General features: G+C 35.3%; 3 protein-coding genes across 5 annotated transcripts; 2 read left to right on the top strand and 1 right to left on the bottom strand.

Moving 5' to 3' along the window:
- Positions 1-5,570: 5,570 nt before the first annotated feature.
- LOC126809790 (delphilin) lies at positions 5,571-17,225 on the top strand. 2 transcript variants are annotated; one of them, XM_050534568.2, is made up of 15 exons: positions 5,571-5,577; positions 7,082-7,570; positions 8,132-8,250; positions 8,487-8,565; positions 8,963-9,022; positions 10,643-10,770; positions 11,131-11,199; positions 11,675-11,761; positions 12,227-12,295; positions 12,567-12,653; positions 12,907-13,036; positions 13,559-13,611; positions 14,010-14,090; positions 14,709-14,873; positions 15,286-17,225. In XM_050534568.2, exons 2-15 carry the CDS (start codon positions 7,183-7,185, stop codon positions 15,322-15,324), a joined length of 1,554 nt encoding a protein of 517 aa, XP_050390525.1. In that variant the 5' UTR covers positions 5,571-5,577; positions 7,082-7,182; the 3' UTR covers positions 15,325-17,225. The 2 variants fall into 2 exon arrangements, with proteins under 2 accessions (XP_050390525.1, XP_050390526.1); XM_050534569.2 differs by lacking the exon at positions 5,571-5,577 and having other exon boundaries at positions 7,443-7,570; positions 8,113-8,250.
- An 11,607-nt stretch (positions 17,226-28,832) lies between these two features.
- Positions 28,833-35,905, top strand: LOC126811605 (uncharacterized). Of its 2 annotated transcripts, XM_050537309.2 has the most exons (11): positions 28,833-28,934; positions 29,276-29,576; positions 30,582-30,736; positions 31,103-31,244; positions 31,668-31,800; positions 32,199-32,469; positions 33,381-33,402; positions 34,021-34,084; positions 34,438-34,503; positions 34,767-34,832; positions 35,420-35,905. In XM_050537309.2, the coding sequence occupies exons 3-11, from the start codon at positions 30,626-30,628 to the stop codon at positions 35,532-35,534; spliced, it is 990 nt and encodes a 329-aa protein (XP_050393266.1). In that variant the 5' UTR covers positions 28,833-28,934; positions 29,276-29,576; positions 30,582-30,625; the 3' UTR covers positions 35,535-35,905. The 2 variants fall into 2 exon arrangements, with proteins under 2 accessions (XP_050393266.1, XP_050393268.1); XM_050537311.2 differs by lacking the exons at positions 28,833-28,934; positions 29,276-29,576 and having other exon boundaries at positions 30,537-30,736.
- A 4,223-nt stretch (positions 35,906-40,128) lies between these two features.
- On the bottom strand, positions 40,129-41,182 carry LOC130010910 (melatonin receptor type 1B-B-like). Its single transcript, XM_056099123.1, has 2 exons — positions 41,166-41,182; positions 40,129-40,816 (listed from the first exon to the last, which is right to left on the bottom strand). The coding sequence occupies exons 1-2, from the start codon at positions 41,180-41,182 to the stop codon at positions 40,174-40,176; spliced, it is 660 nt and encodes a 219-aa protein (XP_055955098.1). The 3' UTR covers positions 40,129-40,173.
- Between the last annotated feature and the right edge of the window lie 19,766 nt (positions 41,183-60,948).

The following is a 60,948-nucleotide window of genomic DNA, read 5'->3' as shown; positions in this document are numbered from 1 at the left end:
AATTTACTGTAACCTAATCTAATTTTGTATTTAGAATTTTTTTATCATTTTCCACAATATATCTTTTTCATTCTCTATCTATATCTAGCCAAATCTCCACATTATATCTTCCTCATTCTTGAGACAAAGTTTTACTCAGATTGATTCTTTGAGAATATGAACGTTGTTACTGTCATATTTTTCACATTATTACTTTATTACTGAAACATGCCATAAATTTTATAAATTGTTTCAACAGGCAGATTTCTTATTAACAAACAGAGAAAAGATTTATATAAAAAGGGCCTTACAGAATTATGAATTATCGAAGTAAGTAATGGGAGTATTGGATTTAAAAATTCATTGAAATTTTGCAATTTTCCTTTGGAAGTCTAAAAACTGAAAACATAACAATAACTAATATCAAAAAATGTTCATGGAGATGACAGAAATTTTATGGACTGTGCATTTCAAAAATGTTTATATTACACCAAAAGCAGATTGCTTATCTCCTTTTGCTTGTTGTTTTATTTTGTTTTTTATTTATGTAATGTAGTGGATGTCTACATTAAAGAATCATATTTAATATAACTGATATTAAATTGTATTATAATTGTATTTAAAGAAATGTTGTGGATCTACACAGTGAAGTAGCTACTATGTTAGACAGTCCATCGAAGAAAACTCTGTGGATGTTTATCATTGCTCGTCTACCGCTGGAACATCAACAATATTGTCTTCACCGTATCAGTCTTACTCAGGATATACTGCTTGGTGAGAGTCTTACTTACATTTATAATTTTAATATTTTAAGAAATCTTTTAGAACTTAGCTATTGAAGAAAGTACCCTTACATTTTTCTAATTTTCAAAAATTGGAATCTGTTTTTTTGGCACTTTACTACGTAAACCCTTTCTTTAATGATTTAAAAACTAGAGCAAGAATATATAGTGTGAATTCTTAAACCTTTTGCATTAGCTACAAAATGGCAAATAATATATTATCAACCTACCCAATCATGTACATAGATTACAGATAACAGTAAGTGTGACTTTAATGTGGATGTATATTGTCATCACCTTCGTCCATTGTTCCATCTAACTTGACTTGTCAGATTATTATCAGACTTTCAGACATTATTCATTTGATGGTAAGAAAGACCCCTATAAAAATTAAAAAGTTTTACATAGAAGTTTTGAGTTTTGCAAATTATGGAGTTACCTCACCATTAATATTCAGACTTCTGAAAGCTTTATCGGTTGTTTATAAAAAATTTCACAATTCATAAAGAATGGAATCAATGTTCAAAATTTTCAGATCATAAATTCGGAAGATGTTTTGCTGATCCATATTTTAACTTTTAAAGCTTGTAAATGAAGGACAAATATGGAATATTTTTAAAGACTTGGTGGCATTGATCGCTTAGCCCCGCCGATGAGGAACCCTATCAAAAAGCAAATCACAGAGTTATATGTCGTTTACTTTCATATTTACTAAATCTTGTGAATCCTAATGCACAAGTTCTGGGAATAATTTTTAAACATGGCATAAAAAGGATCCTATCAAACAAGCCCTGGTCTATGTAGTGGTTTTTTTTTGTCTTTAGAATGTGTCCATGTACAGAAATATCAAGAATCTTCGCCATTACTAGGACATGTCAATAGTAAGTAACAGATTATCATATTTACTGTGCAAATATCCCCATATGCTTATGCATTTGTTGACTTTATACCTGGGACAGTGTATATGATATACCTCTGGCATCATGACCATTACTTAAAAAATGTAATGATTACATTCCATTACCATTATCCATTACCATTACCCCAGCCCTGACAGACCATAGTCTAATCTTTGTTGCAGATTACTCTTATTTTGAATGTTCAATTATTTTAGGTAGTTACATTGATGATAATTCTATGCAGGAGACTACATCATTTAGACAGCAGCTTGAGTTTCTTCTAACGTCTAACGAACGATTACAGTTAAAACAAATCTTACAGCATTATGAAGAAAATAAGTAAGTTATGGCTTTTTTATACACCCTCACTTTCATGTGGATGTATATTGTCCTCACCCCTGTCCGTCTGCCCATCTTGAAGTCTGTGCACAATTTGTTTGAGGACAATCTACAGGTCACATTATCCGGTTTTGACAAAACTTGAAATATAGGTTTATCACCAAAAGATCCCAGTTCCTTTTGATACTGGCATGTATTGGATCAAAACTTCATGAATTATGGCCCCTGATCGTACGAAAAATCACATTTTTAGCTTGTGGACACTCTAGAGGTCACAATTTTTATCCAATTTTGATGAAACTTATAATGTTTGTTTATAATCCAAAGATCTCGGTTCCTTTCAATATTTGCACACATCAGACCGCAACTTCCAGGATGATGGCCCCTGATTGTATGAAAAATCACATTTTTAGCTTGTGGACACTCTAGAGGTCCCATTTTTTATTCGATTTAGAAGAGACTTGACAACCTAAAGATCTCGATTCCTGTTGATATTCGTGCATATCGGACCACAATTTCCTAGATTATGCCTCCTGATTGTACGAAAAATCACATTTTTAGTTTGTGGTCCCCCTAGACTTCACAATTTTTATCTGATTTCAATATGTTTGGAGATATGAAACCTTGTAGACGATATATAGAGCAGAGTTTTTAAGCTCAGTCAGATAGTTCATTAGGTTAGGAAGAACCCTATACTATTATCCCATTGTTTACATTCAAATTAATAAAATCATACTGTGAAATACTGTACAGAATTCAATAACTTAGCAAGATTGTTCATTGGGGGATAAGAAAGGACAAGAACACTCATGTAAATTTTTTAATCTTATATTTTGCATATGGTTGGCATAATATGTTGACTTATGTTTTAATATAGAGATGTTCATACAATGTTAGAAGAGACGGAAATAATATTAGATACACCTTCGAAACGCAGTTTATGGAAATATATCCTACCATTAATACAGACAGACCATCAAATGATAGTTAGACAGAGGCTATTATATCTACAGAAATACTCAAGTATGTTCAAAATATATATATATCTATAGTTAATCACATTTACTAGGTTGCCTCATGTCTCCAAATCTTAATTCTAATTTAATTTGAGTTAGCATGAATTTGTTGAATTTTTAATAGAAACTAAAATACATATATGTATTCAATGATTTCTTCTGTAATAAGTAGTGGCATTACAAATTGTAAAGCTGAAAGAAGTCGTAGCATTACAAATGGTAATTGGTGATTGGTAACCCATAGATATTTGACTTTTGGTTATAGTCTAATTTTCTCTATCCCTTTAGTGTCCCAACCAGTATCACCTCTACCCAGTGATTCTTATATAGGTTCAGAAGATTATAATGATGATAATAAACCTCAACTTATACATGGATTTACTTTTGGTAAAGGCTTTCTATACTTTATAGATATGTTTTATGCTATGCTTCTGATGTTGACTGTAACTTTATCCCTCCAACCCCAATTTGATAATAACTCAATTGATCATGAGCGTACTTATCATAGAATCATGTATGTAGTAGTTATTAGCACACTTTCCGAGGTGTATTGGTGAAGATACCAAAACTGTCCTGATCTTCACCGATACACCGACGAAAGGTGCTAATAAGTCACTTTCATCACATTTCTATCGAGTATTGTGAAGCGAAATGTGAAAAATTGTATTTATTATCGAGTCGTGTCAAGCGAAATGTGACAAATACTTTCTGCTCTTTCATTTATCCCTTTCTGTGCCTCACGTTACATTTCGTGGTAGACTGATTTTGCAGTGGAGAAATGACCTGAGTAGTATTTACACGTGAGTCTTGCTGCATTACCCTGAGTGTTATACAGTCACATGTTTCTTTTTAGACTGCACTCCGTATTGAAAGACGAAGTTGTTTTGACAAAGTCGGTGAACATAGAGCCTACCACATCGTCAAAACAACTTGTCCCTGGTGTAGAGGACTGCAATTATATTAAACGTTATGTAAAGGACACTGCACAACGTGGGTCAATCATGGTGAAGTGTGCATCGGCGGATGGTTCGTCCGTTGAAATTTATTTGTAATAAAATTTATGACTTTCTAGGCGTTTGTTTTCATCCTGCTTATTTTCAATGCTTGTATAAAAGTGTTTGTTTGTCGGAAATGAACAGTACTCTTTCTGGAAAGTGTACTGTTAATTTTTGATACACGGATGCTTTTATGCCTGCATTAGAAATAAACAGGATAGTTTTATCAAAGGTTGCCACTGGCAACGAGGTAGAAGTGGGATGTAACATTTAATACATGACGTAAGTGAACTCGCAAAGCCATAGAGCCATCCAGACAAAGACACAAACGAAAATCAAGACATTCACATAGACTCCAATAAAATGTAGAGAAACCGCACTGACATTGTAAGCCATTAAAAATTCTAGTGAATGTCACATTTGTTTTTGTGCCACCCTTGTAAAGGTTTCAGAAGATGCACTCAGTTTCCATTCATTGATTCTTCCCCAAATTATTATTTTTACTTCATATATTGTTGTATATAGGGGTTTAAGTTGATACATGTATCTTGTTCAATTAGTTATGGTTTTATATTTTAAAAATGATATTCCTAAAATCGATATTTGTGTTTGCATATATTATTTTGATTATACACTTTCAGGAGATTCAAAAGTCATCAAAGAAAAGGTGGAATTAGTAAGTTATAAATCATTGCAAAATGTTTGTTGGTATTTGACGTTAGTTGTAAATAATATGTGTCAAAAGCACCGCAGCAATACTTCAGAACAGTTATATACCCTCTTTTAGACCACCTGATACATTTGAGAGAGCCACATCAAATTAAATAAAATGGGGTTTAATGTCCTACTTTACTGCAGCGACTGGGCTAATGAAGACGTGCATACACCTTACAGTGGGGTATGAGGGAAAATTTGTCTGGATAGCGACTCTACGGCCTACTCTTATTTCATATTCAGCTTTCAAGGGTTCTTTTACGTGCATACCAATATGCACAGGACCTTGGTTTTTCGTATCATCCAAATGACTAGACACTGTTCCTTGCAGCAACAATAAGGAGAAACAATGCCGGATTATCCGAAATGTTCTCGGCCAACACTGGGAGCGAACTCGAGACCTGGTTTCCCAAGAGACATCCACATGGCTAAAACATAAATTCTGTTCTACTTTTGCATTATATGCTAAAATGACTTTTTTTTAAATTCTTGTATGATTAATTTTCCTTCATAGATGTCTGGGTCATCCTCTGAAGAAGAAAAAGAAAGTAGCACAGCCTCAGAATCATCTCCACGAGAAAGGTTAAAGGTCAGAAGTCACAGTAGATCAGACCTGAGGTCAGCAGATAAAGCATTAGTGAAAGAATTAGAAGAAACACGAAAAGCCATACAAGAAGCAAAAGATGCCATCATAGGGAGAGGGCAACAACTGCATGAGGGTAAATATTATAAAGTTATACATGCCAGTTAATATTTTAACAGAATTAATGTTGAAAACCTGTTTTCTTATAATGGCACATATATTTGTATATAATGAATGTTACTAAATTTTATTCTTCAGAAAAAAAGAAGAGTAAGTATATTCAAAGTGAACTTATAGGATGAATAGCTAGTTCTGTAGGATTTTCTGTTTATACCCCATGTCCAACTATGACTTGATTTTTTTTAGCTCATTAGGCTATTGGTTCAGAGGTCTTAATTTATCACTTCTATTCCTTGTCCACCTGCATGTCCATCCGATCAGCATAAACATTAGTCATTTCATTAATTTCCTCATTAAAGAGAAATTAAAATTTAAAATTTGTTAAAATGAGCTGGCTTGATATTATAGTTTTGGGCAAATTCAGGCATTTTTTATCTCTGCTTTAAAAATGCTTGAATGATTTTGAAAATTAGTAGCACGTTGCTCAATGTTGCGGTTATTTAAATTTGTTCAAATATAGTGCTAGCCTTTACAGTGGTGGAGCTGTGTTCTCTGGGTTGTGTTTATTCAGATTAGTTCAGACTACTTCAAACTGTCTTGCTTTGTCCCATGCAGCCAGGACAGGGGCAGTTTGAAAGAGCATATATTGATATATTTTTTACTTAATATATCGGGGGGTTGGATGGCTGAATGGTTAGCGTGCGCGCGCTGTATCATAAAGTCTGTAATTGAGTCGACTGGCGTGGTTTCGAATCCCCGGTTGTACGTGGCAAGGAGTAGGGTCGCCTGTCCAGCCTCGTGGGTTTTCTCCGGGTCCTCCGGTTTCCTCCCACTGCTAAAGACCCCTACGCGCAAGCGAATTATTGAAATAAAAATTAAACCATATGTTAGTCCCGAAATGACCTAGTTTGTGTCGAGTGTACGTTAAACCCCATTTCTCTCTCTCTCTCTCTCACTTAATATATCTACAATCTACAAAATTTTGTTCATATCATGATATGACTTTCTTTGGTGTTTTTGAAAATATTTGACTGTCTCTTTCATTTAATCAAGAAAGAACAAAGATTTTTTCTTGTACACATTCATATTCTTACTAAACAAAATATGCACACATACTCTTAACCCATGGACGATTATGGCTCTTGGGGCCCTTTATTTCCAGACCATTTTATTTAGTTGTTCCTGTTTGAGGTTTTTAAAGAATTTATTTTTGATTAACACTAGTTTTGTTTTTCAACCATACTTTATTTTCTAGAAAGTACAAGCTTAGATCATTGACGTTTTTATAGTAAATTGTAAAACCATATGGTGGCACCTCTCTTTACGCCTAACATACTTTTTTTAAATAATACCCCAAGCTGTTTCGATTTCATTTTATAAAGCGTATGCCATCAATGCTATATAAAACTTGAACTTTATAGTTATAGTAATGTCAAAACATGATCTTAACAAATACTAGAAAGCTATCAGTTTATCACAGTACATCTTCACTAGTCATGTAATATAACATGAATCACATCACGTGGTAGTTCTATACAGTATGATACACACATTTCTTCAAACTGGATTTTTATGCTTCTCAGTGGTTCTAACTTTGAATTTCTAAGCTTGTCAGTGGAATATATTATTTTTGATTTTCATATTTATTTTTCAGAATTTGTTGAACCTGTTGAAGAAAGTGATAATAAACGTTACGTAACGATTATACCTGTTGGTTACCCAGGTTTAGATGGACGACCATTTTACAGCAAAGAAATGAATTCCCCGGAGTTTAATCGTATCCGAAAAATGTCACCAAATCCTACCACAGTTGCTGCAGGTAGAAAGAAAATGGACATTAGTAGTTCAGAAAGTGACACAGACTTTGAATCCAGAAAAAGCTCATTAGTACGACCTGGACATTTTGAATCGAAAAAAATAATGGTGCGACCAGGTGATTCATTCAACGAATCTGCTCTAACAGCCCTAGAAGAATTGGATGCTGTTATGGCTGCTGAGACGTCAGATTATGATTCAGAGAATAGACTAGGATCATCTATAACTATAAATGGTAGTAATAATCACACCAGTCATAGTTATAGTCCTAGACCAAATGTAAGGACTGCACCCCCGGCTCCTCCTGCACCACCACCACCACCACCAGGTAAATATTAATTTAAATTTCAGATCAACATAACACAGATCCTATTTGGTTTCATTTTCTTGGTTTTATTTAAGTAAAGACATAAACCAACGACATGCTCTGATGGGTAGGTAAAATGGCGGTTCGCTCTTTGATCAGGGTCGTGAATAAAATTTTATATGTTGAATTGTTTTGTGCGATGACCTCCATAGATAAAGCCAATGCTGTTACATGATTGATTGTTTGCTTCTGTGTCAACACAGTAACTAACAAATGAAACTAAAACTAGTAATAAACAAACCAACTTCCAGTAAGATTTTTGCAGAGCTTATTGGAAACCGATATCTATATTGTTGTGAACAGTCATCTCATGATGTTTTAGACTAGTTGTAGAATGAAAAAGGAAAGAAACTTTAGATTTGTATATAACCATTTATTCCTGATGCAGTAATAATAACTGTATATTGAATGTTGACGTCTTATTTGTGAAACACCAATCCTAATTAATATAGATACTTATTATATTTTGATATTATGTTTGATACAGTGTTGAGTGTATGTAGGCTATGAATTATATTTTAGCTCCTCCAGCACCTAAACCTTTTACAGGTGGCTCAAACCAAACAGTACAGATGAATGTGAAAAGAATTAACTGGGAAAAATTAAATTCTAACAACGTAAATAATACTGTTTGGCAACAGGTAAATATATATCTCTTGTAAAAGCAGTAGCAACAATGTAAGTAATATAGCTTTGCAGCAGGCATATCTTGTACCAATGATTTGGTGGACAGGTAAAAGGATAAAATGATGATTCTGGGTTGGACGAAATAAAACTTGATCCAATACAAGTATGAATTTTTATAAAAACTTAATTTGGACATTTAATATTATTTATTGTGTCTGTAAGCTTTCTTCCAAAAATTTGAATGTTTCAGCTGGATGATTCTGAGTTAAATGATATTGTTAAGTATTTAGAACTGGATCAACAGTTTAGTACAAAGTCTGTTAAAACAGGTAATTCACATCCATTATTAATATTGAAAATGCACAAATCTATTTGATATAACTTATAAAAGCTAAACCCTTTAGCACCTGGACTGCCCCAAACCACTGTAACCCCTAATGGCCCAAATCACAGGAATAGCTGCTGTGCCCTCAAGAACTAGTATATAGGCCTTCAACAAGGAGAGCAATTTGCATATCTCGTGCTATCTAGTGAAAAGTAGTTTGATATACTGGTATGAAATATATAAGGATCCTAGTTAGTCAATATTTACATCCATGTACAAATTAGCCCACTAAATGGTTAATTAACTATACAGACAATCAATTCGAATGAAGAATGAGATTTCACAACATGTTGATACTGGGTAATTTATATTTTTCTTGAATTTTTTTTTTTTTTTTTAAGGAATTGGAGAAAAGAAACCAGAAATATATATTTTAAGCCCCAAAAAATCTTATAATATATGTAAGTACAATACAAATCAATTGTTTTTGAACAAAGAATGAACTACCTACATTCTACATGTTTATGTAGACGTGCACTATTAAATATCAATTTCATATTGTTGAGCTATTAAATTTATGCTGTTGCTTGTGGGACTAAAGTTGTATAGCTCCTGAAATGTTTTATAGCCTAGTTATAAGCAAACAGTGCATGTTGCCATACAAAATGAAGCACATATCATTTTTGTCCCCCGCCTGTCCGTCACACTTTTTGGGACACAATAACTATCCTTCTAATTGAGCAACAATGTTCAAACTTGGTGTAGGTGTTTATTAGGTCAATGCCTTGATGGAGTTCGAAGATGAGCATTTTCTGTTTAGGATAAGCAGAGATAAGCAATTTAATTGATTGATGCTTTGGGACACGATAACTTTAGTTCTAATTAAGTGAGAGTGATGAATTTATTAAATTTATGCTGTTGCTTGTGGGACTAAAGTTGTATAGCTCCTGAAATGTTTTATAGCCTAGTTATAAGCAAACAGTGCATGTTGCCATACAAAATGAAGCACATATCATTTTTGTCCCCCGCCTGTCCGTCACACTTTTTGGGACACAATAACTATCCTTCTAATTGAGCAACAATGTTCAAACTTGGTGCAGGTGTTTATTAGGTCAATGCCTTGATGGAGTTCGAAGATGAGCATTTTCTGTTTAGGATAAGCAGAGATAAGCAATTTAATTGATTGATGCTTTGGGACACGATAACTTTAGTTCTAATTAAGTGAGAGTGATGAAACTTGGTGTACAGTTTCGTTACATCAATACCTTGGCTAAATTCGATAATGAGACTTTTCTGCTCAGGGTAAGCAGAGCGATAAACAATTTGATTGGCTGCGACTTTGGAACACAATAACTATCCTTTTAATTGAGCTAGAACATTCAAATTTGGTGTAGGTGTTTATTAGGTCAATGCCTTGATGGAGTTCGATGATAAACATTGTCTGCTTATGGTATAAGCAGAGATAAACAATCTGATTGGTTGATGCATTGGGGCACAATAACTTTAGTTTTAATTAAATGAGAGTGATGAAACTCTGAGTATATTGATTCATTATATCATTACCTTGACTAAGTTCGATGATGAGACTTTTCTGCTTAGGCTAAGGAGCGATAAGCAATTTGATTGGTCAAGGCTTTGGAACATAACAACTCTGCTTCTAATTGAGGTACAATGTTTAAACTTGATGTAGATGTTCATTAGATGAATGTCTTGACTGAGTTCAATGATTAACATTTCGAGCTAAAGCTAAGAAGAGCTAAGCAATTTCATTGGTTGATGCTTTGGGACAAGATAACTTTGATTCTATCTGATAGAGAGTGATGAAACTAAGTGTATAATCTATAATCAGTTTTTAATTGCTTGATACTTTTGAAAAAAATAAATGTGCTATTACATGTAATTAATATGTGTCATCTATTTATATTGGGATTTCGGCGGGGAACATAAGCCTCACTGTTGGCTTGTCAGAACACCCATTGATTGACTCTTTGTATGTTCTCATCACCTGTATTTCCTTACCACGATTTTCCAGGAATTTTATTTGACAAAATTTTAAAAAGAAAATCTCTCTTTTATTATAGCTATTTTACTTGCTCATATGAAGATGTCAATAAGTGAGATGAAACAAGCTATGTATTTGATGGATGAAGAAATACTTACACCAGAATTACTCAAACAGTTACTGGCTTATTCTCCAAATAAACAAGAGGTACATTTATTTTAATATTTTATATATAAAGGGTGCTGTCCAAAACATGATCAACCCTAATAAAACCTTTTCTTGTTCTACAACAGTTGTGTTTTACAATGCAAATTAAAAGTTAATACAGAATCAGTGGTATAATATAATCAAATTTGATTTGATATTTTTAAAGAATTTGCTAGAACTTCTTCAAAATTTGCATGTTATTGTTGGGTGAATTTTGAAAAAGAGGATTTTATATAATATTACTTTTAAGTAATCTAATAATACTTTTTTATATGCCATTAATTTATTTTATGTTATTATGAAAGGTGTTTTGTAGTTTTGTTAGATTCTGTTGTGAAAGGTTAGGTATTAATATTTCAGATAGAACAATATGATAAATTTAAAGGTGATTTTGAAGGACTTAGTAAAGCAGACCAGTTTGCTTATGAAGTAAGTCAGTTATATATTTTGATATTTGTGATGTATAATTATTATAGTAATGCATGAAATAAATTAAGGTCAACTATCAACAAGACTAAATCTTAATTAAAATTAGATCTTTATTTTGTTCCGATTTGGATATTTTGTTAGTCTACCGTACTCTTTGTTATCAGTTCTCTTTGGAATTTGAATTGAGGCACTGGCACGATGTTTGGCTTAAACCATTATATCTTTTCACTGACTAAGTCAGTTGTCAAGTCAGGTCAGATCAACACAAACATTTGAAAGACGTTTTTACATCCTTGTGTATTGTAAATATAAACAACATGAAAAAGAAAGGGAAGTATATATTTTAATTGGACCAACTGCTACAAAAGATGTCCTTTTCAAAATAGTTTTGGATGGAAAATGAACACATCAACTGTGTAAACTAAAAAAAAAAAATTTGTATTTATGAATATTTGTATTAATAAATTATTTATAGATGAGTCAGATACCGAACTATGAACAGAGATTAAAGGCCATGTTGTTTAAAGCTAACTTCGAAGAGAAAATAACAGAAATGAAAGAGGTAAGTTATAATTATAAATAATGGGAGATTAGATAAAGAGTTGACAGTTCTTGCTATAATAGTTAAAAAATAGATAATGTAAACAGAATATGTTGAAAATGTCAGTCAAATTGCTCCACTCTGAACCGAAATATTAGCTTTTGAATTTTAGGCTAGCCTTGATCATCATTACTTAAGTCTGTACAATAAAAACCAAAGTCTTGATTATCCATTTTACATTTAATTATCCTTCACAAAATCTATTCCAATCCGATAAATATTGTAGGCTAGCTATGGCATCGAGAGTTGATTATGGTTTGGATAAGTTAATGTCTAATTAATAATTTAGATTACATTTCAGGCCTAAAAAAGACCTGTAATAGGCAGACCCGCTCTTGCATAATGTATTTTTAATTTATTATGTGTCCCTAACTGTTTGTTTGATTGACAGTGAATTCTAATTTTAAAATGATTATTTATTTATAGCACTTGAGATGTATCAAGTCAGCATCGCAGGAGCTGCATTTAAGTAAAAAGTTGGCTAAAATTCTTGAGGTTAGTTCATGTTTTTCTATCCACTTATGGAAATTTTACTGAAATATTGGTATATTGCAGACACCTGTGTCTGTCTGTTGATTTGACACTACGGATAAGTTGGTGATAATTTAAAATAAAAACATCTTGCATGTTATTAAAATTAATACTATCAAAATTTGCTTTTCTAATTTGTGGACATTGCCAAGAAAATGATTAGTAACTTGAAAATAAAAATGGTTAATAAATATATCTCTCGAAATACATGATTTATATGTGTATTTTTTTTCAGCTAATCCTAGCTATGGGAAATCACATGAATAAAGGTAATCAGAGAGTTGGTGATGCTACTGGATTCAGAATAACATTTTTATCACAGGTATAATAATACTGTTAAATAATAATAGATCAATGTTGGCATTAAATAACAAGTAGAAATTACATTATATAATTTAGGTAAATTTGGGTCAGGGAGTAAAATCCGTAACATAATATTTGTACACATTTATAAACGAAGAGAGCTACCCATATGTTGTAAAATATACTGTTAGAAATTTTGGTAAAAAGCTAAATGATTAATTAATAATCAAGCATTATTAAATCATTTTTTCGTATTTTTCTATTATCAACAGATTGACATTACAAAGACATCTAATAATAAATCAACATTCCTACATGTATTAGCTGAAGCTGTTTATAATAAATTTCCTGATGTATTAACAATAGGAGATGATTTAGTTCATGTTCCAGAAGCCACTAAGGGTAGGTTTTATATTTATTGAAAATAGGATTTAGTGTTTTTTGTTTAATTTTATTAATTAGTCCTCTACCAGCGAAACTAGAGGGACTTCGGTTTTCACTTTGTCTGTCATTCCAGCCATATGTCCATCTGCCTGTAACTAGTAACTTTGAAATATTTGATACATAGGATTTTGTGATTTTTTTACTGAATCAATGAAAATTCTGTTTTTCGGATTTGTTTTAGTTTAAACTTTGTGTTTTAAATTTGTACTGAATTATGGCCCCGAACTGAAAATATTGTTTCAGAGATTTTTATAAGGTCAAACTTTCTGGTATTTGATTGAACTACGGTATTAGTACACTGTTTCAGATAGTAGAGATATACAGGCCAATTCAGTGAAAATTCAGGTTCACATAATTTATTTCTTAAAGGTGCACACCTTATATATATTATTGGGAATATTCACAGTATATAGTTTTTCTAAAACTTTGATGTTTAATTTATTTCTTGGGGAATATTTTTTGATAATTTTTAATTTGTAGTGTCAAATACATCCTTGAATCAAGAATTACAAGAGCTAAGAAAAGTTCTTCAGGTATTATTTTATTGTGTTTTATAATTTTAAAGTTTGAATCTATAGACACTGTCTAACAGAACAAAACATAATATCTATCTGATTTCCATGATTGTATTCACACTGAACAAAACCGTGGATGATTCACAATGAGACTAATTGTGATTCACAAAATCAGAGTTGGCAAGCCTTTTTAGGGTCCATGTGATAAATATTATTTTTACATCTTCAGTAAGAGAAGGGGGAGAATTACAATTAAAGAGAGTTACACTATAGTCATTATTATTATTAGATGCAATGTGCCATTTGGAATGATCCAGTGTGTCACATGTTCACCACCCCTGATATAGATGTCTAAATCAATATATACATGAAATTAAAATGATTTATATATGTCTGTATACACAATGTTATTTCAGGATATATCTGATACTTTGGAGAAATTCAATGGACATAAACATGTTATAGGAACTATTGATAGATTTCAAGAAGTTATGGGTGTATCCTTTTATCAGATCATTTCTATAGATTTACAGTATTTATCGGATTTTGGTTTGAATCCACCCTACTGTCAAATATGTTATGTTATGTGAAAACTAGAAGCTATCCCAAGACTTGCACTAAACTTATCTATTGGGAGTTCGATTTAAAAAAAAACTTATTTATAATATTTATTAGACATAGAGACATGTACAACTTTATCTGAATCATTTTTCAGACATCTATGCCTGTCTTGACCGCTTGGTTTAGGAATTGACCGAAATTCCTTGGATCCCATTGAACAAATAACACTGGCATATTTTTCAAAACTCCATTCTCAAATATGGCTATGATCAGCCTCCACCACAGAGTTACGACATTCAATGGCTTGTACAGATTAGTGCACACATTTTGATGCCGTGTTAGTTCATGATTATAGCATAGAATAAAATATAGCCATCAACACAGGATTATACTAAGAGATTTGGTAATAATTAATGATGAATGTCTGATAGCAGAACGATAATAGTTAAAATTGGTATGTTGAGAATCTTATCAATGGTGAGAATAGGTCCATTGTTTGTACATGTATCACAATTTAAAGATAGGAAGTTGGTTATGTTCCTTAACTGTACAAGCATTTTATAGCAGAAGCATCAGATGAACTCCAGGAACTATTCCAATTACAGGCAGCTACTATGGAAGAATTTTCTAATATGGTTCAATACTTTGGTGAAGATCCAAAGAAGATTGATACCAGTGACTTATTTGGTATATTCACTGATTTCATTACAAAATTTGAGGTAAGGAATATATAATTACATCTCTTCCTATCTGTAATTTTAGGCGAAGGCCAGTGTTCTCCGAAAGCTCAGTCAGCATTGTGTTACTGCTGCTGACACAGAAATATTCTAGTTTTGCCCCTTCTTACCAAAGCAATTGAACTACAGTAAAATGTAGTAGTAGTAATGCCCTGGTAACAAAATATATTAAATATTTGTTATATCTAACTTTATTATAGGGTAGAATTTGCTTTAGTTTAAACTTATGGACTATATTTTCTTTCAGTTTGTCTCAACACAGAAAATATTACAGGATATTTTTTACATTGTGATCTTTTCAAATATTTAAGCAAATTAAAAAAACTAAGCATAAGGGTTTTATTATTTTTCTTGACTTGAATTATTGTGGTTAATTGTTTTATTTTATTTTCAGAAAGCACACAGACATAATATGATGTACAAGAGACATTGATTGATACACAACAAGAGTTAATATCATGTATCTTCAGCATATCATTAGTTTTCCAAAAGATTGAAAACCGGAGGATTCAGCTTGTTATATATATACATATATATGTAACCTCCATTTGGAGTTGGGAATCTTCATAAAGCATTTTAATTTGATTGATCATTATCAATAACAATTAATAATTCTACCATCTCCGAACCAACAGTTATTTTATGATAATCAAGTATGTGTTTTTGGTCTATAGGGTAGCAAAATACATACACCATTTAATTTGGTAGTAAGTTAAATGGTGATAGCTCACTGTGTCGGCTTCTATAATGTATGGAGTAGAACAGTAGGATATTAAACCCCATTTCGTTTCATTTCTATAATGTAAGTGCTGTCAGATGTGGTGAGTAATATTGCGATAAGCCGTTACACATAAATTATATTGTCAATGATTATCCCGGCCAAGGCAATAGAATAACCAATGGTGATTATCACTGATTAATTGGATGGTAAACGATGAACCTGGTAACAAAACCACCATTCTTTCCCCTACTACAATGTTCCATCTATTTTAATGCTCTTCAGAATTGATATGCAGCAAAGTGAAATCAACAGACCCATGACAATTATTTTAATAGATAGCTATTCTGTGAGTTAATTGTTCTAGTTTCTATAGAAATAGGTGATGCAGCATTTTGTTTATATTTTGCCATACGAATATTTGACTCGCATGCTTTATGATAACACAATTATGATCTCTAAAACACAAAACATAACATACTGAGACACAATAGAAACACACCACTTTTATAAATGGATGATTATAATTTTCATTTGAGAGATACACTTTCATCTTGTTATTCAGATCAGGTTGTTTTCACAATCTCATCCGAAAAAAATTGAATTCAAAAGAATGGGAAGTTGAATATGGTGCAGATATAATTACCACTCTACTCTTCTGTGGAAGACGCCAAGATTACCGAGGTTGATACAGCATCGTTGCGTTAATTCAAGAGGGCGTGATTACCAGAACAACTGGAACTAGTATTGCATCCCATTCAGTGTCTTATCTCCTTCATGCGTCGACATTGCATTGCGTGTGTGGCTTGAGTTGCATTATGTCTCTCCAGCAGATCCAGTTGAGACTGTGGTGCGTTTTTCATTGTGTCTAGCTATGTATAAAGCTGTATAAGGTATTATACATAGAGGATATTTGTCGTTTTAGAGTGAATAACATATTTTATTTCATCGAGAATCAAGAAAACTTATATTTTCACGAATGCGTAGTATGAGTGAAAATATAAACGTTTTCTTGCTTAGAGATGAAATAAAATATGTTATTCACGACAAAACGACAAATGTTCGATTTATTTTATGATTTTACAATCATTTTAGGTAAAAACAACATGGACTACTTTGTCCGCTTCTAGCCAGTGGAATAACACTTTTATTTCACTGATAAAACGCGGTATTCCACTACTGATCATAAAATAAATGTGTTTATTTGTTATTTAATTTATTTATTATTTAAGTTGTAATATTGTTATAAGACTTTTAAGTATTGTTTGTCACTTTAATATACATATAACTTAATGATTCTAACATTAATATGTATTCATTTTTTCTAAAAAACATATTGTGGCATCCATTTGCTTTTGACATTTAATTGGGTGAGATGTTTAATAATTTATTATGTTTTTTTTCTTGACATTGTACATGTAGCCCAATCACATATAATATGGATGAATTTTTTTTCAAATTTTACACACGCTTAATTTTTATGTGCCATATTATTATTTTTTGTTTTGTTTATGGGAAATGCAAAATGCAATAAATTTATCGGAAATGCAATAAATTTTATTGAATAAACTCCTTTTGCAAAGAAAGATTTTTGCTGTAGCTTGCATAGGCTTTTAAATAAAGTTTCAAACTGTTTAACACGTCAGATTTATGGCTGGTATAGCACACTGTTCTAGATTTACAGCCTACTATTTTCATTGGTTACCGAGGAGTTGCCTTGTTGGCCGAGGGATTTCCTCAGGATTTTCGGGAGTGGTTTCCACTTGTCAGTGGGCTAGGGCCTGACAAGGAAGGAGGACGGAAGACTGAGATGTCGTGTATACCTTGTTGCTTGTCATGTACGAGGGCTGGCTGAAAAGTTCTAAGCCTAAAAAGGATAGATCATTTGGGTTAAAACAAACTTTTGCCACCAAGAAATACAACCATTGAATGAACCATAGACATAAGAAGTGAAACTGTGTTATTATTGTCTTCGTACCAGACCATCTTGTGAGCTTACCAGAAATGGACAAAACAGGCTATAGGGCAATCATCAAGTACCTGCAATTGAAAGGACAAACCTGAACACAGATATGCCGACATGGTCTCCACTTTAAGGGGTGATGTCCCTTCCTTTTCCATATAAAAAGGAACTACTTTTTTTTTTATTAAAAAGGAACATCTTAATTACCATAAACAATTACATACTCTCCATAACCTAAAGGAATCACCGGGTCAATATATAGGACTTTGCAACGGGTGACTTGCTGTCAAAAAATGATGAAATCAGGTTCATTAAAATTAAATCTATGCCAAAGAATTATATCTATGTATTTGTGCGCATAAGAAAGGGTTTGGTGATAAATAAAATCTCCTACTCGCCTTTTTTGATATAAAAAAAATGTCAACACTCGTCGATAAAGACTCGTAGGGGGTAGGCCTAATCTATATCCCATTCTCATGTTGATGGTTTAAGAACGGTGAGAGAAAAGCTCAACTCAAATTTGCCACGAAATCTTGAGCAACACTAACTGTTCACACAGTGTTATAATATTACCTGCACTGTGAAAGGTTTACGTCACTTCATACGACATAATAAGACCACTTTTCAGTTTATGAAAAACAAAACCAGATGTATCGAACTGTAGGTTAAGTATAAGGTTTTTGGGAGATAGGCCTATGCATTAGCTAACTATAGGCTACTAGTAGCATAATAGTGTCAATAGACTGCAATATTAGTATGTGGATATAAATGACTTTTTAAAAGAAATTCCACCCTGGGAGTAACAACGCTTAGTTAAAGGACAATATTGGTGCCAGTCATTATCACATGTGATAGAGCTGGTTAAACACATTCCAAATATAATTTTAACACAGAGATCATTGCTACGATAGCTGAGTAATACAGGTTTCCTGAATGGGAAGTGACGAACGCCAAAGGAAAACACGAGTCAATCATACCTCTATATAACTGACTGAAGTGATAACAGATACACGGTCGAATTTGTGCTCACTAATAATTCCTTCGAAGACCAAAAGTTGTGTGAGACTGTGAGGGGATATCTGACAATTCATAAAAAGAAATGACTGCCACTAGATAAGAGAACACGAAAGAAAAACAGAAAAAGTCCGTGCATTACCATGTATATGTTTTTATAAGGTATAGAATGAATATAAACAAGGGAATGTACGGAGTATTTCTATTTTTCTCGTGTTCTCTTATCTAAAGACATTCAATTACTTTATTGAATTGTCAGGTATCATCTTACAGTACAATATAGCAACTTTTGGTCTTGGAAGGAATTATTAGTGAGCAGAAATTCGGCCGTGTATCTGTTATCACTCGTCACATCAGTCAGTTATATAGAGGGATTACTCGTGTTTTCTTTCTTCCGACGCAGGAAACCTGTTTTACTCAGCTATCGTAGCAATGATCTCTGTGTTAAAATTGTTTTTTGGAATGTGTTTAACCAGTTCTATCACATATGTGATAATGACTGGCACCAATATTGTTCTTTAATTAATGAATATGGTTTTTATTTCGACCATACTGCACGCAGCGATCGATCTACATCATACTTCGAGAATTCTCAGGCGGAGCTAGCTGTAGGCCCTACATAGACAGGCAGCCTAAGTTTGGGATGTATTTCGACATTACCTCACTTTCAATAACTTTCACTCAGAAGAGTTTTAGCCAGTTCCTATCCAGTGCCGAAAAAGGTCCCCAAACCGTACATAAAAAGACAGGCCTACATTATAGCCTACAACTACAAAGCACAACAATTTTATTTTCGACAGCACATCATAAGAAAGTCGTGATTAATCAGTCTGGATAATATTCTATTGACTGGATAAGATTTATGGTTAATTAGGAATGGTCAAATTAATCTTTGAATTCTTTGAATCAATCCAGTAAATTGTCATAATTTGATGATCATACTGCACACAGCAATGCATCTACTTCATAGCTCGAGAATGCATTTCAGGCGGAGCTAACTGTAGACAGGCAGCCTAAGTTTGCAATGTCTGATGATAAGACGGGAATAAGAGTTATTGTATGACGCCATAATAGATATCACGTCATAATGATATGACGTCATCTAGCGACTACGTTAAGGAGCCCCCATACTTGACAACGAGAAAATGTTTTAACTTTTTTTCCCTGATAATGTTGGTTTGTTTTCAGGCATGTCATGTGTAAAAAGGTTTGTATCGTAAGTTCTACAAGAGACGGAAGTGAGGCCAATATTCCCTTAGGGGGTCACGGTGGCTCAGTGAGTAAGACGTTGGCTCGCCAAGCTTGAACTGCGCGGCGAAGGCGTGCCACTGGTAGAAAATTTTTGAAATTTGACAACGGGAAACGCGTTTTGCAAGCACTTCTGGGAGAAATCTAGGTATCATATTTTCCAAATTTATGCTGCTATTTTGACTATAAGACATACTACTGTACTACACAAGACACTCATGACAGGTCTGCTTAATATAATGCTAATACAATGTATTTCTATCCAAATAATAAATTGAATCTTATACATATCGAGGCATGAATACATGTATCAAAGACCATTTCACCTTAAGGTGACAGACATTTGCACGTCAGCATAATATATTTTCCTAATCGTTGTGTATGTATGATTTTTCGCGTGCGCACTCTCAATTTTTTGAGGGGATTCCGCGTGAAAATTAGAGCTCTCAGGGGGGCCCGCTTATACGGGTGGACTTATTATTGTTTAATGGGGGCCTGGGAGGACACCGTCCTCCTAAACTCCCTGCCAGCACGCCCCTGCTTAGGCCTAGTTACCAACCGTCACTCCCAGCTTCTGAATACCACGATCTCTTAATTTATTAAATGTTTTAATTGAATGTTTTTGGGTGTAGTTCAGCTACCAGTAGATCTAGGCCTAGCTACGAACTACGAAGTCAACCATTTCTTTCTTTTCTTGATCTTTTAATTAGTTTAATTCATAATATAAAAGTATAGGCCTATAGGGCCTAGGCCTAATTCTAGGGGATGGGTGAGCGATTCAAGTGTCATGTTTTCGATCATACGGTTACGCTTGTAGGCTAGTTCAGTAGTTGTAGGTGAGAAAGACTAGATCAGATGGTCGTCTGATGTCTGCCTAACCGCGTGGGTTTGCTAAGTTTTCTTGCCTCTGAAAGGAAAGCGAATTGTTGAAATAAATATTATTAATAAAGCGGATTGATAATGATCGTAGGCCTATTCAAATTAATTCATATTATTATTCTAGTAGTAGTAAAAGTAGTAGGCCTAGTCTGGGAATGACCTATTCTGTGTTCATTTCTAATTCTTGTATGCCATTATAATTAAAATAGACCCCTCTAACCTGCTGAATACGTAATTTTATTCAAAAAACATCCATTCAATAACCCTAGATTAAGATTACAAACCTCATCTCTCAACCTTCCGTGTTTCGAGATAAGAGATGGTGCTATATTGTTCCAGTAATTGACAAGATTTTTCTTCAAAACAACGATTGATTATTTTTATTTATAATATTTCTGCCACATCCAACTACATTTACAGCATATAATCCTATCTGAAACGGGTATAGATCATCGTATTTAAATTGGAGGCGTTAAGCCGTTACCATGAACATCATTTTTAAACGGGAGATGTATGACGATGTATGTCGGATAAAAACAACGCTTCATTAATTTAAACACGAATATTTGGAGTTAGGCGATAGTTGTGCCACTATACTGGCCTCTGTAAGTTTAATTAGTAAATATTACATGAATTAATAAAGAAATTGAGTTTGCCACTTGGAACCAAAGGCACCCAATCGTAGCTAAAAACAAGCACATCAGTACCGGTATATCTCGACGTTTTTAGCTACGATCTCGTAGCTACCATAAACCATGTAGCAGATTAATCTACAACGAAACTTTCTTCTCCATATTTACAGGTATTATCTATATATCTATGGATCATTGGACCCTTTGTTGTCCTAGCTTCAGTATTAAACGATGCCCAACCGACACAAGGTTAGTCAAAATCTTGCTAATAATAATAAAATATTGGGTATTTTTCTGGATTATTTCGATACGGTATTAAAGGTCAGTTTCACTGAGTTTCAGACATAGCAGTGGACGCTTACGGTTGGCCCCCGGATCTATTCACTTGATTTGATTTGTTGTTTATTTCTCAGTGTCTATGTATAGTTTGTATTGTCCGCAGGTTTGCCTTATCGGCTTTGTTTTGCGTGTAGTGCGGTTCTCACGCACTTACTATTAGAATATTCCCTTTTTAATGCCTACCTAGCTATCGAACGTCGATTTACCAGCGTGATTTGACAGTCTGTACAAGTGTAATTGGTGGAACTTGTAATGTAAGGGAAACTAGAGTTGAAAGTTTAAACCTGCTCACAAGATCCACTTAAGTTGTTCTGGTCTAAAGCTTATGCATTATCAATTTTGTCATCTGCCCAATTTTCCTATTTACGCTAGGGTAACTGTTTTCGGCAAAAGAAATAAACCTACATTATTATTAATTTATTATTATACAGCTTCGGCAGGTTGGTCACACTGGGCCGGGTGGTCACCTTGTACGAAGACATGTGGTTTTGGTCAACGTTTTCGTGCTAGAAGTTGCACTGACCCAGCTCCGAAAAAAGACACCACAAAGACTTGCCCCGGAAAAACAAAAGAATTGCGATACTGTTATAAAGGACCTTGCATAGGTAAAGTAATGAAAACTTATTTGTTGAAATATCAAAATCCGAAGCGCCTTTTTTATCACCTTGTGTGCAGGGGCGGATTGGGTCCTGGAACCGGCCAGGGCTCCCGTGTCTAAGCGGCCTTTTTTTCTGGTCGCGGAACCCGAGTGCTCTCCCCCGGGAAAATTTTGAAAAATGAACACCAAATATGCGATTTGGTGGCATATCTGATTATAATCTCTGTCAAATTCAGCAAACAGACCAGCTATCACCAAATTTTGCTGAGGCCTTAAAATTGATTTTTTTTTTTGGAGTTACGAACCATCGGCAGACGTTTCTGGCGTATCCCCACAAACAGGGTGCAGGTGATCTTATAATTAGTAAATTTGCGGGCGACAGTGTCGGGTGAATCAAGACTCCAGTGATGGCATGGCGGCCCGTTAAAGCCACCGGCCACATACAACATGATCATCATCGCTCCATGGCCGGTCCAATACCCCCCCCCCCCTCCATATAATGTTCAGCAGAAAAAGTTTTTTTTAGACGAATTGGACAAAATTTTTTTTTTCATTTTTTGTCCGACCGGCCCTTTGGGCCCAATCCGCCTCTGCTTGTGTGTATGTTGGGTGGTGGTGGTGGTGGGCGTGGCATATTCTCGCATTTGAATGACCAAAAGACAACTAATTCCTAAGTTACGAATGGCTATCTTGATATTGCGTAAAATCGGGCCTCATTCATGCGTAAATAGCATGATTTATATTCCTGCCTTGTAATGATTATAAAAGCTCTGGTATCCATTTTAAATCGTTCTTGCTATAATTTTTGACCATATCCTTTGTAAATTAATTCTAAGATAATTATTTTATTTTCAGGACTAGAAACTAAAGCGGTTGTTTTTAATGGAAAGTCATATGAAAAATATAAAGTTCGTGACATTCCCATACGTTATTTAGTATTGTATATACACTTTAAACCCCTTTTATCAGACGCAACATTGATTCACAGGTATGTTTTAAATATATTTTTGTACGAGCCTGAATAGTTATATTTACTGTAAAATATGAAATGAAGCACCGCATATCAGATTAATCTCAGACATGAAGTAAGTCTCATAATTCCCATTGACAGCCCATTGACTGTATTTCATGCATTCCATTGTTTTGGTACAAAAACAACCCAATTACCAACAAGAACGCTGGTCAAGATTTTTCTTCTTATACAAAAAAGGTGGGGGGGGGGGTTCAAGCATAGTCTCACAATTCCCTATGGCAGCATATTGACTGTTCTGTTGTCTTAGTACAAATTCAAACCAATAATAATTACCGACAAGAACGCTGTCTACCTAAACAAAGTAGTTTTTTTTTTCAAGCACATAACTATATTCAAGCACCAAGAAAATGTTATTAATTTTCACTGTCTTCAAAATATTCCTGTTTGCTTCTTTTTCTAGATAGTGGTGAGGTGGATGGCCGAATTGTCTAACGCGTGCGCTTAGGTCTGTCATTGATTTAAGTTGCGTGGTTTCAATCCCACACTTGTACGTGACGAGGGATAGGATCGCCTGAGAGTTCTCCGGTTCCTCCAAATGGATGTTAAACTCATTTCTGCGTCTTTCTTTTTCTTTTTCCAGATACCGAGATTGTGATGATAACGATAAATGTAGTAATGAAGTTTTCGTCAATATAGAGAAAAATCATATCAGGTTATTGGTAATAATTGACGGACATTTCACAACTTCACTTCGAACGAAAAATGCAATAAAGGTTGGTATCATAATTTTATTTGTTTTTTTTGTACGGCTTCCGGTCTTCCCTACCCGGAAAGTGGACGCCTTCTTCTCACTAGATTCTTCCATATACAATGTAATGAACCGTTACTGATTTCTTCGAATGTACAATTCGCGACCATGTCCCACGTTCATATTTTGTCCCCCGCCTTTTGAAATGAAATGAAATGTGGTTTAACGTCCTACTGTTCTGCTCCTAAACTGGGCTAATGAAGACGGGTATACGCCATACAGTGTGCTATGAGGGAAATTTTGCCTGGGCAGTGGCGCTACGGCCTACTCTTATATCGAATTCCATCTGCCAAGGGATCTTTTACGTGCACGTCAATGTGTACACGGGACCTCGCCCGCCTTTCGAAGAAAGCAGGGGACTGTTAAAATGGGTAAGTCGGCCTGTCTGTCCGTCCGTCCGTCCGACTGTCTGTCCGTCACACTTTTTTGGACACAATAACTTTCCTTCTAATTGAGCTAGAATGTTCAAACTTGGTGTAGTTGTTTATTAGGTCTTAGGTCAATGCCTTGATGGAGTTCGAAGATGAGCATTTTCCGCTTAGGGTAAGCAGAGATATTCAATTTGATTGGTTAATGCTTTGGAACACGATAACTTTAGTTCTAATTAAGTGAGAGTGATGAAATTTGGTGTATAGTTTCATTACATCAATACCTTGACTAAGTTCGATAATGAACATTTTCTGCTCAGGATAAGCAGAGCGATAAGCAATTTGATTGGTCGAGACTTTAGAACACAATAACTCTCCTTGAATTGAAGTAGAATGTTCAAACTTAGTGTAGGCGTTGATTGGATGAATGTCTTGATGGAATTCAAAGATGACCTTTCGGACACGATAACTTTGGTTCTAATTAAGTGAGAGTGGTGAAACTTTGTATTTCATTTATTGCATCAATACCTTAACGAGGTTCGATGCTGAGCATGTTCTGCTTAGGCAAAGTAGAGACTATAATGTGATTAGTCGAGACTTTGGAACACAATAACTCTCCTTCTAAATGACGTAGAATGTTCAAAATTGGTGTGGGTGTCTATTAGGTGAATGCCTTGACATAGTTCGTTCATGCGCATTTTCCACTAGGCACTAAGGCTAAGTAGAGATGAGCAATTTGATTGGTTGAGACTTTTGGAACACGATAACTGTGGTTCTGATTGGGTGAGCGCGATGGAACTCCGAGTGTAGATTAATTATATCAAAACATTGACAAAGTTCGATGGTGGGGATTTTCTGCTTAGGCTCAGTAGCGATAAGCAATTTGATTTGTCAAGACTTTGGAACATAAAAATTCTGCTTTTAATTGATGTATAGATGTTCATTAGGCGAATGTCTTGGTCTTGACTGAGTTCAGTGTTTAATATTTCCCATTAAAGTTAAGCAGAGCTAAGCAATTTCTTTGGTCGATGCTTTGGGACAAGATAACCTTGATTCTAACGGATGGAGAGTGATGAAACTTAGTGTATAGTTTGATAGTGAACATTTTATGCTTAGACTAAGCATAGATAATCAGTTTTATTACTCGATACTTTTGAAAAAGATAAATGTGCAATTAATTATTAATATACTGAGCGCCATGGAAAACGCATCCCTTAGTTTTTCGTATAACAAAATGTAAACATATCTTATTTATTTTGCTTCTTATTGTGAACAATATTCAAATGGGAACACATCAATAACAACACATTTGTACACTTATGGATGTTTAATCTGTAATCAACGGTACAAAGTCAGAGGGGTCAAAACCAAAAGTACGACACAGATGTCAGTAGCGCGTGTGTCCTCCACGGGCTCTTACGCACGCTGTGCAGCGACGTCGCATGGAATTTACCAATGTTTGAAAGAAGGCCTGGGGCAAATTGTTCCATTCTTGGACAAGAGCAGCTTCTAAAGCAGCAATGGTGTGCATCTGTGGTCTCCGATACAGACGGCGTCCAATCTCATCCCAGACATGTTCTATCGGTGCCATGTCCGGAGACATGGCTGGCCAGTCCAAGACATTGATGTTGTTAGCAGCCAGGTAGTCCATACTAAAACGGGCGGTATGCGGACGTGCATTATCCTGTTGGAAGTGCTGAAGTTGTGGGTGCGCTCGAAACATCGGAACAACAATTGGTTGCAAGACATCATCACGGTAGGCTACAGCATTAACGCGACCCCTGCAAATGTGTAGGGCGGTCCGGTGATGAAATGTGAAGCCTCCCCACATCATTACACTTCCCCCACCCCATCGATTCGTTTCGCAGACGCAGCAGTCTGCAAGACGTTCCCCAAGACGTCTCCACACACGTTGACGGCCATCAGCGTGATAAAGATGAAAGCGACTCTCATCGCTGAAGAGCACACTTTGCCAGTCGACTCTTCTCCATGTCTGGTGTCCTTGAGCCCATATCAAACGCCGCTGACGGTGATGATCCCTGAGGATAGCTCCAACATAAGGTAGTCGTGCACGGAGTCCTACTTCTCTTCGACGACGTCTTACGGTGTTGGCACTTACTGGTCCTTGTCTTCCGACGACTGCTGCACCTGTTTGAGTCGCTGGGCGGAATCTGTCACGCAGATGAGTGACCCGGGTGTAGTGGTCTTGAGCCTGGGTTGTAATGCGTAGTGGGCCAGGACGTTGACGGTCACGTGTTGATCCAGTAACTCGAACACGTTCCACCAACCTTACAATAGTGGACGGATGACAATTGAAGTGTCTGGCAATAGCACGTGTAGACATGCCAGCCCTGGACATTCCCATGGCTTCATTCCGTTGATTTTCAGTAAGTCTCGGCATCTCTAGCTCGATTCCTTCACACGTCCAACAACAAATTACGACAGATTGACGTTTCACAGTTCATGTACTGCACATTAAGTTGAAAACATGCTTTTAAAGGGCTCACACACAATGCTGCACGTGAATATTGGGTTTTTCATGTGCATCTCGTGCAATTTTTTTTTTTGTGCACACGGGCCGATATTTTTTGCGTTTGGGAGCATTGTGTGAAACAATAGTTCATAGTATTGCTTAATATTATACATACAAAACCATCTAGTACTAGTAATAAAATATTTGGGAAAAAAAGTGATGCGTTTTCCATGGCGCTCAGTATATTTGTCATCTGTTTTTTGTTGGGGGGGGGGGGGGGTGTCCGCGGGGGACACTAGTCTCAGTGTTGGCTTGTTTCATCTGGTACGGCATGGAATTTTTGTAAGTCTTCAATTTTTTGATAGAACTTATGGACACTACTCGTTGATACCTATATCTGATTAAACCCTTGCTGGTTCCATTCCAATATTTTTTTATTTCTATTAGATAGGGGAATGGCAGACATTACTGGTACAGATAACCAGACGCTTGGTTGTTCTGAGACTGGATGATAAAAAACGACTAACAACAAGATTGGTAACTTTGAGAAGTATAGAATTAAATTTTGACGCTACCATGATCGTTGGTTCTAGAAAGGATGTGACAGATGGTAAGTATAGTATATTTTGTTTGAGTTCAGCTTCCATTGACCTTGGCCTGAAATATTAAACTATTATTGTTACGAGGGAGATCGACCAATTCGATTTCCATTACAAAAGTAAAACAAAAATTATTTAGTATTAAAAACATTTAGGTAGGCAATCCTGTTTCTTATATCTCTACCACCAATATTGGATGAAATTGACCATAGCTGAATTCCAGTTATAGGCCAATCACGTATGCGTTACTGTAAATAGTTAACTGTTTCTACAATCTGATTAAAATACTACAGATCTAGATTTCGTTTCGTTTTTTATACTTCCGATGGCCTACACTACATGAATATCTGGCTGGTTGTTCTGGAAGGTCGCATCAGGGTCGTGCCAGCGGCTTTTGACCCTATGATGTTAGACATTGATTAATCAATCAGCGTGACGTTTCTAGTGGTTTACCCACAGTTCCTTTCATCAAACTCCAAGAACCCGCCGTAACAGACCGTTTCATTGGCTAATCCCTCACTTTAACCAGAACGCCGGTAGTAAAGACAAAACGAAAGTTTGAACTATAAAAAACGAAACGAAATAGGATCTGTTTTTTAATCAGATTGCTGTTTCTATGGAATTATTATACCAGTTGTCATTAATCTGGTGCCCATTTTTTCACGCCTCTTGTTCTACAGGATTTATCGGAACAATTTTAAAACTAAGAATGAATTTCAAGGACCTGAGTTTATTTCATGTTCCGGATTGGGTCGGATATGGGGCACCAGCGAAACAGCACGGCGTATCCATAGAGAAGACTGGTAGGTATTTACCAATAACCGCTATCTTTTAGAAACTTGCTTTTTATAGGGTTATGTTAGTCCATTGGCATTAGTCGTAAACTAGTCCCATGCCGAACCCTGAACGCCAACTCTTCCTCGAATTCCAAAGGGTTCTTTTACGTGCACGTCAACGTAAATACGGTACCTCAGTCTTTCGTCCCTTTAGACATGTTCCTTATCATGCCCCCTTCCTACACCACTGGCAAAGGGGTACTCTTCTAGGGCAACGCCAAGATCTCCGGGTCAGTAAGCCGGCGATATACTCACTGAGCCACCCCCCCCCCCCCCCACAGATGGTGGATTCAATTAATGAAAACCACCTTTTCACTAAAATTTCTTGTTTACAACATGTCTGTTATTTGTTTCAGATTCAGCTGAGAGCCACTCACGGTTTTTAGGAAAATATTCAGCCCAAATTCATTTTAAACACAAGGCTGTCCTTCTGATTAAATTAACGATTTACTTTATGGACACAGAAGGAGTTATATTATTTAACCAAGGCACCACGCCTGGGGCATATGTTTCATTATCACTGCATAACGCAGCTTTAAGATTTTGCTTTTGTCTTGGCGGAAAAGCCGTTTGTCAAAAGGCAATTCTTCTTCAGGTAAATGTAATTATCCGATATGTTATCTCCATTTTGATAGGCATATTTCTTTTCATCGCAAGTATTTGTGAATAATACCAATTGCAGAAATAGTTTACAAAATCTTAAACGTTCATAAAGACAAAACAGTAGGCCTGGAATTTGAGGACATGAGATCCCAAATCCAAAAATTAGGCTGGACTGTCTAATTTGATCGTTTTGTTCCGGGTTTTTCCATTTCACTCTTCGATAATTGTTAAATATGAAACTATAATATAGTCCCTCTCTATCTGCTAAATACAAATATTTAAATACAAACCGACAATAATATAGGCAGGCTAATAAAGATAATTATTTTTCAGGTAAGAAGATGGTATTATATATCGGTATTGGTCCATGAGAAACGAGGAGAATTGAGGGTTGATAAGGGAAAAGCTGTTCAGGTAACTACGGAGGGAAAACATTACAAACCTAAACAGACATTATATATAGGTGGTGGCGAGAAACAAGACTGGCAGGTTATAACTAAATTAACCCATGAAGATACGGGCTTTGACGGCGTTATCAGTGAAGTGTTTGTTAATGGTAAACTACTGTCTTTCAAGAATGCAGTACTGGTTGATAGAGACGGGGGTGTTAATAGTGATGGATACAGTGTCTCTGGTACTAATCTGTTTTTATTTTATAAAATGATACAGGCAAACTTTCATACTGATACTAACATACTTTTATTCGTCCCTTTACTATCAAAGGCTTTACATTCAGTGGAGAAAGATATTGTCGTCACTCTTGTCCACCCGTCGGCCCAGAATTTGGCATGTCAATTATAGGCACATATATTGGGCTTCACAGTAAAAGTGCGTTACGGTAGCTTTCGAACATACTAAAGTAAACATTTTTTTTTCCTTTTTCAAGATACAGACAACTGATACATTCTAAAATACAACATTCTAAAATATTATGAGGGTTCATCTGCCATGGGCCCCCTCGTGAATATAATGTGTTTTAATAGTCACTGGTTGGTTTTATTCGTGACTCGTCACACTGTCCTTCGGTCCGCCTTCCGTTAACAATTGGCCTGTGAACGCGATTAAGGCTGCAGTTCTTGGCGAATCGATATTCAGCGTTCAACGCCGTTCCATATCAGAGTTATGTCCCCTTTCCTAAAACACTGTGAACACGATAGAAGCTATGTTTTCTAAATGGAATTCTTTAAAATTCTGTAGGAAGCATCACCCGACTTTCCGTTTCGGGGTTACCCCCTCCTCCCTTGCCTTATACATTGTGACCGATTCTTTTCAATGTTGATGTGGGTTCATTAGAGGGCGAACCATATCGATATTCAACGTTCTGTGATCTTCCATTCCCGAGAGCTCGCCCCACCCAGTGGGGACCCACCCCCTCCCCCTTTCACAAAATCCCTTGAACGTGATAGAAGCAACAATTTGTCAGCTTGTGAATAAGATAGAGATACTATTTCTGGAAGGATCATCCGTATTAAAGTTGTCCCCTTATACGAAGTTATGTCCCCTTATGCGAAAACACCCGCATCGCGTGCTTACTCTTTTGTCCACATTATATAAATGAATGTACCCATTTGAACAGTAGGCTTATTGGGGGGGGGGGGGAAACTTTTTATATTATATACCATGATGATATTATTTGCAGCTCATGTAAGTGAAGTATATGAGGTACCATCTAGTAAAGTAACAATGAGGTGTGATGCTAGCGCTTTTGCTAAACAAGGTGGTTTAGTTAAAGTTGATTGGATAGAATCGGATAAATATATTGCAGCTGGTGATGGTGAAGAAATCATACCACAGGTAATCAGATATGTATTCCATTCAATATTATTTTTGGAATTGTCATTTGGGATAATTAGAAAATTACGCTTAGTCGTTTGGCGCAATAAAAGGAAGTTTAATTTTTAAAAGTATTGTTATAAATCGCTATTAATATTGTAATATTTAAAAACACAATGTTTGCGATTGTGGAAAACAATAACTGGTTGTTACACATATAGCATGACGTTTCGATGAGTGTTCCCTTGTCGTTTTTATTAGTATTTTTTTTTAAAACGCCTGTAGAAATGTCGTACTATACCTATACAACCAGTGATTGTATTCCACATATTATTGTGTTGTTTTGAAACTGTGACTCAAGGATTATATTGGAATATTTGTTTTTAGGTTCCTGGAAATCCACACGAAAGTGCTTTACTGTTGAAACCGAATAGTCACAACGAAGGAATCTACGCCTGTATTATAAACCATGATGGGTTTAGAATAATAACCCATACGTTCCCTGTTCTACGTCATGCTATATCACTAAGTAAATTTATTTGGTTTCTCATTTTTAATTTTTACAAATGATTCGATCTCGGGGGCGGATCCAGAGGGGGGGGGGGGTCCAAACCCCACCCTGCTCAGCTACATAAAATAAAATGAATGCCTTGCATCAATGAAATTAAATCACAATGTGATCCTACATCATTACAAAAATGATTTCTCTCTTTAAAAAGCTCAATTTGTATGTATGCCTTTGTAATTTAGAGACGATGATGACGGATTTCTTTAACAGGAACCTGGCAAACCCCCTCCTGCAAAAATTCCTGGATCCGCCCCAGGATCTACCTCTTAATACATGAAGGCAAAGACTATTGTTATGTATACCAAAGACTACTATTTACTTCTGATAATACATTTTATATTTACGTACTCTTGTGTATGTGTAACTTGTGTATATATTTTTTAGAGAGGTACATAGACGCAAAGGGCGCATTGACAATGCGTGCTTTAATGATTGTTGGTCCACTGTTGTTATTAACATGCTGTGTATTGTGCTGTACACTCTGTTGTAAATGTTGTAAAGGAAAGAAGAAAACAAGGTTCGTTTTAAGTTTAGATTCAATATATTCATATGGGCGTGACTGTCCCTGGTCACGATTTCAAAGATCGAATTAAGAGAGATTCGTAGCCCTTTCTTCCCGGTACAAATTTCACATAAATAAAGCATTGATAGACAGACAGTACTCAAAATATTATTATTGTCACATACTCCCATTCCGCGTCGTCAGCCCATTTTTCTTCTAAACATTCAATTGCGGGAATTGAAGCAATAAACGAAATTTACCTTTTAAAATGTTCGTGTGCGGGATAGCGTTAGAGGTGTCAATTGAATGACATTTGGTTAAATTCAGCATATTTTTTTCTTGAAAGTTTTTTTATGGCCATGCAAAATATTGCCATTTTTTAAAAAATAATCTGGTTCTGTTGTTTTTATTAGTGCCATTTCTATGACACCTGTGGTTCCACCGAGAGAAACAGGCGAAGACACAGTTAAATTATTGGACAAGTTAGAATCCGGTCCTTCTGAACATATTTATACTGACCTAGATTATTACAACACTGGGATGAAAGAAGATGACGGGATGAAAGAAGATGACGGTCTGAATCCAGCTTTTGAAGGAAACGATGATGACACCTATGAGACACCAATAGATGGCGAAATGTCAGCAAGAACCGACCATACAGGAGATTCGGAGAGCGACTCGAAGGTTTGCACTTAATTTCGTTGATGTTTCCAGGGTAATATTCAACTATACAAATCACTTTATACTAATGGTTAATAAAGCAGTTGGAAAGTTTTTAGGTTAACGTCAAAGAAAATTCTGAAGAAGAAATGAAATGGGGTTTAATGTCGTACTTTACTGTACCAACCAGGCTTATGAAGAGGACATACCTGTGCTATGAGGGCTTTGGCACAATGTATGGCTCACTAGCCTGGAGGTCGCGTGTTCGATCCCTGCATTGGCCGAGAAACTTCATCGGGATTTTCCAACGTGGTTTCCCCTTGTCAGTGGTGCGGGGCGGAGGGCCTGATAAGGACAGCTATCCAGTCATTCGGATGGGACGAAAAACCGAGGTCCCGTGTACACATAGGCGTGCACGTAAAAGATCCCTTGGCATTTGGAATTCGATATAAGAGTAGGCCTTAGTGATTCAGCCCAGGCAAAATTTCCTTCATAGCACACTGTATGGCGTATGCCTGTCTTCATTAGTCCAGTCGTTGTAGAACAGTAGGGCGTTAAACCCCATATCATCTCATTTCAATTGAAGCTGACGTGCCATAAAATCCTATTTCATTTATTGCTATGAGGGAAGTTCTACCAGGACAGCCGCGATTCTACTTACCCTTCAACTGTTGTAACGGTCTATTTTACGTAGACGGGACCGGGCCTCGGTACGTAACAGTTTCCTGGATAGTTGGAATTCTATGAAGAGTAGGCAATAATCAAGGAGATTACGATCCAATACTTGCCAAAATCAAACTCTAGATATAAACATGGGCGACTACATAATACGTCCACGTGAAAATATTGTCGTATAAAATTGTTTTATGATAGCTATTGTGCGAAATAATCAAATAACTTATTATTCTCAACCTGTTGGATTTTGTTTTTTTCAGGACGAAGAGCAAGAAGAAAAGGGTAAGCCGATATAGTTTTCAAACTGTAGACCCAAATAATGTAATACGGGAATATGTTGCGTATATAAGGAAAGGCACCACTTTGTTTCTAAATGTAATGTAATTACTATATGTAATATAGCAATTTAACTTTTTGCCAATTAGTAATTGCATTTATGGTGTTTTCATGAAAACCAATTTGACAGTTTTTGGTGTAAAATTATTATTCCAGAGCATATCCAAGAAATCGTTCAGGATAAAACTTTGTACACACATCAACCTATAGAAGTAGTTGCGCATTTATTTTAGCAAATAAAGTATTGGCTGAATATTATAAATTCGAAACACATTTGACTTAATTTTGGTATACCATTGTTATTCAGGGACATATCTCAGAAACCGTTCAACTTATACACATCAATGTACTACAATTACAATAGTTGTACCCTTTTCTTGTTACTGAATTTCTGGCCAAATGGCTCTTTTGTAATTCACTGGAAAAAAAACTTAGAGTTTGGTACACAATTTCTATCCAGAAGAAAGTCTTGTATGTACGACTTAGATGCTGGTGGGTATATGTTTTGTTGCCTGGCAACATATGCTTTATTTCATAACATTAAATTATGTACTTATTTTACAGATGAGATTTTAGAGAAAGCTAGTAGAGTTTTAGAGCTGATTGGATCTATTGATAACCTAAAGAAGTGAGTAACCACTTTACAGACATGCAGACAGATACATACATATATATACATACGTTCTTTCTGCCCATCCGAACGACTATACACTGTTCCTTGCCAGGACTGCCGCCCTACCCCACTGACAAGAGGAAACCACAAGAGACCGAACCCTAGACCTCCTGGTTCAATAAGTTGTCGACGACGTCTGTAAGTTAGTGATCAGAGTTGTCGGTTACTTATTATGTAATCGTCAAAAAATAATAGTAAGAAAGTGCTGCATATTCTCACACCAACCCACCGCATAATAAAACACACAGAAAAGCCATCACCGTGATATATGCTTTCTTTATTCAATTCTCGACTTCTTATAATTTTAGGGTGTGTTCAAGACTATCACAAGAAAGAATCCGTTCCTCGGGAGTGGATATAAATAAGTCTCAAGGGTAAGTGCAGTAAGTTTATTAGTGACTACTAGTATCGCTTGCTATAGAATCATTGTGAGCAGCCATCTTTGCATAGGTATACAATTCCATCCTCTTAAACAAGAAATATGTTGTCGGTTACTTATTATGTAATCATCAAAAAAGTGCTGCATATCCTCACACCAACCCACCGCATAATAAAACACACAAAAAAGCCATCACCGTGATACATTCTTTCTTTATTCAATTCTCGACTTCTTATATTGTTTTTTTTTTAATTTTAGGGAGTTTTCAAGACTATCACAAGAAAGAATCCGTTCCCCGGGAGTGGATATAAATAAGTCTCAAGGGTAAGTGCAGCCATCTTTGCATAGGTATACAATTCCATCCTCTTAAACAAGAAATATGTTGCATCTACGGTGGCCTGTTAGTGCCATACACCGATTTATACATTTTTCTTAAAATTTACCTCATATGAGAAATCGCAGTGAAAACTGTGATAAATAAAAAAAACCATGAAAAACCTTTCCACCGCGGTGTAAATATTTTCTCCGCGTTGTAAACATTTTCTCCGTGGTGTAAATATTTTCTCCGCGGTGGAAACATTTTCTCCGCGGTGTAAATATTTTCTCCGCGGTGTAAATATTTTCTCCGCGGTGGAAAGGTTTTTCATGGTTTTTTTTATTTATCACAGTTTTCATTGCGATTTCTCATATGAGGTAAATTTCAAGAAAAATGTATAAATCAGTGTATGGCACTAACAGGCCACCGTATGTATCGTACAGAATAATCTGCTTATAACCAGACTTGTAATCTTGTTCATGAAACGTTATACACATGTTTAAGTGACTCTCTCTCTCTCTCTCTCTCTCTCTCTCTCCAATTTAATGTATTCATCACGATATTTATGACATTAGATGCTCTTATTTTTGATCAGGGAGCTCGCTGAAATCGATGAGGTGGATGAAGCAGAGGCCGGATCTAACAGCCCAACCATCAATTTTGCCGATGTTCCACCGCCCCGATTGTCACAGTCATTTGAAAGCCAATAAAGCTGTTTAATAAAAGTAAAAGATAATTATTATTAATCATGGATTGCAGCTTTATGGCAAAAGTTGAAATTCCACCATCTGTATCAAAATTTTCTTCACATATTTTGTAAAGTTGTCCTTTTATTCGAGCTTTTTACCCTTTCATAAATGAAATGAAATGATTGTTTAGCGTTCTACATTTTCACCTACTCTTGATACGTTTACGTACACCTGGAAACCAGACTGTCGCCAAAACGGGAATCTAACTGGAGCCTTACCCACTGAGCTACGGTGGCTCCGATATTCACAAACAATCTGATTTTTATAATGAAATGTTATTCAATTCTCTATCCGTTTTCTTTCGTCTTATGTTCCGGATTTTATAATTTACTTGAATCAATAACATTAGATAGAATAAAGATTTAATTTTAATTAGATTGTTTCAGAAAACACGGTTGTCAATTATTAATTTTAAATTAGTAAATGCGGTAGAATTGTATTAGAAAGCACGTATTTATCTAACAAATCTAGTGACAGGCTACAAAGAGATAGGTCGTAAAGTTTTACATGACTGCAAGTCAAATTCTTAACCCATTAAGATGTTCAATTGAACATAATTGGATCATCTGCTAGAACGTCTAAACTTATTATATATAAAAGTTTATCGTGGACTGAACTGGGAATTTGACACAATCAACTTAGCCCACAATAAATTAAACAATTTAATTACTGTATAACAGCAACAACCCACGAAAGCGATAAAAAAAACGCCGCATGAAGGGGATACAAGCTTGTGGCATCCAGTAGCCCTATAGTAGCCTAGTAAAGCCCTCTTGAATTACGCGTTCTCGAAGGGCGGGTGTCAACCTTGGCATGTCGTTTGTCTTCCACAGAACAGTGAGTGAGAGATGTATACTAAACAGCCATATTGTATACCCCATCTTCTGCACCATAATTTCAACATTTCCATTCTGTCGTATTCAATATTTACTTGATCGAGAAAATACCAGTCCTTTCTCACCTGTTATCGTATTGTTACATTCCAGATTAAAGTGTATCTCAAGCAAGGTTTAAAATCATCCATTTATAAAATTGGTGCGTTTCCATTGCATCTCAGTACATTCCCGGGTAATGTTGTTGCTCCTCCATTAAATTTATTTTCTTGCTAGTGTACACAATAATGGTGTCTACAATTTGATGAAAATTGCTGGACTGAAACTTAAACTTCAGTCTGTGTTCGATCATTCCCTAAAGTTTCAGTTATCTTAGTGGCTTTGCATAAAAGTCATGTTTTTTCCAAAATGGCCTCCGCGGCGTTGGAGGCAAACTTGCATACGTCGCGCAAAATTGTCAATTACTCGAATATATTCCTCCTTAGGGATTTCCCTGATTATTTCCAGGACAATGTGTACCAGAATAGCTTTCAAACGATTGGTTATTTGAAGGCAGCAATCACAGTAAAAATCTGTTTGGGATTTAGATCCTTTAATATTCAGGTTTTAATATTCCTTAAAAATACATTATGCAAGAGCTAAATCTGCCTATTTCAGGTCTTTCTTTAGGCCTGAAATGTTTTCTAAATTATTAATTAGACATTAATTAACCTATCCAGGCCATAATCAACTCTCGATGACATCGGATTTCTCCGATATTAAATAGATTAGAACAGTTCAGCCATATTTTGATTTAAGCTAAAATGGAGGAGCGAGACTTAGCTTCGAGCAACCAGTACGGTTGTTGAAATTATTGCACACGTCTTGTCAAATCCTCACAGGCTAATATCATCGCTCGCAATAGAGTAATTTACATGAAATTTTCAAATTATTATTTTACATTATCTATTTTCGAACTATTATAGTACGAACGGTTAGCTCTTTATTTTAATCTTACATAATGTATCTTTAAGTAAAATGATATCCGAACACCCATTTAGACACACTGATCCGCAGTGAATATTCGCTTGGCCGCTACAATCACTGATAAGGATGACATCGATGCGACTTAATGACTACAAAATATTAACTTTTTTCTTTCGACAAATTAAATTCTGAAACATTTTTTTTTAGTATTAGAAAAATAAATAAAGGTGTTTGAAGTATATCTTGATAAAAAATATTCCATATTTAGCGTAAATAGGTACAGAAAATAGTACCAGTACCAGTTCATATTACTACGTTCGATGTAAACAACGCACGTGTGACAATCAATTTGACGTTTTTCCTGTTTGTTTACTCTGAATTCTTTCAGAAGTACATTTTTTACTGCCTAATCTGATTGACATGCTCGTGTTTGTTTTAAAACGAACCAAAACAAGCCACAGAAGTAATCTTTTTTGGCGTTATCGATGCCATCTTGCTTTGTTGGTAAACATTGTGATGTGACGTCACCCTTAGAACTACAGCGGTCTGACCTTTTAAAGGCCAGTGATCTTGGACAGAGATAAAAGACGGATGTCGAATTAGGTCTGTAAAACAGATTGCCATTTAGAGAGACACGAAACATTATAACGTTTAATCATTTGTATTCATTTATTCATATTATTATTATTATTACAGCATATTAATAGTGCGCCCTTTCATATAACGTGTTCAGTGGCACTTTACAAAGTGACAATGTAATCATATAAAATACCCCTCCCCCTCCATCCCCCCAAAAAAAGAAAAGAAAAAGACCCCCCCCCCCCCCAAAAAAAAAACACCCCAAAAAACAGCAAGATTATGGACATGTTAATAGTTCAATACGCAGTCAGTTAAAAGCCTGTTTAAATATTTAAATAAATGTGTTTTAAGTTGGTTTTTTAAAAGAATATAGAGATGTATAACATCTTAAACTAAATGGTAGATTATTTCATTAAACAGGCGCTTGAAAACTAAAAGAGCGCTAACCATAAGAAACTAGTTGAACAGTTTTGAGCTCTAAAAGTAGTTTATCTGAATATTAAAAAACCCCAATAAATAAACAATTTTACAGGACCATTTTCAAACTCGATTTTCTCGAAAAGTGAAAAAGGTCACTTACGACCTTTTCCCTCTCAGGGGACGTGGAGCTAAATTATTTAAACATAATATCTTCGCTTTATACATCATTGAGTGAATATATATATACAGAGATCATGATGTTATCTATAATGTATTGGTAAATACTGAAAGTATCTAAAAATCAATAAACAGTGTTCTAGGAGGATTTAATCGTCCGTAGTTGCAATTACAGTATTTGATTTTACTAATCCTTGGATCATGATGTCCACATACTTCCCCTTTAAATGTACATAATTAATTGCTCCCTGTCCAGGTGAGAGGGCATCGTCTTTTGAATAAATCTGTATAAGCACTATCCAATTACCGGCTGTGGCATTATGGTTTAATTATTATTACACATATGAAAATAGAGAAACGCATCTAATTTATGGTTCGTTCAGTCGTCGTAGCATAACAGGAAAATCATTATAACCAATTTAAATTCATATTTTATTTTAGTAATAGTCCTGGCTCTGGGGGGTTCCTGTATACATTTTTCTTTTACAGCGAAACTTTGGATTTTCTTGTTTTGTATATTGAGACCCTTGCAAAAAATTGTTCATTTTTTTCTGCACAGCCAAATTAATGATAATGACTTGGCGCCAATCGGCCAAAATAGAAAAATTCAGTTTTCTTGGAATAATTCAAGAGTTTGCAGCATTTGATTCAAATGAAACATTTAGTTCTGATGTTTAGACATTACTAACCTGTTTTAAAAATAGTTCAACGCCATATACTAACATAGCCAAATTTTCCTGAAAATCACTTACAGTTTGAAAGAAACACAAAATCCGACCACCTTTCATACACACAATTTTGTAGATAAGGCAACCTAAATTGGATAAGTAGATAAGGATAAGTTACCCCCCCCCCCTCCGAAAAAAAAGAAAAATAAATAAATAAAAAAGTAAAGTATTAAGTGTGATATGAAGTTTGTTTTGGTGTCTATGCATGGGATTCTGATAGCCAGCTACTCAGTGGGACCATATTCAACCCCCTTTTAATATACCTAATTTACATAATTTCAAAATGGCCAGTAAAATGTCTAGATTAATACATCCGTCAAGAAGTATTGTATTACATGTATGTCTAGTGGAGTTTTTTGTATGGATGTTTGGTTTTTCAGTCATGACATATCACTGCTTTGTCATCGTATTGTCCGCTTTTACCTATCTAAATTGGTTAATTAACATAAATTCAAGATGGCAGCCCCAAGAGCAGTGAAATTTACAAGGAATGATAAGTCGCAATTTACAATTGAGGCCACAACAATGTTGCTTTCTTCGTTTATCTCGAACATTCCACCTTGTCAAACCAGTGACTGGTTCCCTAGTCGTAAACAAATTTTAATGAAGGCTGTGCCCAGAAAATCTGTCGTTCATATTCAGGGTTAATAACAATCTAGACTTGACAGATACCTGGAGAATACTCAGGCGGAGCTAACTATAGACAGGCAGCCAAAGTTTGGGATGTCTATCCACTGACTTCTACTTGTGTAGTGTTTATCGTATATGGTAATTACTATATTTTTTTAACAGAAATCACAAAACCACAATAAACCCGCAATGTTTTAAACATAAAATATACAGAAACTGGCCCATAAAATCAAGTTTAGCCACCACATAATTGTCTCCTAGTTTTCTTTACTTGCAAATTATCTTTTTGTATGCCTTTCGAAAGTCCTTATTCTGCCATCCATACACTAGAAAATTTAAACTTGTATTTAAAAGTCCAACACAAACGGATATGTGAATAAACCACTGCGGTAATGGCATTTCGTCGGATCTAAACAAACTAAGGACCGAACAAAGTGCCGATGGCAACCAACAAATTAAAAACATAGAAAATACAATAAAATAAAGTTTGACAGATTTTCGTGAATTATTTATAGTCAGTGAACTTTCACCCAAATTTATCACTTGAATACTTCTTCTTTGCTTTATTGTAACACACATTATGTAACCATAGCAATTTAAAGTAGTTACGGTTACGAGGAAAAACACTATTATTATTGCTAACCTTTGGCCTTTAGTAAGGACCAAGTAAGACGAACAGATTGTAGTTTCTGACCAATTGTTTTCAAAAAACAATACCACATTAATTGAGAGGCTCAGTACCCAAGTTGCACATATGACTAGAATTGCTTTCCTTTTCGTCATCCAGAGGTGATATTTGAATGGAAATTTGACGTTAGCGCATCTATCGATTGACACTATCGTCATCATCAATACAGATTCAGTTGTTAAAGCAAATGTCCACACATAGAATAATATACAAAGGTTCTCACTGTCGAACACAGGTCGTGAATATGGTATATGAAATAAAACAAATCCTAAACAAGAAAAGAACGAAAGTAGATCAGTAACAGTTAGACATGTTACATACATATTTGGTATTGTTCGTAACACGCTCGTTTTGTATATAGCTATTAAAGTTAGAGTATTTCCAAATAATATTGTTATGGCCACAACTATGAGTACTATTATAAATATTATTTGCCACGCATATATTTCCATGCTACAATACAGGAAAAACTTTCGTCAGAATACCCGAGGAGAAATAATAGCATACACTCTTATCCTAAGCTTGTCATAATGTGTTTTGAGAAACAGCAATAAGCCAGTTTCCCAACTACCGTACATCTAATAACATAGTATCCATTAGAAGGACAGTAAACACATCTGTATGGACGACAATTATGACGACAAATATACTGGAAAAAATCAATTTGTCTAATGTGCCATTAATTATATGAACTATTGAAATTCGCGACCAATAAAACCCTAAAAAGTTAAAACGTAATAGATTAAATGAAATGAAATGGGGTTTAACGTCCTACTTTTCTGCACCGACAGAGCTAATGCAGACGGGTATGCGCCATACAGTGTGCTATGAGGGAAATTGTGCCCCAACGGCGGCACTACGGCCCACTTTTATTTTAATTTCAAACTGTTATGGGCCAAGGGTTCTTTTATTTCATTATAATGAGAAATGTAATGTCTTAACATTATCTAAAATACAGATGTGACGTCATCCTTTGATGTTGGCGTACCTTTATTTCATATAATGGTAGTCCGGGAGCTAGGTGGGTTTTGTTCAACATGGAAGGTGCGGAAGATTTGGCATGCTAGTGGTGTATGGCAGGGTTAGGAGACCCCAGAAACCCAATTCTTAAGTTGCGCCAGTGGTGGGTGTGGTAGGAGGAGCCACCCATAGTACCCCCCAAAATGGGTTTATTCAACATGGAAGGTGCAAGTTCCACTTCAGTGGCATTTGATAGAGGAATGTGCCCTGAATTAGGAAATATAACTTAAGAATGGGATTTTTGGTGGAAGGGCCACTTAAGAAGAGATCAAAGGTCACTAATTAGCAATTTTTCGATTTTACTGAAAACGATTTTTCCATTATCTCGTGATCTATTCCAAGTATATCGCACAAAACTACATGGACATTTTTGATAGTGCTAGGAGCAAAATATGAGACATAAAATAAATGAAGTTTTAGCTAAAAGTATGACATAATCTCAAAAATAACGAAAATATCACTCGAACCCCATCGGTAATTAAAATGTTAATCAACATGAAAGGTGCGAGTGAGAAACCAAGCCTAAATTGTACGGAATGATATCAGAAATTATTATCATCAACTTAAGAATGAAATTTCTGGTGGTCAGTGTACTTAAGAAGAGAATAATGCTGGTCTGCACCGAATGACCCCTAATTAGAAATTTAATTAACGTGAAAGGTGCGACATCGGAACAAGGTGTAAAATGTAGGGACTGATCATAGGATTCACAACCATTAACTTAAGAATGAATATTTAGGTGGTAAATGAACTTAAGAACAGCAGATGCGACCAATAACCTTAAAAAATCAGTGACAAGCGGTGGAATATGCCCACAATGCTATGTTTCCTCTTGATCTCTGATAGTAACACTGATACATTAATTACCGCCCACTTCCTTCATACTAAGAGTCATTTAAAACATAGATCTATATGTCATGTTAAGACAACTGTCTTCATCAGATGGTAGTATGATTCCTCCCTGCGAATCAAAAGTGTCACTACAGATGACAAGGGCATCTTTGTCGCAATGATGTCGGGAAGCGCTGATAAATCAGGAATTACCCAGCACCCATCGCCAGAAGATAGTTGAGAGAAGGACAGAATGAATTCATGCCCTTTAATGGTCCTGAACTCCGAGAGTCATTGGTTGAAGAGGACATTGAGCAATCTGATCAGGATACCTCTGATGACGACTTTGACACTGCTGCCTCTGATGAAGACAGTTGCCTTAACATGACATATAGATCTATGTTTTAAATGACTTGTGAAGACGACGTATAAATAAAATTTTTGGACACAAATGTCTAGATAGTTCCATTGTTCGTTGTTTTGCACTAACAGATTAATTCTGGTTAATATATGTAGAATTTCCCCAAAAAGGGGGAGGGTGGCTCCTCAATGTCTTCCTCAACCAATGACTCCCATAGTTCAGGACCTTTAAACCATACTGTCTTTCCTTAAACTCCCAACCATCTTCTGGCGATGGGTGCTGGTTAATTCCTGATTTATCAGCGTTTCCCTATATCTTTGCGACCAAAAATGCCCTTGTCATCTGTAGTGACACTTTTGATTCGCAATGTCTTCCTCAACCAATGACTCCCATAGTTCAGGACCATTAAACCATACTGTCTTTCCTTAAACTCCCAACCATCTTCTGGTGATGGGTGCTGGTTAATTCCTGATTTATCAGCGTTTCCCTATATCTTTGCGACCAAAAATGCCCTTGTCATCTGTAGTGACACTTTTGATTCGCAGGGAGGAATCATACTATCATTGATGCCCTTTTCAGTTTCTCCAGAAGAGTTTTACATCTTGCCTAAGACCCATTACGTCTTCTCAAACACGGTGTAGCGATGCCTGTTGAGTGAGGAGATTGCTTGTCGCTTAGCCCCATACATCTGCACGGTGAATGATATCGCTACATCGTGTTTGAGAAGACGCAATGGGCCAAAGGCAAAATGTAAAAATCTTCTGGGGAAACTAAAGGGCATCGATGATAGCAGGAGTCCTCCTTGCGAATCAGAAGTGTCACTACAAATCAAAAGGGGCATCTTTTGTCGCAAAAATGTCGGGAAGCGCTGATAAATCAGGAATTACCCAGCACCCATCGCCAGAAGATAGTTGAGAGAAGGACAGAATGAAATCATGCGTTTTAATGATCCTGAACTCCGGGAGTCACTGGTTGAAGAGGACATTGAGCAATCTGATCAGGATACCTCTGATGATGACTTTGACACTGCTGCCTTAACATGACATATAGATCTATGTTTTAAATGACTCTTAGTATGAAGGAAGTGGGCGGTAATTAATGTATCAGTGTTACTATCAGAGATCAAGAGGAAACATAGCATTGTGGGCATATTCCACCGCTTGTCACTGATTTTTTTAAAGGTTATTGGTCACATCTGCTGTTCTTAAGTTCATTTACCACCTAAATATTCATTCTTAAGTTAGTGGTTGTGAATCCTATGATCAGTCCCTACATTTTACACCTTGTTCCAATGTCGCACCTTTCATGTTAATTAAATTTCTAATTAGGGGTCATTCGGTGCAGACCAGCATTATTCTCTTCTTAAGTACACTGACCACCAGAAATTTCATTCTTAAGTTGATGATAATGATTTCTGATATCATTCCGTACAATTTAGGCTTGGTTTCTCACTCGCACCTTTCATGTTGATTAACATTTTAATTACCGATGGGGTTCGAGTGATATTTTCGTTATTTTTGAGATTATGTCATACTTTTAGCTAAAACTTCATTTATTTTATGTCTCATATTTTTGCTCCTAGCACTATCAAAAATGTCCATGTAGTTTTGTGCAATATACTTGGAATAGATCACGAGATAATGGAAAAATCATTTTCAGTAAAATCGAAAAATTGCTAATTAGTGACCTTTGACCTCTTCTTAAGTGGCCTTTCCACCAAAAATCCCATTCTTAAGTTATATTTCCTAATTCAGGGCACATTCCTCTATCAAATGCCATTGAAGTGGAATTTGCACCTTCCATGTTGAATAAACCCATTTTGGGGGGTACTATCGGTGGCTCCTCCTGCCACACCCACCACTGGCGCAACTTAAGAATTGGGTTTCTGGGGTTTCCTAACACAGTCATACACCACTAACATGCCAAACCTTCCGCACCTTCCATGTTGAACAAAACCCACCTAGCTCCCGGACAATGTGCAAAACGTATATTATTTATACTAGTTGAAATATTAGACCCGCGTGACGTATTTCATTGAAATGCACGTGCTGGATAATGTCTGTATTTTAAGCTGTTTAATGGTCTCGTGCAAGACATTGCGTAATATATAGATATAGCCCTCGTACTAACGCACTCGCGGGCAATATCAATATATTACTTAATCACACTCACCATTAAACTCTTAATATACAATCCATTATTAATCAAAACGTCTATCAAAACAGTGCATTACTTTTAGAAACTGCCCGTTACTGCACGAGGCCGCCATGTTGACAGTGTTGTATTTATATACACTGTATTACACAATCATTAACTTGTTCGAGACCTTTTAATGGTGCTCGGGCCAAGTAATCGAAAGCGATATAAACAGCTTAAAATGCAGATTCTATAGCGCATATGAATTCAATGAAATCATCATGTAGTATAAATGCTGTACGATTTGCATGGTATCTAAGATTAGATCACTATCAGATAACTGACAGGGTATTTTCATATTAAATGCAGAATAGGACGTTAAACCCCATTTCATTTTATATTAAGTTCCATGGCTTTTCTTAAATCCAAACTATGTGTGACACTATCCTGTGTCGCGGTACCAAAAGATAGGTTGCCAGGCAACGAAACAAACGCCCACAGCAGATTATAATTTTGTCCGTTAAGGGTTCACAAGGTTCTACAAACTGTAACAAGGGCCTCAACTCTGGAAGTAGTCTACAGAAATTGTTTTGGCAGGCTTTTTCGTTTTACTAATTTAAATAATGTATATTAATTTCATACAGATCGGATGATCACTTTTGTCATTCAAACGTTCACAAGGTTCACAAAGTAAAACAAGGGCCATAACTCTAGAAATTATTGACGGAAATTGCTGAAATTCAATAGACCTCTGTTTCACAAATTTAAATGATGCATATAAATTTCATACATATCGGATGATAACTTTCATCAATCGAGCATTAACAAGGTTGAACAAAGTGAAACAAGGGCCATAACTCTAGAAGTAATTATTGTAAATTGCTGAAATTCAATAGGCTTCGTGGTTTCACTAATTTCAATAATGCATATAAATTTCACAAAGATCGGATGATAACTTTCGGCTTTAGAACGTTCACAAAGTTAAATAAAGTGAAACGACCCATAATTCTAGACGTAATAAACGGAAATTGCTGAAATTCAATAGGATTGTTCTTTTTACTAACTTAAATGGCACATGTAAATTTCATACAGATCGGCAGATACCTTTAGAGGTTAGAGCGTTCACAAAGTGCAACAAAGTGAAACAAGGGCCATAACTCTAAAAGTAATAAACGAAAATTACTGAAACTCAATAGGATTCTTCTCTTTACTAATTTAAATGACGCGTGTAAATTTCATACAGATCGGCAGATAACTTTTGATGTTAGAGCATTCCCAAAGTGCAACAGAGTGAAACAAGGGCCATAACTCTAGACGTAATAAACGGAAATTATCGAAACTCAATAGGCTTCTTCGTTTCACTAATTTAAACAATTTAAATAATGCATATAGATTTCCGAAAGATCGGATGATAACTTTTGGTGTTAGAGCGTTCACAAGGTTCAATAAAGTGAAACAAGGGTCATAACTCTAGACGTAATAAACGGAAATAGCTTAAATTCAATAGACTTCTTCGTTTCACTAATTTAAATAATGCATATACATTTCACAAAGATCGGATGATAACTTTTGGCGTAATAGCGTTCACAAGGTTCAGCAAAGTGAAACAAGGGCCATAACTCTAGACGCAATGAACAAAACATATTGAAATTAAATAGGGTTCTTCATCTGACTAATGTAAACAACCAGATATTAACTTTTGGACGATGGACGCACGGGCGTAAAACAAAAAGTTCGATGTGACTATCGAATCAGGAACTTCCTGAAAAGGGCCCGTGATACCAGGGTAACACTATCGTCTAAGACTTTCTTTGACTTCACGTTGTGGGATCGATTATTTCAATCATCAATCAACTGACTCTGGAACACTGTTTATGTTGTTACTAAGTTTATATAACAATATAACAAATACAGAAAACTACAAATGTTAAATACAGGAAACTACAATATCTATGGTAGTACTTTAGGGGTTATTAAAATATCCACGGTCTGAGTTTAATATCCTTTATAACTCAGACATAACCACTTAAACACCACATATTTTCTCTACACCAGCGTCTTAGCCAAGGCGGCTGTGAATATGATGTTTCCCTAGGAACTCCCGAATGATGTCTTCTCTACAGTCTGAACATGTCTGAGAGTAAATCAACCCCACTCTCTCCTATATAGAAAGTATCATGCGTCAGCCATAGTGCGGGACAATTATCATATTTGGGTTAGTGTTTTGTATGGACAACCATATACGTCAACACTATTCTAGTTAATTGTACTAATCTGTGCACGAGATGACTGTACGATAGTACCCTACTTCCAGCAATGGATACTGACATAACTGTCGGTAGGTATGTCTAAGATAGTAGTAGAATAATGCAAGCTACTTCACTGGCCTAGTTTTCGTCACACATCATGTAGGTAACGAATTTCTACATTAAATAGAACACCTTTCATAGAACTAAAATAACCCCTATAGTATTACAACACGCCCCTTTGCAATGCGTTGAATAAGCACTGTTGCTTAATTAACGCCTATTATGTCACATGTAACAAATACATGTACAATACAATATCAATACTTAAAAGTTCCAAATATGTCCATTAAAATTTCAAGTCCTGGTTCTAAAATATACACAATAAAAAAACAAAAAAACAACACTGTTTCAATGTCAATAATTTCACTGTTTCTAACACTATTTCAGGTCCTGTTCAGAATTGTTCTGTTTCTTGCACTGTAAATCTTATGATCCGTTAAGTTAACACTTCTGCAAACTCCGCTCCAGAACCATATCTTCTTGCATACTGGAACTCACCCAACTGGTTCGTCGTTGCTGGGCGTTAACACAAAGTACATTACTTCCCGTAACCAACCAGTGTACTTACTGAATTAGACCACTAATAATTCAATTACATTACTCTTAATTGATAACATTTATTTTAATATTAATTGGATAAGATTATAATTTATCTTAATCATATAATACCATTATGATTGTTTTCATTCGTTTCTACTGTTATACAAAACTCTCCTCAGCCAACATGCAAAATTATTTTTGGATGCATTAGAATTGTAAGGAAGATTAAATTCTCTGGCTGCTTTACTATACTTTTAGAAAATAAAAAAAGTATTTGTGATACGTTTCGGTAATCAATACCTTCTACGGTGAATAAATCCCACATCCCCACTCAGTCATAAACTTGCATGTTGTAGAGCATTTCCGACAGTCTATTTTTTCAAAATTTTCTTGGCGAGGTCCCCAATGGACTCGCTACTTTGGCGCTCACAAGGGGAATTCGTTGAGGTTCGCAAGTCCGTTCGTTTGACATTTTGTTCTCTAGTCGGATAAACTAGTGATCAGGCGACGAACGGTATCTGGGCAGATCTATTTATCTCGACGCTCGGTGCCTGACAGAATACTGTAAGATAGCATTTCCAGCAGTCTATTTTTCAAAGTTTTCTGAGGGAGGACTCCCTACTTTGACGCTCGTGAGTGGGCTTCGTCGTGATTCGCAAGTCCGTTCGTTTGACATTTTACCTCATCGATCAATGCCTGAAATACTGCCAGGCTGCATTTCCGGCAACCTTTTTTTCAAAATTTTCTGGGGGAGGCCCCCTACCCCTAGTTGAAGCTCGTGCCTTTGCCCCCTTAACCTTGGACTTTGCCCCACCTTTGCCCCATCCAATCACCGACGGCTGGCGCCGCCACTGCACACAGATGCAAAATAAATCAATAGTTACCAGGAAAGTAAATTATTTGTACCATTAAAGATTATTGTTTGATTTGTCTGTCATCCTTAAACGACCTTTTACTCATATTAATGAGGAATTCCGTTGATTAAAAATGTGACCTTATCTTTTCCTTTTCATGAGCGGGTGAACTCTGTCGTCTTTTCCTTCCGGTGTATTCCACTTTTGCCGAATATCTTCTAAACGCGATATACCAGAGTAATGCTCCTTTTCCGTAAACCTTGTGAATGCGACAGTGCCTATAGTTTTTAACAGATCGTTTTCAAATTTGGTGGGAAGTATTGAGGTGATAGAGAATGACCCCTCCCCCCGTTTGCCGTAAACCTTGAGAAAAGCGATATAGGCTACCGTTTAAGATTGATTCTTTTGTAGAGATTATTGTAAAATTTGGCATGAACCATTAGCGAAATCCTTGTGAGCGCGATACAGGCTACATATGTAACGATACATTTTCAAATTAGGCTGTATAAGCAGTCATGAGAGGAGGAACCTTGTCGGTGTTCGGCTTTCAACTACTTTACCTTCCGAAGTTACTCCCGCCGAAAACCTTATGAGCGAGATATAAGCTACGGAGGTTTACAGATGGGCTTGTGAACGCGATATAAGCTGCCGTTTTTAAAAGATTCTTTTCAAATTTGGTGTGAAGCATCGTGGTCATATGGGAACGAACGCTATCGATATTCAATGTTTATTTAAAACTTGAAGGCAAGCAATGGGGTCATGACGAACCCTCTTGATTTTCAGCGTTCGGCGAGTTTTCTGACGGAGGTATCTCCCTTTTCTGAAAACATTGTGAGCCTGATAGAGGCTATAGTTTTTAACGGATTTCTTTCAAATTTGGTAGAAAGCAGTGGAGTCACGGGAGGATGAACCCTATATATATTAAGTGTTCTGCGACTTTCCATTCCGGACTCATTCTCCCTTGTGAACACGACAGAGGCTATAGTTTGTAACCGAAAGCAGAATAATGTGAAAGAAAAATATATTCCCTAAAAAGGGTGGGCACAAAATAATAAAGTCACTGAAAATAAATAGTATACATACAACCCTACTTTATTAATATCACAAGGGTGCAATGCACCATCTCCAATCATCCAGTGGGCGTTGATATATGTGCAAAATAATTTTAAAATTCTAACATTACAATTTCATCGATAAAGCCCATTGTAACGTCATTGACTGTAAACTATGAGATATGTTTTGACCCCATGCAAAAGAGAGGCGTGGTTTTTTTTCATAAGTTCATAAAAAATATTGCTACATTAAGTTTCTAATGCAGTATCTAAAAGAACCGATTTGAAGCATGGGTTCAAAGGATACAGTCCGTAATTACAGTGCAGAATTAACGTGTCTCACCATTTAACTTTATTATATGACCAATCTCTACCATCACCCTATTTCGATCCCCTTCATGGACCTGTTCACATGGAATATCGGAACGTAAAGTTACTACACGTACTGTCTGTAGAGTAGAGTAAATTGTTCTATTTACGCGTACTTCCCGGATTATGTGGTCCCAGGTATTGTAAGGTTATATGTGTACAGTAAATTCCTTAGTGTGATATTTTATAGAGCTCCGTAGCTGATGCTTTAGCGGTAATATAGCAGTACAGAAATCCTATCACCACAAAAGATCGTGGAAGGCAGATTATCGATCGTTTGATCCTTACATTATGTTTTAAATGACTTATCTAGGCTGTAAATTTTTGTCGAATTTTAAAAGTATTTAACAACTTTGAAACTAATCCATTAAATAGCCAATGTTCCGATGCCTAGATTTGAAATGTCACCCCCACATACTGTTTCCAAAATAATTTGAAATTACCAAAGTGCCACACTCCTTACTGGATAATGCCTGTCTATCTGACTCAATTAAATTTTTCCCAAGACAAAATATCTTTGGCTCCTAAAACTTCTCTGATTTAGGTTGTGTTATAAGCCTTTATTAAGAAACAATAATAAATTTATGATATTAAAATTTAACTTCAAATATGCCTATAACATTTTTCAATAAACACATTTGAGATTATAAATTTATCTTTTTACAAATCATCATAAACCCAAATGAGTAAATACTTTGCATATGACATGTCTAGTATTAAAGGCCTTCTAATACCAAGAAATTGGCCATTTGAAACGAAGATTGGTGAGAGTGCTTTTCTCTCCATGACATTAAATATGAAGTGAGTTCAGATTTTCTTTTGTTATTTTTTAATTATTTGAAAATAGTATAATTTATACTTAAATCATATAGTAAAAAATAAAACAGTAACAAAGGGGTTTGAGTTATATTTTGTATTTTTGGGGGGTTCTAATTTTGTGCGTCATCTAATTGCGTAAACTGCCTTACAATAAAATAAATGTTGGGAACGTAGCTCTATTTCCCATGCTATGACAATAAAATTGAATGAGAATTGTTTTGGTGAATGTTGGTATGGTAAAAATATGTGACCAGGGACATTGGCAATTTTAACAATATTCCTGATATATCTATATGTCGCAATAGATCGAACAACGTAGCCATAATCAGTTTTTGATTATGTCGTGATTTTAAGTTAGGAGAGGATGACGGCTGTCCTAAGTTAAAATTGATTTTAGTTCAAATTGTCCCTAAAATAGTTTTGTGAAACGCCACTATGTTAACATAAAATTTTAACTTAAAATATTATTTTAGTGGATTTTATCTAAAATGCTTAAAATCGTTTTGAGAAACTCATCTTCTTAACTTAGTATGAAATTTTAGTTTAAGACGATTTTAAGGAGATTTAAGTTTTTATGAAACATGGCCCAGGATAGTGGCTACAGTGTTTGTAACTGAGATTTGAACCGAAAGCAAAATAATGTGAAAGAAGAAAACATTCTCTAAAAAAGGTGGGCAAGAAATAATACTTTCGCTGAAAATAATTAGTATACTGACAACCTTACTTTATTAATACCACAAGGGTGCAATGCACCATCCCCGATCATCCAGTGGGCGTTGATAAATATGCAAATTAATTTTGAAATTCTAACAGTACAATCTTCACCGATAAAGCCCATTGTAACGTCACTGGCTGTAATCTATGGAACATGTTGAGGTTCTTAAATTTTCAAATGACCATACCCACATGATTTTACCCTGTGATAAGGCGAGGCGTGGTTTTTTTTTTCAAATATTCATACTTTTAAGTTTTATTTTCTTGGATGGCGATGTCTATTTGTAAATATTTCTTTTAATTTTATAAAGATAATCCCTCATGTTTTATTAGGTAATCTGCTGCAGTATCTAAAAGAACTGCTTTGAAGCTTGAGTTCAAAGAATACAGTCCATAATTACAGTGCAGAAATGTGTCTCGCTATTTAACTTTATTATATGATCAATCTCTACCATCACCCTATTTCAATGCCCTTCATGGACCCGTTCACATGGAATATGTGTGCAGCTTTCCATAGTGAGATACTTTCTGGTGAGAGCTCCGTAACTGATGCTTTAGCGCTAATATATCGGCATTTTTAAACGGAAATCCTATTACCACAAAAGGTCGTGGACGGCAGATTATTGATCGGTTGATCCTTAAAATTATGTTTTAAAAGTCATCTAAATGGGACAAAAATTGTTGCCTCTTGGGGGGCGAAGGTTGCATATTTTTCCTAAACTGGAGGGGCCATAACCCAAGACGTTAGGGTCCGATGCGCATCAAAGTCGAACTTATCCCTTATCTTCTGATCCTTTAAATTATTTGTAGTTTCATCTAAATCGGACAAAAATAGTGCCGAACTCATCTGCGATTTTTGAGTGATATACAAATTTTAACGTTAATCGAAATCAAATAAAATTTGTAGGTTATTTTCGTACAATCTGAAATAATCCAGGACTTTACTTGTCAAAATGGTAGCATTCGAGTTCATCGGGATAGAAAAATAATAAAAACGGATGTACAGAGGCCAGGGGCGGCATAGTACGTTTACGCGAACATGTTGGCGTAATAAAATCTCTCAGGAACCCCAGTCTTCACTAGAAAGTTGGCAGGGCGATCTCAAGTTCCGTCAAGCGACGGATGTGGCGTTAATATACCTCCAAATTATTTCTGAGAATATTTACGAAATAGAAATAGACTGATTTTGAGATAATTTATTTTCATACAACTATAACGGTAGTCTTCACAACTTAAACGAATATTGCTAATCGTTAAAGGCTTAATACCACTCTTGTTGTAACTGAATAATATGTCCCAATCTTTATTCTGGTCAACAAATTGTACTATTTTACAATATTCCAATTAATTGATGATATAAATTTCATCTTAACACACCTTATTTAAAAATTGGAAAAATTCAACTAAATGATTTGAAAAGCCTGACGTAAAGCTTTTCAAATGTGACTTGGATTTCAAAATATTTTTGAACCCTCTGGACAAGTAAAATAGGATTTAATGGATAATTTACACAACAGGTAGGACACTAACACATCTAGTACTTAGAATAAGGCTATTTTTTTATTTTTTGGAGCTGTCAAGCCAGCAAGAGTGTTATTGTCCCTTTAAGGCGTGATTTCAAAAGTATATTGTTACATATATATTGAAAAGTAAAAATGTATTATTATTACATAGGCGCACGGACCGATTTTCCTTGGCGCGTGGGGGTCTGTATTTGCCCGAAAAATGAACCTACATAACTTTATCAGTTAGCGCCCGATCAACCATCAGTTAAATTCGCTAAGATATAAAACGTTTACATCAACTGATCTCATAGTGTATTATTCATCATCACAACATCTAATGAATAAGTATCGTATATTATATACACACCATTTTTAGTGAAATTAAACATGTAATGCCACAACGATCTGAATCGAAATTGGTCTATATACAAAATAGTAATTTGGTCGTGTCGAGGGATTTTTGTTGAGCTGCAGAATCAAATTCACAAAAAAACCGTAGTAAAATCTCGAAAAATAACAGCAAGTAGCGCCTAGCGGTGCGAATTTCCTGGAACTACAGCTTGCGTTTGAGAACTAGACACTCTTGATTAAAAATCAGAATTTTCGAAAAGTCGGCTGGTAATTGCATCACCCTACACAATGGCCAGTAAAAGTCCCGGGATTTCGGAAAATTCATTTTGTGGGATAAATTTTTTTTTATATTTTTCCTTTTATATCCACTAAAGTTTTATATTTTTCGTCATTTTGTTTTCTTGAATTTAAACGTGTGGTTTAATATAGAAACTATAAAGGGTTGCGCCTAAAACAGAAGCATTTCACCTTACTTAGATATGAAATCATCAATGCCAACATCTTGTCAACGGTTTTCAGCATCAAAGAAGTCCAAGTCAAATACAGCTGGCAGGTGCAACAGAATAAGAACACATTCTATAGTCTATTGTTCAATATCTTTATGAACTCGTGTAAACGCGGTTTCCGTACTTGCATTACTGTAGAGGATTTCGAACAAAATTTACTTGTGTATATAGCGATTAGCCCACGTAAAAATAAGTATTTGTAACCAGTTACCCTGCCACAGAAGTACCGTCTTCTAGTTTTCTTTGCTTGTAAAGTATCTTCTTGTATGCCTTTCGAAAATCCTTATTCTGCCATCCATAAATCAAAAAATTTAAACTTGTATTTAATAGTCCAGCAAAAACTGATAAGCGAAGGTACCACTGCGGTAGTGGCTTGTCTTCTGATCGAAACAAACTAAGAATCACACAAAGTGCCGAAGGCGACCAACAAATCAAGAACATGGAAAATACAATAAAATAAAGTTTGACAGATTTTCTTGAATTATTTATAGTCGATGAATTTGCACCCAAATTTTTCCCTTGGACTTGGATAATTCGTCTTTGCTTCATTGTAACACGGACTATGTAGCCATGGCAACTTAACGTAGTTGCAGTTACAAGGGAAAAGGCTATTATCATTGCTAACATTTGACCTGTAGTAAGGATGTGGTAAGAAGAACAATCTATATTCTTTGACCAGTTATTTTCAAAAAATAATGTCACATTGATTGAGAAGCTCAGTACCCAAGTTACGCATATGATGAAGGCCGCTTTCTTTTTTGTCATCCAGAGGTGATATTTGAATGGAAATCTGACGTTAGCGCATCTGTCGATAGCCACGGTTGTCATCATCAAAATAGATTCAGATGTTAGAAAAAATGTCCACACATAGAAAAACATACAAACGTTCTCGTTGTTGAACATTGGTCGTGTATAAGGAATATTCAATAAAATAAATCCCAAGCATGTAATAAATGAAAGTAGATCAGTTACAGTTAAAGACGCTACATACATATTTGGTATAGTTTGTAACACCGTTGTTTTGTATATAGCTATCAAAGTTAGAGTATTTCCAAATAATATTGTTATGGCTAGAAATACAACTAATATTATAAGAATTACTTGCCACACATATATATCCATGATCCTAATTGGCATGAAACTTCATCAGGATATTTGAGGAAAACTAAATTTTACGAGAAAGAGTAGCATGCACTCCTATCCTAAACTGGCCATAATCGGTTGTGATAACAGACACTTCCTGGTATACCCAAAGAATCCTTCAAAAGAAGGTTTTAATGTTCTGAGTCATAACAAAGAACCCATTAGACGTACAATAAACACACGGATGGGCTATAATATAAGTAAGAATATATTCAATCTTCTAATGTAGTAGTAAAGAAGGAAACTATTTAAAACTTAATACAAAAACTAAAAGATAAAATTGATGAAGGTAAACATGTTTCTCTAATTACGACTTTAAGCGCGTTAAAAAGGGTCAGAGTCAAATAAGCTTTCGAAAAAAATTGATTTTAACAATAGAAAAACTTCAGTAGCATATATACAGAAATTCGAGATTATCTAAAGGATATAATTTTTATGTTGAATTTCTTCTTTTTGGCTTCAGGAAGAAATCGATTAAAAGAAATATTTTTATATGGAGGAAGGCTGAGTTATATGCTCGTTAAAGCATTTTCTGTTTGGCGGAGGCGTTCGGAAGAAATACTGTTGAGTGTCTTTACGCTACTCTTCGCAATTCCAAATAGCTTTTCACTTGGCGCGATCACGGCAACAATTTTATTTTCAAAAAAGTAGCCATATATGAAATTAATCTTGGGTTATCGGACCGTGACTCTTTAGATAGTTTATAACCAGCGGCTGCCAGACAGGATACGCCTACATTTTGCAAGAGATGGATAGAAAACAAGCTAAAAATTAAAACGAATTTTTGTACATAAACCAGAAAGTTATGATCTGTAATGTGCAAATATCAAAAGGGACCGAGGTTTTTGGAATATTAAGATATGTTTTAAGTTTCATCAAAATCGGATAAAAATTCCACAACCTTTGTACTGCGTACAAAGAGCGGCCATTTTGTCGGGCAGTTTCAATTCGATTTTTTCCCGAAATTCGAATTCAACCTTCATTATGGTGGAATGGTGATATATCTAAACGGTTTTTTAAAACCGGAAAAAAATTTTATGACCTCTAGAGAATCTACAAGCTAAAAATTCGATTTTTCGACCAATCAGGGGCCATAATCCAGCGAGTTACGTTTGGATATATGTGATTATCAAAAGGATCCAAGATCTTTATGATAGAAACATATATTTAAAGTTGCATCCAAATCGGATAAAAACTATGGCCTCTAGAGGGTTCCACAACCTTGATATACGATATTTTTAAACTATTTGCCTACAAGGGGCGGCCATTATGTCCGTCAGTTTTTGTCCAATTTTCACGAAATTCAAACTCAATCATCATTAGTGTATAACTGTGATATATTCACACGGTTTTTTGAAATCGGATACAAATTGTGACCTCTATAGAGACCACAAGCTCAAAACGCGATTTTTCGTACAATCAGGGGCCATAATTCAGGAAGTTACGATTCGATATGCGCGAATATCGAAAGGAAACAAGATATTTGCGTTATAAACACGAATTTCAATTATCATCAAAACCATCATTAGTGTGTAAAGGTGATATATTAAAACGCTTTTTTAAATCGGATAAAAATTATGACCTCTAGAGTGCCCACAAGCTAAAATCGTGATTTTTGGTAAATCAGGAGCCATAATCCATGAAGTTATGGTCCGATGCATGCCAATATCGAAAGGAATCGAGATCTTTGGGAGATAGACCTATATTTCAAGTTTCGTCAAAATCGGATAAAAATTGTGACTTGTAGAGTGTCCACAAACAAATTGTGGACGGACGTTCGGACTGACAGGGGCGACGACAATATACGTCCACATGAAAATGTGGGCGTATAAAAATATATCTGTTTTCTTGTATGGTAAGGCTCTTGTAGATATTCCTATTAGTTTTAAAAAGATAATCCCTCGAGGTTTAATAGGCAATCTACTGCAGTATCTAGAAGTACTACTTTCTGTTGTCTATTTGAAAGATAACTGCCAAACCAATCTCGCAAGTCTCGCCTGATTCCAGCGCCACCCAGCTTCCAACATAGCCCAGCGTGCCAGACACTTTCAAAGGCCTTGCTGATGTTACAGAAGACAATTCGGGGGTGTGAACGGTTATCAATGGCTTGACAAACGTGTGTTATAAGAAATCCGCTTTGAAACGTTGCTGGTATCTGACAATCCCACAAGAAGTTAAAGACATACTTAGAGATTACCTTTTCAAATACTATAATTATAATGCCTAACAATCAGACAGGTCTGTAGTTTTCACATTCAATAGGAGATCCTTTCTTAAATATGACCGTGACGTTGTCAAATTTCCAAATTTGGGGAACTTTTTTTTGTTTCTAGAGAGAGTTTGAATAAAGTACAAAGTGGAGAGAAAATTTCAGTGGAAATGGATTTAAGTAATTTTGCACTGATATCATCGGGACCGGATGCTTTTGATATATTCAAACTGTTGATGAACATGTACTTTTAATTTCTTGATGGGTTGGTACGATCTGCGTTGGTGAGTTCAGATTTTGTCTAATAGAGGGGAATGTGGTGTTAGTGTCGTTTAATTCGGATTGTTCATTGAAGAAATTGTTGGGTGCATTAGCCTTATATTCTGGTGTAAAAAGGGTGTCTTTGTTCACAACTAAGGGTGGCATATTTGCCTTGGTTGTCCCTTTGCCTTTCACAAATGAGTTAATAATTTTCCAAAAGGTGTTATTTCCAAAATGCTCCGAATCATTAATTTTGTTGTCAAGTTTTTTATTATAGTATTTAATTGTTGCAGTTCGGATAATATTAATTATTGGTTGCGGATAGATCTGAAATGTTGTCAATGGATGTCATGATTTGATTTCGTTGCTTTTTTGTGTATTCGATTTTTCTTTTTGCGTAATTCCCTAATTTCTCCATGGTTTATCGTTGGGCCGAATAGGTACAATTCAATTAGATATGTTGGTCATGGCAATTGATATTAACTCACCTGTGAAGTTCATAGAATCACGGTCAATGACTTTTCCATCTATCCGATCGTACCAATTTTTTCCTATGGTATCCCGTTTTAGTTTGTCGATGTCAATGTTATTATAGTCCCATACCGTTCTTTTAAAACATTGTGCCTTTGAAATTTTGAAAGATAAGTGTTCGAACTAATTGTTCGAAGTCAATTAAATTTATTGCATCATGTATTATCGAGTGTGTATTCCGTAACATGTTAATATTGAAAACTCCTACTATTAAGCATTTAGAAACATCGTCATTGTTAGCCAAGAGAAATAAGTCAAAGACTTGATTGTCAGTTTTACTATCGAAATTTGGAGGTCTTTGGTAAGAGCCAAGTAAGAATTTTTTATTAAAAGTATTCAACTCACGCCTAAATAATTCATAATTCATAATAGTTGTTCTCAAGGTCAGTACGACGTTTGAACGATATGACATTACGTACATCAACAACGACACCTCTCCCGCTGCTGTTAGTCCTATCTTTGCGTATTGGTGTATAGTAACTTGGAAATAAAAGGGTGTCATTTGGTATGTTTTGGCCAAGCCATGATTCAGTTACAGATATAATATCAAAGGAAGATAATACTGCGGCAATTAGGTCAAACTTTTACCTTAGACTACGGACACTGATGTGAACAACAGACAAGAGGCTGGAAGTGGAGGACTGATTAACGGGGCGACAGCCGTAACAGAGGGAGGGCGTAGCTAATGGACCTGGATCAGGTTCTATATTACCTGAATATAGAATTACCCTGATATTTTTTTTAAATTAAAAATATGACAGATAAATGAGAGGTTTAAGAATAGGAATATTGCTGTATTATTTTGTAAAAGTAGATGCACATTTCGGGTAGGGTGATATTTTAAATGATCGAGAGTTCTCTTAATATTGTTAAGTAGTTGTATATAGAACCAAGTATGGGAAAATCATAAGTTGTCATTTATCGAGTATCCGATCGAAATATATCGGGGCTCAGATGCTTTGGATAATATTAAAGTTATAATTGAAAATGTTCAGGCCACAGTTTTGTGTAAATTTTGCCATCAAGTATTTCAATAAATTAAAAAAATAAAGTCATTGTCGGTATATAGTAAATAATGGAAAGTACCTTTGTAGTACATAAATGTACGTAGACATTTGGATATACATTAGTGATATCCATACAGTAAATACATTATTTATAGTAATATACTAAGCAGCAAAAGAAACGTCAGATTGGTATGTTACTCTGAAAGACGCATTGCATAAAACTTGCCAAATGTTTTTATTGTATATTTGTGACCACATCTCCAACTTTACATGAGCTATAAGGCTCCTTCCCAAACACAGAACTGAACCCAGGAAATGTTCCCCAAAACGCAACCCGATTTCTGAGATTGTAATGTGTTCTCCACGATTTTCATGTAACTCGTAACGTCGTATCGAGACCAAAAGCAGCCAATGGATTGCACCAGGCTTTTCTGGGAGTGGGGTTCCAGTACCAATGGAGTTGAGCAATCATCTGGTCCACTCCATGTACAGACGCTGCGCTGCTGTTATTGACACTCGCGGTGAACATACCAGATACTGATGTATAGACTGTGTGCAGACTCTAAATCTTCTCGTAATGTCTTGGAATTGTGATGAATTAATCACGAATGTGTCAAGATACTGTTCACAAAAAAATGCTTTAGTAAGTCGTTTTCTAGAATGATTTGATTAAAGTTCTTCTCTGATTTTGAAATGGTATTGACGTTTTTTTGGGTTTTTTGCTGTTTAGTATATAAATATTCAGTATTTCAGTATAACCCATACAGTAGATATATTAGCTATAGTAATTCATGTCAAATGTTTCAGTATAATCTATACAGTAAAAACATTAGCTATAATAATATGGAATCAAATGTTCCAAGGTTGCTCAAACAGTAGATACACTATCTACAGTAATATGGATATCCAGTATTTCAATGCTGTTCACAGTAGATGCATTATCTACAGTAATATGGATATCAAGTATTTCAATGTTAAACATACAGTAAATACATTAAATACATGGAATACACATTACATGCATTTTCTATAGTAATATGGATATTAAACATTGGATATTAAATATTGCAATATTGAATACACGGTGAATACATTATCTATAGCATACTTGATGTATTTCAAAGTTGAAAACACGGTCAATACATTATCTACAATAATATATATTTCAATGTTGAATATACAGTAAATACATTATCTATAGTAATATTGCTATCAAGTATTTCAAAGATGTTTAAGGATTAGATACATTATCTATAGTAATATATTTCAATGCTGTTTAAACAGTAAATGCATTATCTACAGTAATATTGATATTAAATATTTCAATCTTGAACAAACAGTAAATACATCAAATATTTCAATGTTGTTTAAATAGTTAATACATTATCCATAGTAATATTTATACATTATCTATAGTAATATATATACATTATCTATAGTATTATTTTTATCAAATATTTCAAGGCTGTTTAATTAGCAAGAAGTAATATCGATATCATGGTTATATGGATTTTCAATATTGTTCAAACAGTAGATTTATTATCCATATGGATATTGGATAGTGCAATATCAAACAGTTACGATGTTCTCTGACGTCACTATGAATAATGTTATAATCAAATATAGGCAATATCTATGGATATTATAAGTTTAATTTACCTATAATGGATATATGGATTTTCAATATTGTTCAAACAGTAGATTTATTATCCATAATAATATGGATATTGGATAGTTCAATATGGGTATCAGAGTATTGCAAAGTTCTTCAAACAGTAGATACACTATCTATAATATGGATATTAAACATTTCAATGTTGAATACACAGTGAATAC

The sequence above is a fragment of the Patella vulgata genome, chromosome 2 (genome assembly GCF_932274485.2).
Source record: "Patella vulgata chromosome 2, xgPatVulg1.2, whole genome shotgun sequence".
Lineage (NCBI taxonomy): Eukaryota > Metazoa > Mollusca > Gastropoda > Patellidae > Patella > Patella vulgata.
This window is presented reverse-complemented; position numbering and strand designations above follow the sequence as displayed.

What these genes read in the sequence shown, in the direction of transcription:
- LOC126809790 (XM_050534568.2), top strand. Translation starts at nt 7,183, where the DNA reads ATGAATTCCCCGGAGTTTAATCGTATCCGAAAAATGTCACCAAATCCT. An exon ending in CAGACCAGTTTGCTTATGAA is followed by an intron (nt 11,200 to 11,674) that starts GTAAGTCAGTTA and finishes AATTATTTATAG; the next exon opens with ATGAGTCAGATACCGAACTA. An exon ending in GATTTCAAGAAGTTATGGGT is followed by an intron (nt 14,091 to 14,708) that starts GTATCCTTTTAT and finishes TAACTGTACAAG; the next exon opens with CATTTTATAGCAGAAGCATC.
- LOC126811605 (XM_050537311.2), top strand. Translation starts at nt 30,563, where the DNA reads ATGATGATATTATTTGCAGCTCATGTAAGTGAAGTATATGAGGTACCA. An exon ending in CGAAGAGCAAGAAGAAAAGG is followed by an intron (nt 33,403 to 34,020) that starts GTAAGCCGATAT and finishes CTTATTTTACAG; the next exon opens with ATGAGATTTTAGAGAAAGCT. An exon ending in TCTATTGATAACCTAAAGAA is followed by an intron (nt 34,085 to 34,437) that starts GTGAGTAACCAC and finishes TTATAATTTTAG; the next exon opens with GGTGTGTTCAAGACTATCAC.